At 35.6% G+C, this 52,998-nt stretch overlaps 3 protein-coding genes and 1 long non-coding RNA gene across 7 annotated transcripts; 2 read left to right on the top strand and 2 right to left on the bottom strand.

Moving 5' to 3' along the window:
• Window positions 1-13,520: 13,520 nt before the first annotated feature.
• Window positions 13,521-22,750, bottom strand: LOC148598327 (uncharacterized). Of its 4 annotated transcripts, none has more exons than XR_015918584.1 (4): window positions 22,061-22,740; window positions 20,415-20,516; window positions 19,297-19,404; window positions 13,521-14,057 (listed from the first exon to the last, which is right to left on the bottom strand). It is a non-coding gene; the product is annotated as an uncharacterized LOC148598327 (long non-coding RNA). The 4 variants fall into 4 exon arrangements; XR_015918583.1 differs by lacking the exon at window positions 13,521-14,057 and adding an exon at window positions 14,064-15,649; XR_015918585.1 differs by lacking the exon at window positions 13,521-14,057 and having other exon boundaries at window positions 18,917-19,404; window positions 20,224-20,516; window positions 22,061-22,750.
• On the top strand, window positions 17,084-18,874 carry LOC148598328 (uncharacterized). Its single transcript, XM_088561564.1, has 2 exons — window positions 17,084-17,698; window positions 18,416-18,874. Exons 1-2 carry the CDS (start codon window positions 17,137-17,139, stop codon window positions 18,841-18,843), a joined length of 990 nt encoding a protein of 329 aa, XP_088417690.1. The 5' UTR covers window positions 17,084-17,136; the 3' UTR covers window positions 18,844-18,874.
• A 2,540-nt stretch (window positions 22,751-25,290) lies between the features above and the next one.
• LOC148598326 (cerebellin-1-like) lies at window positions 25,291-28,041 on the top strand. Its single transcript, XM_088561067.1, has 2 exons — window positions 25,291-25,725; window positions 27,577-28,041. Exons 1-2 carry the CDS (start codon window positions 25,338-25,340, stop codon window positions 28,008-28,010), a joined length of 822 nt encoding a protein of 273 aa, XP_088417193.1. The 5' UTR covers window positions 25,291-25,337; the 3' UTR covers window positions 28,011-28,041.
• Window positions 28,042-28,876: 835 nt separating this feature from the next.
• LOC148598325 (uncharacterized) lies at window positions 28,877-43,118 on the bottom strand. Its single transcript, XM_088561546.1, has 9 exons — window positions 43,054-43,118; window positions 41,554-42,400; window positions 40,226-40,448; window positions 36,031-36,135; window positions 34,923-35,321; window positions 33,332-33,439; window positions 31,867-32,235; window positions 31,254-31,556; window positions 28,877-31,023 (listed from the first exon to the last, which is right to left on the bottom strand). Exons 2-9 carry the CDS (start codon window positions 42,358-42,360, stop codon window positions 30,290-30,292), a joined length of 3,048 nt encoding a protein of 1,015 aa, XP_088417672.1. The 5' UTR covers window positions 42,361-42,400; window positions 43,054-43,118; the 3' UTR covers window positions 28,877-30,289.
• Window positions 43,119-52,998: the final 9,880 nt, after the last annotated feature.

Below are 52,998 nucleotides of genomic sequence, written 5' to 3'. Positions count from 1 at the left end.
CCAATAAGGTTGCCATGTGTTTGTTGGTTACGCCCCGTTGAAAAAAAACTTGCTAAAATGCATGCATTCCGTAAATATGAATTAGTTGGCGATGCGTCAGAGAAGTCAGTAAACGGTTATAAGTGACCGTCAAATCAAAATCGACGTCATCAAAGTACAATACAGTTTTCCAACGCAACTGTTTGAAAAGGGAACAAAAGTCTTGAATTAAAAAAAAAATCTATTAATTTTCCAAAATCTGGATAGATTGTAATTCACTGAACAAATTACACGTAATCATTCTAGATAAAGCCAAAAGGTAATCTCCCTTTTCGAAAAATCCTCATGTCATATTTATGTACGTTTCTTGGTCTACTTTTATCTTGCAAACATACTAATCTGTTCATTGGTGACTATACTATCGAGACAAATTTCAAGGTCCTATATGTGATCATGGTACCTATACATGTCCATTGCTTGAAAGAGTAATCAAGGGAACCAAGGTTATAGCGATAATCAAAAGAATGCAATCCAGGGACAAAGACCAGACATGGAAAACAGACATACACAACAAAGAACATAAAGTAACTAAAATCATACATACAAAGTAACAAAAGCAAATGAGCAACTCGGACTCCACTAAAAACTGGGAACATGGACCCGGTGCACCGGTAAGGTAAGCGTCCTTGACTTCAATTCTTTAATTTTCAAGAAAAGTGAATATTGTAAAAAATGTGAATGTCTTTCATTTATAGAACAAAATTTTCATTAAGATCATCATCATACATGTATATAATCAATTCATGGTAACTGCCACTTACATGTAAGCCATCCATAACTGCACTGATCTTGATCGCTGTATCAACTTTAATGAAACCTGAAGAGGACCGGAAATTATCTAAAACAAGATTGGACAAATCCAGGCAACACGAAGTTTACGTACATCACTTTTGGCGGGAAAAGATTAATATATCAATTAAATGTGATTTTACGGCTAATTTCTTTTTTTCATTAACTGTTTGGGTTATCGGGGATAATGCGGAAAACATATGGAACACTTGTTAATGATTTCAGTTATTTTCAATGTTTTAATTAAAGCTGTTTTCTTTCTATCGAATGAAGCAATCATTCTGTTCGTCGTAATATTCGATATACATTAATGTCTCCTCTACATGTCAAAATTAATATTTTATTTCGATTACAATTTCTCAGTAAATGATTTTAATCTAAGGACTTGTAATGAACCACACTCTGGGTACAAACAGCAGCTCTTTATTTCTGTACTCTGGTAGGTTCTACTTCCATGTAGATACATGCATTTCATGTTTATCTGTCTGTTCGTTGCATTTTTATTTTCAGGAGATAATTGAATACAAGTCATGTACATGCAACCGCTCAACTGAAACCTTTTAGTTACCATATGCTTTGGACTACAACATATAGATAAAGTGCGAATATGGTACATGTACATGTATATTTGCCTTGTAATTTAGGAATGTTTGATCCTTTCTGCATCCTAATAGGGTATGCAGGGATGCATTCAAGTGTGCTACACATGATAACATTCAAATGTGCTACACATGACAATGAAACATATGTCGACTCATTTGGGTAATCATATGATGATCATATGCTAATTAACATATGACAAACATATGTCGTTCTTCATATAAATCTCATATGTGGCACTCGTGGCTGTGTATCGCAATTTTACAATTTAATTTTTGTTCTGTTGGATTAAAAGAGTAATCAAGGGAACCAAGATTCTAGCGGAAATCAAACGAATGTAATCCAGGGACATGGAAAACAGACAAACACAACAAAGAACATAAAGTTACTCAAATGAAACATAAAAATAACAAAAGTAAATGAGCAACTCGGATTCCACTAAAAACTGGGATCATGTTCAACTGAACCGGTAGGATAAGCATCCTCTACTTTTCTAGAAACACCCGCCGAGTTGCTCGTAACAAGTTAAGTCCGGGGTAGACGAAAGAGGAAAGGAAAACTATGACACGTTGAACAAATCAGTTTTCATGGTTCAGATGGATACACCGTACCGATCATCGAGTTAATGATGACGACCATGAAACTTCTGTAGTGATGACTTAAATCTTGTAGCAACATAACCCTGTTACAGAGGCCTACTTGTAAGAAGTCTAGCGCGATACAAAGAGTCTGCGTAGTTACAGCAAACTCTGGCATAACGTATTAGTTGTGATATGCAAACTCCATACGCAGGTGCTGAAGGGATAATGCCACAGATGAAAGGAAAGTTAACAATTCTGAATGAAAAGTCATCACGTTTGACGTAATGTTTGATCAACAATTTTCCCTTACTATCGATCTTCCGTGATATTTCACGGTCATGCGTATAGTTAAATGATTATGTAAATCCTTTTTCACACTGCACACAACATCAAATTGTTCTCTTGTATTTCGTTATTTTTTTAGGTCGTTTCTTTGTCTTTTTTTTTTTTTTTTGGTTCGTTTTGTTTGTGCCCGCCTTGCTTATTGGTCGGACCTTGCTATGATAACTGTATACGTACTTTCTAGCTCAGAAACAGCGTCTGACGTTCAAAATTCACTTTAGATGCTGCAGCAAGCTCTCTCGGAAAATGCAAGAATCTTGCAAAGTCGAGAAAAAAAAGAATGATAATACGCGATGGCTATCCGATTGTAAAACGACGTACATGCATGATTTGAATAAAGCACGAGAATTTTGAAAGGCCTGTCTGCAGCGGTTAATAAGAGAGGAAACGAACGTCTGCCGCTGTCTGGAGCTTGACGTACTTTTCTATTAAAAGAATGTCCATGTAGAAACCAAGCTGTTCCTATGATACATGTATGGATGACAAATGGTACATTTTATCCAAAGGAATATTTTGTTGCAATGTAATGTTTATATCACATGTATGTCAAATAGCACAAAGATTTTTATAAATCGACAATGGGTGGCTTAGAAAATAATTTTATAGCTACCTAAGAAAGCAACCAAATTTTGCACAAAATACAAAAAGATATTTCCATTTTTTCAATGATTTTCAATTCTTTCTATACGATTTACTTTTCTTAAATCGTTGCAGTTAACCAACATTAAACTATGAGAAAGAATGCATTTGCCATATAAAATGGATGATTTTATTAAACAAAATTTGTCTTTTGGCACCCATTGCCTGGTTTTTGCATGGACACCCTCTTAAGGAGGTAGACTTAGGATAAGGGATATAACTCATGAAATCAGTGATATGTTTGTATTCGATTCAATTTTACCAAATCCTCTCAAGCTTTCGTTTGAAGCAGAATAAAATGAATCCGAGTTAATGAGATGCTTACAAAAGATTGTTGTAATATGCTGAATACAAACGTTCCAATGATTGAGTTGTGTCCCTTACCCTAGGTCTACCTCCTTAAATCGTCTCGTAAAAGTTTAATCTATTGAAACGCTGTACTTCCGCATCATATTTTCTCAAACGATGAAATGATTGTAAAAGCATTGGCTTTGCTATTATCAGCTTAACTCCCTTGTCACAAATAAACCAAGTTCAAGAAACTTTCATTGCTTGCCACCATTTTGTTATATCTATTATATTCTATAATGAAGAACAGATATATATTTACTATAACTATACTTTTGAATTCCGTTGGGAGCCGTGAATCATATAGCATGCAAAACGACCTAATCAGCTTAAAAGGAACGACGAAAATAGCTCTCTTCTGAATAAAGAAACTTATAGGCTCAACATATATCAGTATATTATTCTGCAAGGTGTTTCCTACCTTTACATAGCCATAGGCCTTTATTTATTTTTTTTTCATTATTATTGTAAATAAAAATATGAAAAGCCGTTTTAAGAGTGCACATTATGAAACAGTACAGGATAACTCAACGGTCAAACCCAGGGGTTGTTTCCAAACTATTATTTGTTTATTTTTTGCCCTATTATTGTACAGAATTTACACTTAATTTTTTAAACAAAGAAAAGGGTGCTTAGGTCATTCCCATCGAACACTATTTCGCATGGATTCGCCACTGAAACCATTTTTGATCTTTCTGATATAATCGAAAAAGAAAACCTAGGCATGATTATAGATGACGAAGTCTTACTAACGATATCTAATGCAAAATAAAGTCATAGCTAAGCTTTGGAACGCTGAAAGCACGACTTTAGTCTGACAGAAGTCACGTCTTTTGGAGCTTCCCCTACAGAGTTCGGCATTTTTCGTATCTTCTGATGAATCACTAAAAAGCGTTTATTACATGTACATATGTATTTAGTCTTCGGTCTTCAATAATTATTTAAATTAGATACTTCTTTTTGGTTTCCGGCATGTCATATAAGCAGGCCTTTCTGACTCTAGCCATGCAGTCTGAATTTCCTCTGACCCTGCAGCCCTCCCCTTTTTTGTTTGGATATTGATACGTCGGGATGCGGTCAGAACGATGTGCCATACAAAAAGTTGGAGATTCTGCGGTACCGCGGAGTACCGCCCTTCAACCGCTTGTAACGACTTTCAAGTTGAAATTGCGCATGTCACACCTACCTAGTTCGATTCCGGAATGATTTTCCTGAATGCTAATAACAAATTTGCTACAAAAATTACATTTTTTATTGAAGTTTCGATCATTTCTACGAGAGACCCTGTTTTGTTGACATTTTGAACCGTAATAGAGAGTAGGCGGAGCTTGTTACTTTTGGAACGGAAGGGTAGCGGACACGTAATTTATCAACAGAATTTTGAAATATTCTGTTAGATTCCGGTTTTAAAAATAGTTTCTGCTCCGTGCCGCTCCAAAATATGCTTATATGTATACATGCTTAATAGTTTTCTTATAGTCATAAAGGTTGGTATGGAAAAAAATGGTGGTGCTAACGGCTACACATGAAAGTGCTGAGAGAACTGAAATGTATGATACGCATATTTTAGAAAACAAGTCTGGAGTTTATTTTTTTATCGTTCATATTGAATGTAGTGTCACGAGATACATGTAGCGTAACTGTGTTGACTCCGTCTTGTATCAGAGTGTCTCCACATTTCATTACGGATTTCAGATTTTATTTTAAACGCTCAGACACAAACATAAATGTCAATCAAGTAATACAGAAAAAAACGACACAGAAATGTACAATAATAAATACAGATACTTATAGAGAGCGAAATTTGATAAATCTATCATAGCATAGCAAATATATTTTTAATGAACACATAAAGTTTTTTAACACATTCAAATTGCAAAAAGAGTAGTAGACAACCCATCTAGTTGCGATTTGGATACTCATAATAATACCTTGCCAAATACTTTACTCTTAAATTTTTAACAGCGACATTTTCACAAGCAAAAAATACGTGGAATTCGTCACCTATATTCTCGTTGCAAAAAGAGCATAATCTCTCAGGTTTTGGAATGTTATACCACCTTCCTTTTTCAATTGGTACAGTAAGTGGAGAAGTGCGTAAATTTGTGATCCAAATCCTGTAATACTTTGGTAATTTGACTATATAGTTTTCAATACTGAAGGATGTATTGAAAAGCGAGTAGAATTCACCTCTGGGTGAACCAGAAATAAGGCTACACATGTACCAAGATTGAATAAACTGATCTTGCAAAACTTGCCTAATTAAGTTAGCATTAATAATTGGAAATTGATTCGCAAAAATTTCACTCATACCTAAATCATCGCAAGTATATTTTTAGTATTCAATACGGAGGTCACGCGTGTCATCACAAATGGTAAGCAAACGAGTTAGAATGTTTGTAAAAGTAAAGCTGTATCTCTCACATAACAGTAGGTCATCAGATTTATCTATCAGAGCACAGATATCAACAACGTAATGCGACGCAACCCGCAGATGTGGAAAGCATTTAGCAATAGACCATGTGTGATGTGGTACAATTTCAGTGTGTAAAAGGCGAAAGAAGGCGGAGTCATGTTCACATAACACACACTTTTTCCATTGCATTGTTTCAATTCCTCTAATTCTGGAGATCAACAAATTGTTCCATGATTTTTTCCGAGGAAAGGTCTGGTTCATTATTAATCTTTCCAACGAATCGCCAAGACCATGTTTAGTGATTAAACAAACCCGACGAAGTCCTCTTTACTGTATTTATTGCGAAATAAAGACATACATACAGCATGGAATCATTAAGAGCCAGATTTCAGTCTGGTAAGAATTTACGTCTTTCGGAGCTCCCCATATCAAGATCGGTATTTTTGTTTCTTGTTCATTAAAAAGCGCGTATTATATGGTCTCTAATCTTTAATGAATATTTAAATTAGGATACATTTTTGTTTCCGACATGTCATATGAGTTAGCTTTTCCGCCGGCTTTAGCCCAACAGGAAGTCCGAAATACGAACACTAAGAAATACCGGTCTCACTAATTTTCGATAAGACGTGTCAAGAAGCGTCAAAAAGTGACAAAAATCAAGATGTCTAGAAATAGCGACAAGAGGAGAAAAATAGCAACACAAGAAGTTTTTTTAAATATATCTACATATTCAATATCGTTTTTTTACAGTTTTCACCTGCCTAATATTTTTAATTATCTACATGTGCAGGCTTCTTGAAAGTATGAAAAAAAGCCATTGTCATAAATTTAGTTTATAGGTAATGTATATTACATTGTTCTATTTTTGTTCATGCCATAATCATTTACTGTAAATGTGTTTGTGCAAATAAAATTTTCTATTGTATATTGTATTTGAAAGTGTAAAGCTTGTCGTAAAAGGCGACTATTTAGTTCTAAGAACCCTAGCCGGGGACTAGGGTGCTCTGCCCACAGAGCAACTGGGTTGTGTGCCCCAGGTTGTGGAAAGGGGTACCCTTGCGTGTTACATACTGGGGTTGTCAGGCTGTAATTATTTTACGGAAAACCTGACCGCAAACCATATTGGTGCACCGTGTTGGAAAAGATGCCACGTTCCTCACACATTAAGGAACCCTGCTGTGGTATGCGATAGGAGTAGGAACCTTTGCGCTCCGCAACAGGAGACTAAATTGCCCGACCCTATCTATCACTTCCTGTTTCCAGTGGCAATAAAAATTTGTCGACCCCATTATCCTTGTATCCCATCCCGTTTTTCATTTCATCATTATTTCATGTTCATTTTATCATCCATTTCATGTTCATCGCCTGAATATAGCTGAAATATTGCTGCTCGGGCGTTACATCCCAATAATCAATCAATCAATTGAAAGTATGTGTTTCTGCACCGTGCTAATTGTAACACTGTATAAGCCTTTATTCGAAGAATACAAGAATGATTCTCGATCTAAATTATTTTAATAATTATAATAGATTTCAGTCCTACTCAATCACCAAAGCCAAATGATAAATGTAACTTTTAAAGACCTACCCAAAAGGCGAACGTCCGGTGAATTACTGCAGCTTGTTTACATGTTATTTTTAGACTTGGACTCTGTTCACCTTACTTTCACCCGTTACTGCCATTTGATAAAGAATAAAACTGCAAAAAACATTTCCATAAACCAGAATTAGTGCCGGTAATACAATAATATCCTGATATGGACGCGGATAATCCAGTTAATGTTACAGTGAAGTGTTGATGCTAATATTCGGAAACCAATTTTCTCTATGTTGAACGTAAAAAGGGATAATAATTTCTCTTCATCTTTTGTTAAAGAAATCATTAAATAGTTCTTAGTCGTGACGACGAATTCATCAAAATAATCACGGAAGTAAGCGCGCACTCGGCCGAGAACTTAATTATACTTAAAAGGGCTGAAATGGGCAACATGCTCCAGATACTTGCAACACCAACATGCTTTAAAGCATGCTCTTTAAGTCCTGATTCACTTGCATTGGAGAATGATTCTAATAGAATCATAAATACCAATCATATTCTGACGTTGGGTTCATTAAAGCATACTTTCTAATAACAACTGATCTGCATACATGTACATGTACATGCATACATTGACTTTAAAATGTTGTATCTAGTAACTCAACTGCTAGAACTGGGTTGCTGTGAGTACTTTTTCCAGAAAATGATTGATAGTGAAATGGGTCCTGAAAAGCAAAAAATGCATATTAATAAAAAAAAAAGGGGGGGTAATTAAAAAAAAATACTTAAGACAAAAACAACAGCCAAAAAAGAAAATAAACATAAAAAATAAAACAAGAGTAAACTTCGTACAACGTGACTTTTAAAGTTGCTATTTTCCCCTTCCGTCTTACATGTTACATTTATATTGTACTTTTATATTTTGCATAAAGACAGCCACTGGCAACATTTTTATATAATATATGAATTAGGTTGGATATTCATGTACCCTTATGGTCCATAACATTTTGAATCATAAACTTACACTCTGTCCGAGTTCAATGTGAACTTTCAATATCGTCTTTAGATTATTATACCGGTACACAGCACCTGAACAAATCATAGAAACCTGGAGTAGTCCATGCACGTTTTCAACATGTATGTACATGTTATTCTGTGTACTGCACATTTAAATTTTAAGAAAGTGGTGATTTTTTTTCTCACTTCTCATTGCTGATAATATATGATAAAAGAGATTAGTTTTGACTGGTTTTGCATGAGCGTAGGAACCGGTACGATTGGTCCTGTTCCGACTGTACCAATAATTTTGACAGGTACGGTATGCCGTACTAAAAATTTTCACATTTTGGCGGTAAGGCATCGTGTCCCTATATCAAAAACAGTACCAATAAGTTTTTACTTCCTACGTCTAAGTTTCGTAGGGTAACAAGATGGCAGAAAGATGTTGCTGTACATTCCACCAAATATTCAATTAATTTGACCTTTCTTCACATGCAACCTTGGCTTTGCATTATAAACAGGACTTTCGTAATTCTTTGGCACTATCACTATATACGATTCGGCATTTTTTAAAAAAAGAATTCTCCTTTCTGCATCCGAGGTAATTTTTAGAACAGTGGAAAAGGCTGAGTAATTCCGATTGGTTCGGAACTTGCACTCACTGTCTGTCACGTATAAGGACTGTTTTATATACGGTAAATATGTCAGACAACAACCCAACCGGGATGAAAGATGCCAGATCAAGTTCACCCATGAGTTTTCACTGAATGACGAGGAAACATTCACACCACTCAAGGCAGGCTGCAATTGGCTCCAAAACAACATTATACACATGTATTAACAGCGAAATAATTGCCGCCATATACTCCAGCAACATAAAAGGCAACTTAAAGCGAAAACAAAATAATACATGCAGAGGCCAGAAAGTCCTGATTTGGGACATGCGCACACAATGCCGCGGGGTTAAAGTAAACTGGTGTGCTCATAGTCCTCCCCCTTTTAAATATGGCAATTTAAAATTAAAATTCAGCAAATTTTGTTTTGAAGTCTAACTTTCCTACGCACACGTGGATCTGTACTAGACATAATATCAGAGGTAAATACTTGGGGGAAATTTTGTTAATTTTATGTGACCCAACCCCCCCCCACCCCACCCCCCCCCCCCAGTTTGTAATTTTATGTATCAGAATCTCTCTTTTTTTAAATAGCTGGATTCTTGACTGCATTGTTGATCAAGCAGGATATCATTATCTGTGGTGGATCAAGGGGTGGGGGTTCCGGGATGCGATCGGAACTCCTCTTTCTGGTAGAAAGTTTAGTGCAGCATATGAGCAAAGTATTCACATAATAATAATGTAACCCCTTTTCGAACCTCTCCCGATACTTAAACTCGGAATAATGTCTAAACAATATACTCATACTAAGTTCCGACGGATTGTAATTCAGAATTTTCTATTCTCTCGTTAGAGTTATGATCTGTCACTCAATCTGTTAAATTATTCCCAATTTGTTCTATTTTTCTGTTAAAAGTACGACATGTTAGCGCTTCTGTTTCTAAAAAGTTTGGACTTTAACTTAAAAGTACATTTCGCAATCAGTCTTCATTGAATTTGAAGATAAACAAACAGCCGTCAGACCTTAAATAATCAAAAAAGCACTAAATCTGACAGTTTTCTTCAAATGTGTTTTAAGTGTTAGTTTTTGTAAGAATCAGGCAAAATGGAAAAAAAATCAGAAACATACATGTCAAAGACCCACCGATCTGACAATATCATTTTACCCAAGGATGCCTTTACTATTTGAAAAGACCATCATTTGATATCTGCATCAATAGAATGATAAAAAGAATATGTTTTTTTACAGAGTTATCTGCCCTTGAAATGTTCATTTTCAGTGCATTTCAATGAAATTGTAACTCAATTTACCAAAATGATATGGAATGTATTGTCTTGGATCTGATGTTGCAAATAGTCATATTAATCTTTCAAAATGATGTTTATATTTCATATCATGTTTCACACACTGTCTGATTTTTACAGAGACTGATACTTAAGTTAGCGCCGTATTGTACTTTAATATTATCTTGCTATCCCTGTCCTATCTTTAAGTTAATTATAAAAGAAATATTTTACTACCAGCCTATTTTTTGTGTCGACGCAAGTTATAACTAAGTTCTACAAGTTGTGAACATTAATACGAATTTCCATAAGAAGAAAGATGTCCTGGACTAAGGGTGCATGTGCGGAATGATACGTTTGGTTTTTTAGGAAAAGATTAGGAAGTAGAGAATAAATTTAGATATGAAGAATGTGGTACAAGAATTGGCAATTAAAAAATTCTGACCGTGTGTGTGTTTTTTTTTTTTTTTTGTTTTTTGTTTTTTTGTTTTTTTTTTTTGGGGGGGGGGGGCAGGTTTGTCGGGTGCAAATGTGCAGGACTTGTAACCGCCAGGTCGACACCGCTGTTGGTTTAAAGCGCTATATATTTATATATTATGTATGTTCTTTGTTGTGTAAGTCTGTTTTCCATGTCGGGTCTTTGTCCCTGGATTACATTCTTTTGATTACCGCTATAACCTTGGTTCCCTTGACTACTCTTACATGTATTAGCCAAACAGTCGGAAAATCTTGCAATCAGTAAAAAGTGTTACAGAGCCTAATATGTTAATTGTAGACGCATGTGAATAAACCGACGTTTTCTTTTTTCATATTAATGAAGCTTTACAGAAAAATGAAATTGTTCAAATACAGCAGCTCATTCTTAAACGCACTTTTCGATGTGAATATTATTATATAGCAAACACAACACAATATAAAAAAGTGTATTCTTTCTTTTCGACACTATGCGCTAAAAAAAAGGATTTTGTTCGTACTAATCGCGTGTAATTTTTGTCAGTGGATAACGAAACTATCCACGAGAAATAATGATCCCAAAAAATAAACAGAATATGAAAGAGAGCAAATTTGTAGATACAGGGGGTATAGTGAATCTATAATTAACTTTCTGAGCTTGGTTTTGTAATCACTAATTGCATATAGCGACCAATTGCTCACAGCAAACAGTTCAAGCATTTAGGCTTGCAAACACTCCGAATGCCTTCATTTTGGCTACAACTTTTCAATGAATTATTTCCGTGGACGATTTGTTATCACACGATGCCAAAGACAAGATTATGTTGAACTTAGTTCTGGTGGTCCCCCGTACGGATCAATGCGAATTTTGCGTCTGGATTCTTGTCAGAAGGAAATATAGTGATCATTCCGATGTTTTGTGGAGCAATAATGTCGAAAGACATTAGGTATTCTATGTCGCGCTCCTTTGATCGCACGTCTAATGAAAGATGAGAAATGCTGGAAGTAAAATTTGCAATTCAAATAGAAATTACCGTAATCAATACATATTTCACTCCCGGGAACGAATTCGGTTTTTATATTTATCCGTAAACCATCTGAGAAATCGACCTCACAGAAGCGTTTGATAAAGCAATGTTTTACATTGTTTATGCAAAATCTATTCCATAAATTTGCCTTTAGACGCTTCCCAATCCTTTGAAAAAGGGGATTGGGAAGCATTATAGTATGATATATAATGTTTAACAAAGCTATCTTATTTTCTCTTTTCTAAATTTTCATACATTGTTAAATATCCTGCAGCCAAATTGAAATTAAAGTCTAAAAATGGGACACAAACGAACGTCAAGAGATGACAGATTGCAGGACATGAAATATTAAAACAAATAGCTATGTATTCATGCATTCCTATAGGGTAGATTGGAAAACCTCAACATTTATATAAACAGGTAAATTTAAAATGTTCATCCCAGGAGTATACGTAACGACTTCACCGTACACATGCATGGACATATACATTTGTATGTACTTCTTTACTCATGCATGTACATGTACATTCGTTAGAGGTAGAGCGTGTGATTTTACATAATGTACATATGCATGAGGTACATTGAAAAAATGTGTGATGTGGGCCTCGAAACATGCGTGACTACGTATATATGAAATAAACCTTGCGCCTTTATATAGTCATGCATGTACATTTTGTACATGCATGAAGAATTACATCACTTTGCACATACATGTAGTACATTTTATAGGAACGGCGTTCCTTTACACATATAGATCATTTGAAAACGGTATTCATTATACATGTACATTTGTGTATGTCGTTTCTTTACATACAGTACATGTATCTGTACATATGTCTACAGCTTCCTTTTACACACAAAGTTTGATGTACTTTTGGATCTTTAATTTAACGCTTTGTATGAGCCTTGATAAGTACAGGAGAGCTCTGTTCTACTTCTCTACATTTTTAGCATGCGCTTTCAAAATTCGTGATGCATGTATATAACATGGACGTGAGCTACTGACGTACATAGCACAGTAGATAGGTTTACAAATAAAATGTATACCACTTTAACAATAACAAGTTACAATGTATGTACCAAAGTACATGTACCAAAGAGAAGTGTGTGTGTGTGTGTGTGTGTGTGTGTGTGTGTGTGTGTGTGTGTGTGTGTGTGTGTGTTTTGGGAGTATTTTGCGGATTACATAATATACATGAATGTGTACATGTACCATGCACATACATGTGCATTTAAGAGGGATTGGGGGTCAGCATCCGCAACTACATGATACATGATGTAATATGACTATAGAGTACAAACTAAACTTATGTGGTGTCTTATTTTTTATCCGTAACATTTTTACCAAGAACGCAAACGACACAAAACTAATTTCTAGATATGAAAGTGAGTCAAATTTTTTGTTATATTTCGGACCCGCATTACGCAAAATGGGCTAAAAGTTAAAACAAATACAAAACATTAAAATGCACGCATACAAAACAAACTGCTTCACTAGAAAATAAATAGAAGAAGTGTATTATTTCGAAATTCAAAACGATCAATTATAAAATTATAAAATAAATCGGCTTAATTCAAAGAGCGACAACTCTATTTGACAAGCAGAGTAATGGTGTCAGTCTTGCATTCTGTATCCCGTAGGCTTCTATTATAGTAAACCTTATCTTTTTTAAGATTTAAAATAAAATAGGAAAGGAGTTTCAATCTGACATTTGTCCACGTTTTTCTATTAAGGAAATGTAAAAAATAATTCTTAGGTCCATTTCAAAAAAAAAGGTACGAACTTTGGTACAAAAAAAAGGTCCAACTAAAACTAAAAATTTCATTTTTATTTTGAGTTCATAACATTTATTTCTCAATAATTTATTGTATTTAACAGTCAAAGGGCTAATGTGGCAATAAGGTATTTCCACAACTCAACTGCCTCCAACATGTGCATAAATCCACTGACAAATCTTTCCTGCCACACAACTCAAAGTTCTGCATTCAAATCAAAATTATTATCCGGTTGAGCGACTATTGGAAAGAAAATACCACGGCACAAAATGACAATTTAAAACTCCATGCTTTCATCTCGTACAACGATTAATGTTTTTTCATAAGTAAATGAAAGATAATGTGATGTTTTTACTAAGCACCAAATTTATTTGTTACTCGCATTCAGCTAAAAAAAAACTTGTTCATACACTTTTGTTCAAGATAACAATTGCCCAACAGCACCCAAAAACGAGCCAAAGTTTTCTATATATATCGTAGTTACGTTCGGTTCACTGTACATATACATGTATAAAAATTCGTGGATAGGATGTAAATATTAATGCAGCCATGTGAACGTTCATTTGTGTCTGTTCTTCGATGAAAATGTTCCTACATCAATGTAACCATAATCTGTCAAATAACGATTAGTGCAGTAACTCGTGATAGTCAAAGATCGCCAGGTATAGCATTCAACTGAACGGACCAAAACGGTGTTAGCGCTTGCTCCACCAAACAGAATAAGTCAAACAGATGAAACTTATCGCTATACCCAGAGTTATAGTAGTAGTCAACTTGAACATATTGCAACAGAAAATGTTTCGGTTAAATTAAGTAGCATTATGACCCAAATATTCACAGAAATACATGTAAGTCTAACAAATTCTATTGTGCGGAAACCCCAAAGTATGCAACATTGGAAAGGGGAGATAACTCTGTGAAAACGTTTTTGACTGATTTTTGTTCTATTTGGATGGGTGGATTTTCTTCCCATAGTGATTCTCTTCCATTATATGCTGCACAAGGTGTGTTACTTTTTGACTTAGAATTTGTATGTTTATTTTTTGGGGAAATTTTCAATTGCAGGAAATGCTTATTTTCAAGCGCTTCCGCCATTTTGAATTTGAAAAAAAATGTATTGTTTATTTCTGCATGATATTTATCAGCAGTTTTGCATTTGTTAAATGAATCTTTTAACCACACAAAGTATAATATTTTAAATTACTTCATTGTTTTCATCAACTTGGAATTCTTGAACTTCATTGTCTCGAAAGATGGACACATGGTTTACATTTTAGTTTCTAAATCTAAGTGGTATAAGATATGAAAATTCTTTTTTTAAGTTCTTGATGGTCTTCTTATCAATGCTAAAATGTCTACTATCGCCACATTTGATTTATCAGATAAAGCATAATTTTTATTATGCATCATATTCTATTGTTACATCTGCAATTTTGACAGAGTTATCTCCCCTTTCAAAAGTTAAGTCCCATGGGAAATTCGAAATGCTTATTTTAAGGTTACCTCGTGTTAGATTTAGTTTATGTGCTTATTTTGACCATAATGCTATAGCATAGAACTTAAATATCTTCTGTTGCAATTTGTTTAGATTAAGGTCAACATTTTTTGCTAGATTGACTTGACTAAGTTTGTTTTGCTTAATATGCATTGTCTACCTAGAGGCAAAATGGTATCAGGACAATAAAAGACAATACTGTATGCATAATTATAGCGCTTTATTTTGTTTACTTTTTCCGTCGTTAACGCCGTGCACTAGGAGCTATAAATCTAGACTAAAAACCCGGAAAACCATGACCAATGCCCTTCGTATATTCGGATATTGCCATTGTTAGCGTCTTTGTTATCAAGCATTCGTATCCAAACTTCGTCGCCAGCGGCCAACTTTAATACTGCCGACAACGTGCCCACAGCGTTCGTATCGCCATAAACCGAGATATGACCAAACCACACCGATCCCACGTTTGACTAATTCGACATCGATGTCTTCCCCATAATGAATGGGTCATTATGTTTGAAGAAAAATAATAGATTACTGCCATAAGAGCTTTGAAGACGTTTGACTGCGAATCCCAGCATGCTCCCTCGTTCGCTTATCATCTTCGGAAAAGCAACGGTTTGTTGGATACTCAAATTCTCCTGATGGTTTGTCATTACAGCATGAAAGGCGCCGTCCTCGTGAGCAGGTTATGGCTTTAAGGTTGAAGCTATTCAGAAAAAAAATGATTACTGAAACTCTAGGAACTGTAAAGTTTTTTCAAATGAACCTGGCAAAGTATGACTAAACTAGTACTATCTTATATAGCCGACGCAGTGAAAATTTGTTCCTTTTACTTAAAATTTTCTAAATTTCATTCAAGAAAATAACACATGGCACGCAATTTCAATTTTCGACACACTGTTGTTTTCGAACGCCACTAAGTTGTCAGTATTTGCCCAATCGGAAAACAGAATGGCGATCGGGTGACTTTCGTTTCCATAGAAGATCGTCTTTAAGGTCAAGGGATAAAGAGCGAAACTATACCGACTGCGTCGGAAAAAAAAACATTAGACAATTTTCAAGTCAATAGTCCAGGTACAATATAGTTCACTGTACAATTATGACAACTATTCTTAATCAGGCGACCGTCATTGGGCGGATTTTAAATTTTACAAATATCGTAAACATCCGCGCAAATGTAGGACAAATATTACCTCGCCGATAAAAGCAGGCATATTCTTAGTACCCTAACAAGAAATGGCCAATACAATTATAACTGCTACAGTAGTAAAATCTTTGGTTCATATTAAACAAGATAAGAGGAAGTTCTCTTGCGTATCAATGTCGTAGGAGGTACTATTCTGCGAATTCTGTCGGTTTGGTTGTCGTCTTTCGATCGAGAAAACGAATCCTCTAGCAATAACAGCTAGTTGCTTTCAATTCCTTGGTAACCTCATCCAAACGGGAAACCATAACATCGTTTTCGCGCGTCAACTGTTCTGTAATCTCCGTCAGTTTTTGGCTATTGTCCTTGATTTCCCGATCTCATGTTTAAGTTCTGTGTTTTCTGCTCGTAAATCTGATAGTTCGTTTCTCATTTCGGAGAGAATTTCTGATAAATCTGTAGTTGCATCAGAACCACAGAAGAGTACAAGAAACAGAACACACTTAATTAAAAGACCGGTCTTCATTTCGGTAATATACACATGTACAGATTGAAGTAATGCAGGACTATGAACGTCCTGATAAGACTTGACAAATGTCTGTTATAACCGTCGGGTCAATGGACTACACTACATGTAGTATTGATAAACATATAATACTCTCGCCATGACTTTTGTCAAAAATGATTTTGTCATTAGCTGTAGTGAAATAGTAATATTCTTCCAACATTTTGCACATTAAGAAGTTTTAGTACATGTATCAATCATACTTAAGATTGAACATCAATCCATTGACTTGATAATTGCAACGAAATTCGGACGGATGGATATGAGGATTCCAATATGTACATGTACAGCCCAGTTGTTAAGTGGGATATAACTGATGAAATAAAAAAGAGGTGGCACCTAAATGACTAAATGCAGACTGAATATATACACACATATGGTATGGCATAACTGTTCTACATTAGATATCTATACATGTAGGTTTCTTATCTATCAAACTATTTGGTTTTACGTGATCCCTACTTACAAAATTAAAAATTCAAAGATGGTCTTTCTACCAAGTGTTTATATTTGTCTTGGGATTTTATTTATTGGGACTTATGCTTTGCGGGATGAGAATATTTTACTTAAGTTTTCGCGTATGGAAGAGGCTGTATCGAAACTGGTAGATGAAAATGTACTTCTGAAAAACGAATTGGATAAAATGAAAGCTGATTACAAAATTCATAAGTATGAATTACGAACATTACGGGCAGAGTTCGAGGAGGAAAATACCGCATTGAAAAATGAACTTTCAAATACGAAAGCACTATTCACTCAGAATTTAGAAACGTGCTGTGAACGAATAACAAAAGATATTAACATGCTGATGAACGATATCAAAATTCTAAAAACAAATGCAGATGGGCAAGTTGTAAGAATTCGAACAGAATTGAAAAAGGAAATTGGTCATTTCAAGAATGAGATGTCTATGGTTAAAGCTATTGTCGGGGTGCAGAAAGATAAAACCAATGAAGAACTTCCTGAGTTTTCAAAAGTAACTCCCGTGAACACTAAGGACGGGGCAAAAAGGGTTCGCCGAATCGTTCCACCTTCGACTGCTGCCGGTAAAATAACTAAGATAAAGGCAAATTATTGAAAAGCCCACTTAATAAAATATCAATGATAAATAAGAAAAAAAAAACCATTTCGCCTACTGCTACATTGTATAGGGTTTGCAAATATCGTTCGTTTTATTTTCCTTACATGTACCAGAATGTCCGATGTACATGTACATGTAGAACATACTGAAATCTGAAGACCGACCCGTACTTTATTGTTCATTTTCGGTTTCTCGAAACACTACATATTGCAAAATATTCTATTCTATGTTTTTATCAACACAATTTTATCATGTAGAAATAGAAATTTGTCATTTTTAAAGATAATTTTACACGAAAGATTTTTGCATTTAATATTGAACCAACCTTGCATTTGAATGGTTATTTATGAGCCATTCTCGTGAAACCTCGGAGTCATGTGACGAGACTTACATACACTATAATGGTTTAAAGGCCAAACGCATAAAACCGGCACAACCTTTCTTCAGAGAATTACGTACCCAAAGTTTGCACACGTGTGGCAAGAGGTGTATCAATATACATGGGTTCTAATATTTACATGTAACACGGTATTTCTTAATCATTGTACAATAAATATTGAAAACGGTGCACATTTTGTTTGACATTGACCGTCTTAAATGTGTCCTTGACCAGAACCTTTGATTTCTATATTCTCTTGTTTAGACTTCATGGTATAATATATTCAGACTCCTTTATTTTCAGCGACCGCACCACAGTCTTTGATAAACAAAGTTGGATTTTTTGCTGTTATGTCTGCCCACAATGTAAATCTTGGACTCCAACAGACGATCAAGTTCCAGAAAATAATAACAAACACAGGCAATGGATTGGATTCGAATACAAGCGTTTTCAAGGCACCCGTAAGTGGACTATACTTCTTCTCAGCGAATCTAATGACATACGGAAACGAAGATTTCGAGGCCGAACTTATCAAAAACGGGGCGACAATTGTTGAGGGTTATTTTGGAAATGGCAACACTTACAGTACCGGTTCATTGAATGGGGTACTACAAATGGAGGCTGGAGATGATGTTTGGATACAAATAAACAAGTCTGGCTTCAACAATGGCAATGTCCGCGTGCATGGGAGCGGATTTTCGTGGTTTTCTGGATTTCTAATCACGGAATAATAGCATATTTGCCAATAAATATTAAAAGATATCGCTGCTCCGGTTTCTGTTTATGTTCAAGATAAATCAAGGAAATCAGGATTTGAACGGTAATCAAGAAGATTATAATCCAGGGATAACGATTAGATATAGAAGTTATTAATAAACACACAACAACAAAGAACTCTAACATGCTAAAGAAAAACGCACATACACTTGTAGAAGAAAAATAAATGATCCACTAAAAAGGTGAGGACGGATCATGTGCACCGGTAGGATAAAGCGTCATTCACTTTTCTATAAACCCTGCCGTGTTGCTCATAAACGTTTGTAAAGGGGATGTTTAAGTTTTAGCCTTTAAATATTTGGTTGTTAAATTAAAAAAATGAGTTCATATAAGTCAACAGTTAATTTTATTTATTAATTTTTAATTGTTGCAAAGAAAGTAATCTTAGTCGTAATATAAATACCTACATGTGCACGACAACTAGTTTGTTATTGCAACTCAACAGCATCTATATTAACATGTTTATATCAAGACTCCGTCTTCATGGCACTTGAGTTAGGTAAAAAAGTGTCCTCCTGTAATTAAATAACAGTTTTAAAACTTTTCAAAAACGAACAGTCTGTGGAAGCATATTTTTGTATTTTGAAATACAAGCATACATGAGGAATAATTGATGGGAAATTTATGGTATATTAAAAATGACGTCAGAAAGTTTTGCTAACACATGCATAATACCTTTATTATGAACCGTATACAACTAGAATGCCCAATGCGCACGCCAAGAAATAACAGTAAAGTATATTTTGCGAAAATCCGTACTTTTGCTTTGAAACTTGTTTTTGTCAATTAATTGACAATAGTAGTGTGTTCAAAGAATTGATGATGTATTGAACGTTAATATGATATATGATAAACATACACTGTACAGACGTCTTACATTTGTTTGTCAAAACACATAATCAGCACAATCATGGAGGAAAAATAATTATGAAATATTAAACATGTGTCCATGTATACTGAGGATGTTACTTTGCGACTATTTCTTTTCATTTTCGAAGTCCTCTTGCTTTACTTTTGATTAGATCCTGAAATGGTGGTGCACGTTTTAATGCGAAGTGTATAAATATTTTTGCCCAAGGGGAAATGTTCATTTTCAATATTGTCGGGTGAATAAGGTTTAACACAGAAATAGGATGGAAAAAGAAAATACAACATTGGGATTAATTTTACTTTTTTAAATATTTTTTTCGTTAAAACTACTTATTTTTGATCAAAAACCCCGAAAACCACGACCAATGCCCTCCGTAAATTCGAACATTGCCGTCATTTTCAATTGTGTTATCATACATTCGTATCCAAACTTCATCCAAACTTTAACACCGCCGATAACGTACCAACCGCGTAGGTATTGCCATTGCCGATATACGAATAAACCACGCCGGTCCCGCGTTTGACTAACTCGACCTCGATTTCTTCTCGAAGGTGGGTCATTATGTTAGATGAAAAGTAATAAAGTCCTCCAATAGGAACTCGAAAGACGTTTGACTGTGTGTCCCAGCATGACCCTTCATTCGTTATTACATACGTAAAGTAACGGTTTGATGGATACCCAAATTTTCCTGGTGATTGGTCATTTCAGCATGGAATGCGACGTTTTGTTTGACTGGCTCAGACTCGGAGGCCGAAACTGAAAAATAAAAAAAGTGACGTTAAATTTCAGTATACATCCATTTTTGTTATAAATTTCAGTATACATCCATTTTTGTTATATGAAACTTTTGACACGACATCGGTAGAATGATTTACTTACTTACTTACTTATTTACTTTACTTTAATATATACATTTATTTAACTTTGTCATGAGAAGGATTTTAAACAAAATAGCGATAAATAGTTTTATCATGACGAGTTTGAATTTTGTTCCTTGTTTGATGATGTTATGAATAACATCGATAGTCCGACACTAATTGGTCAGACACTCATTAGTCCGACACTCATACATGTAAGTCTAACACTCATTGCTCCGATGCTCATTAGAAGTTTCAAGATTAATGTTGATAATTCCAAGATCAATATTGACAATTCCAAGTTTAGTGTTGATAATTCCAAGATTAAAGTTGATAATTCCATGATAAAAGTTATAATTCCATGATAAAAGTTGATAATTCCAAGATTAAAGTTGGAAAATCCAAGATTAAAGTTGATAATTCTAAGATTAAAGTCCACAAAAAAATAAAAAAAGAAAAAAAAGAATGGCCCTAATACGCTTCCGTGAAAAACAGATTGAAAAAATCGATTAAGATAAACAAGGCAAAGTCGTTATTTAGCTTTTCCAAGATAGGCGTTAGAAAGTAGTTTGCATACTGAATATATATATTTTGGATACTGGGTAAACTAACCGGTATGGTGACTAACTAACCCTAAAAGGTCTGTAAAAGCTTTGCCCTAGGAAATTTTTATGACACCTTAAAGAGGGGTCCCCACATGACGTCTTTTGCAAACTTTGAATTCCCAGTTTGGGTGAACGGTTCATATGCACACCCTGGGAATTTGGTAGTAAACTAACCGGTCTGGTGACTAACCCTGAATGTTCTGTAAAAGCTTTGCCCTAGGAAACTTTTCATGACGTTTTTTGCCAACTTTGAATTCCAAGTTTGGGAGAGCGGTTCATAAATCTCGTTTCAAATTTGGCAGTTTAGTTTCAAGTAGTCATAAAATGTTTCGTATTCTTAAGCTTCCATAAACAATTGAGGGCTGAGTTTTCATATAATGGTTAGTTAAACGCCATATTTCTAGGATGCGCATATGGATCGTTCCCCCAAAATTAGAACCCCCCTCACACACCTAATTTTTCTCATTCTAGTAACGAATTAACTATATGTATTAATAGAAATGATTTTTCGAGGAGTGAAATATAACAGTGGTGGGTCATGATTTGTTTTTATTCCGTTTCTTTTTTTTTGTCTTTTTTGCTTTATTGTTCGCTGGCTTATTGTTCACTAGCTTGAGCTTGGTGTTGATATTGATCCTGAATTGTGTCCTCGGACAAGCCGAATAGGCCTCGCGTAGTTGTATTGTGCTGAGGCAACGCCCAGGCCAGATACAGCTATCCTTGGCCCAAAACAACTGTTCTTGGACATATTGCAGAACCAATATGAAAATTTCCATTCTTTTACCCTTTGGAATATATGTACATGTACCACTGTTACTTGTGTGTGAGATGTACTTACGTGTCTGTCTTGTAATTGGCATTTCTCGTCTACCCCTGTCAGTTTGGTAGTCGTTAATCCACCGGAAGAACAAGTCATCTAAGGTGTATAGTTTCGTACGTGTTGATTTCAGTTCGCCAGTAACGTCATCCAGACGTGTCTTAAGTTCGATATTTTCCGCACGTAGTTCACATATTTCCTTGTGTATAGAAGACAACATATCAGATATATCGTCTGAAGCACAAATAAACGTTAGAAACAGGACATAAATAATTAAAAATCGTAACTGCATTGCAGACAAATGCAAACTTTAAATACGCAACAAAAGATAAGGCATTCTTTGTCCTTAATTTTCACATTACGACAATGTATCCCCACTAATAACATTCTTTCTGATAAGATAATCCTTCTAAAAAGTGTTAAAATGGTTTGAAATACAAATGTAGCCGCGGGATTGGATTGACCTCCTAAAACCCCAAAAATAAACATTCGCAACAAAACTTCTTCTACTTCAACTTTTACGCTTTACGTCTTAGCCGTGGTATAACATCAGGCAATGTGTGTATGCTCTTTCAATTTTATCTCTGGTTTACTTGTAGCCATGCGAGAAAGTGGAAACACTAACTTTGTAGAACGTAATTGGTCTTCCGCAACTGTAGTTTTCTTCTGAAGCACTTACGTCTTTCTTTTTCTGTCAGGTACTTAAACATTTTTCTTTTTTTTTTGTAGATTTTTATCCAGTGGCCTTTTGGTTTCAGCTACTAGTTAATTTTCCTTATTTGTAGAGTAGTTGCAACATAGTTAAACCATCTATAAATTTTCAAATTTAGTTGGTTGTTCTTGAACAGAACTTCTTTTCTTAGTTTTGCATTTGTTATTTTTGTCAACAGGCGTTCCTGATTTGTTAGCGTATGTCATCAACTAAAGATAAGTAAACAAGATGATAATTAATAGGGAATTAATTATCAAATTAATTGACCAAATAACAGATGTTTGATAGGTTAATGTCCCTATGTACAAAATTTATATTGTAGAAATGGTGTAGAAAGGGTATATAGAGAGGATTCTGGTTCAGAAACTACCTGGAATAAAAACCAGGAATGTTTTATAATTGTTATCGAATGATGCCTTACAAACATGTACATATTTATATACGCTAAAATTCAAGGACTTAATGGTGAACTAGTATTTCGGAATACATTGGCCCAAGATACATAATTCACAGACTGTTTTTATTAGATGCTTATCCAGGGATGTACAACCTGGGTATTATTGCAGATTTCCTTAATATTTAATGTAGAACTTTGTTTGAACAATATTCTGTGTTTGTATATTATTGATTCTTTAATTCAAAAGAATCTTTATACAAAGTGATTAATGTTACAAACACTAATATTGGTCAGATATGAACCACACATCTAACTTCGTTGTAAATGATTTTTGTAGAGACCGAATACGCCGTACCTATAATAGTCCATGGGCTGGGAGGGTCCAAAGTGCAACCCTCCATTCACCAACTTTACAGTGATTTGTAGGTACCTTTATACCTCCCATTACCGAATCAATTTGTTGCCAAAGAATATTTTCGGGTTTTTTTTTTCAGCATAAGCCCATATTTGTACCCCACTGGGTCAAAAAGCTAAAATTTTTGCGACTCAATTGTATGAGCGTCTAAGCCTTCCTGGGGTAACCTGTGTAAACAAACTAATCATCGTGTAGCTCAATGTCTCAGCTTTACAATGGTACCAACACATCGGCTAAAACACTTAGGGTTATAGGGTAAAATGATAAAAAGATGTACCCCTATCCCGCCGAAAACTCGCTTAAATTGACATATTTTTCAATGGCAAAAGTCCTAGAGTATTAATGCTTCAGTCAAAAATGGTTTATTTGGTATTTTCTGTTTATTTTTATCACAATTTATATTCTGGGTTCTTTTGATGAGTTTATGCGATTTTTGTAGTCAGAATTTGTCATAAAAATGCAAAAAATGGGATTTTCGATTTTTCGGTCAAGTCATATAAATTCGACTCTACAAGCTATTGTTCAACTAAACTGTCTTAAATTTGGAATCATTCGATAGATAATTTAATTTCCTACATAAATAAGCCACGAAAAACTAATTTTCAAGAATGGATTTTAAAAAAATGTTAAAAATATTACCCCTAACCGTAGAAAACTGGTCTCAGTTTTAAACTGAATTCTCATTCAAAGCATGCTGACAGCGTACATTTTTTTCCCATTTTACCGCAAAATCCTAAGAGTTGCCGCAACTTTCTTGGTAACATTGCAAAGATGAGACATTGGGGTATATGATGATATATACATATGTCAGTCTACTTTGTTCTGTAGAAAAATTAAAAAAAATGATTTTTGCCTCAGGTATAAATAGTAGCCAAAAAATAAAAAAAAATACCAAAATGCTTCAGTTAATTTTTTGGCGACAAAAAGATTCGTAAATGGGAGATATAAGGGTATCTGAAAATCATATTTTGGTTGATGAGTGGGGGTGCACGAGGGTTATCTCAGCCCACGTACTATTTCCCATACCGATATTTCAGAGAATCAAAAACAGCAAAAACCTGGATATGAACAATTAAAATCTGCAAGACTATGTACACAACAAAATTGCAGTAGCTGATGGTAATTGACGGCCGATTCGAACATAGCCATGATGAACCGTCAGACAGAAAATCAGAGACAGTTGCAAGAGAAGCAGAAGAGCCATGAGAAAGAATTTGCAAGATAATCATGACAGAGATGGCTAAGGAACATTCCAACGAGCTATAACAACATTATGTATTGAAATTGTGCGCAAACATGTTTCCACTACATAATTTTAGAATGTACATGCCAGATCATTGAAAATCTGCACGTTATGTTTAACGATTTTATAGTCCTTTGGTGATTTTTATGGTTTGAAAAAAAATAAAATAAAAATAAAGAATAATTCATTCAATAAATGTAAATTTTGCCACCCTTTATGCGACTAAGCAAAACCGGCTTTGAGGTCTCCACAAATGGACAAACATAGCAAAAGGTTAAGGTAAGAAAATCGACTTTGGACCAAATATGAATGAAATGATAAATCTACAATGGTTTTTACGTATAAATGATCCATTTACAGAACTGTCATTATTTTGTCAATATTTACACAAATTTTTCACCAAATTTGATTTCCTTACATGGCACTTTTGGTTGTTGTGTACTTTCTTATCAACTCAATCCCACTAAGATACATGTACATGTACTTGTTTGAACTAGATTTTATAAGATACAATACGTTTACAAATTCAAAATGAAAATCATTCAAGTTGTCCCATGCTTATGTGTTTTGTTATGCATTGATCAAGTATTTGCTGTTAGTGATGACAAAATTTTACTGAAACTTTCTCGTTTGGATGAACTAGTAATGACTTTGTTAGAGGAAAACACACTTCTGAAAAACGAAGTTGGGATACTGAAAAACGAAGTTGGAATATTAAAAACTGAATCAAAAATGAAGGAAAACCGAATTTTTGAATTAGAGGAGGAAAGCAGTCATTTGAAACAGGATCTTGCAAGAGCCATGGTTGAATCTAAAATGATGCGTGAAGATATACGGAAACTAGCAGAAAAGTGTTCAATGTCAATTCAAGATGATGTAACCAGAATCCGCAGGATTATTCCACCAACAACCAATGCTGGTATAGATAGATTATATTAAGGAGGTAGACCTATAGTAAGGGACACAACTCTTACAAATCATTGGAATGTTTGTATTCAGCATTTTATATCAATCTCATGTACATTTGTAAGCATCAAAATAACATGGATTATGTTTCGAATGAAAGCTTGACAGCCTTGGGTAAAATTGAATATGATACAAACATAGCACTGATTTCAAGAGTTATTTCCCTTACTCTAAGTCTACCTCCTTAAGTCTTATTGATAGATTGATCACGATATTTTATGTGAAAAGCGCTTTCATAAAACAAACAATGTAGTCTGTATTAGTAATTGCAATCATGTTTTATTGTATAACATGGAGTAGGCACTGTCTACAAGCGAGCAGATATTTTTTTTCCACCAGCAGTAGGTTTCGCTGTGTACGGCAAACAGGTTGTAGGCAGATGCAGAACATATTCAGCAGAAAACGTTGACTTATATTCATTTGAAATAAAATTATCATTTAAATACATGGTTTTTTGTAAAATACTTAATATGTGTATATTTGTGTTTTAAACCGCAAATACATTTGATCATTAACCTTAAATTCTGGCATTTTAATAGAGTTTGGGACGAAGGTAAAAGCCGATTACAATGCGACGTACTCATAATTTAAACAATGTAGGTATTCCAATCCTCTTTTGCTATTTCAATTAGCTTTGTATGACGTTCAAACATCGTTTCAGTTTTTGAAATAATTATTGAGGACACTGTTAGTTGTTTTACATTCTCTCCGCGACATATCACTCCCGTACGATGAATTTTAAATTTGTTCTTACAAAATGTATCACTCTGCACTTTTTACTTGCACTTGCATGTTGCCATGGAGCTCTTCGTTCTGTGCTCGCTATAAGAATTTTTCTGCTTGACTTTAGTGTTCTGGCGTATGATTACATTATGTTTATTTAATTTTTGATTTATGTTTGTTTTCGTTTAATTTTTCAGTCTACAATGCTGTAGACGTTTTTCTTTTTTCACCATTTAAAGTTCGGAATAGGCATGGTTTTTATTATATTAATAGTAAAATCTTATGAGTATGTCGTATAACACATTAATTACATAGACAATAGTAGTGTCTTGACTTCAAAACGAATTCTATAATGTGTTTTCTGTGCGGCGCCTCTCGTATGGGCGGATTAAAAGGCTTGTTCCCATTTCGCCTTAGCTGTCAAATTTGGTAGATAGAATTTTTCCAATTTCGCCTTAGTAAAATTTGGAGTGAACTAAGGCGAGATGGTAACTTGTGTAAACATGTAATTAATTGCTACTTTGTGTTTTTGTAGCAATTAAACCTTATAATATACACGTATTACAAGAACGGATTTGTAGATCTTTATATTTTTTGTTGGTATTCTTGATTATTTCATTCATTTTTTATTCTGTGAATGATGAAGTCAAATTTATTGAGTTTTTGTCATTTTGTTTAAGAATGTCATGTAGATGAAATATGATAATTACTGATGGCGTACTATAAATATTTTGAAGATGTTTTTTTTTTCATACTACAACTTTGCAAGCGCAACTAATATCTCTAAGGATTTTTTTTAGAAGAAATGGGGTCTAAAATGGTTCACATCTGATTAAAATAAGGCACAGTAAAAGTATTTCTTTCTCTCAAGTAGGAACAAAACTCGGCTTGTGCACCCTTGTGCTTTTTGATATGTTAGTTTTTGCGCAGCTGATCACTTCCTGCTGCACTTGAACCTGACCCTAATAGATTCTAAGGTCATAGGTCAAATTCGAATTCATCTTCGTTATGAAGACGACATCAAGTTTCAAAATATTTTAACAGTAAGAAGCTTAATGTTGTTTTATTTGTTTTATTTCAGCAGTCACACAACAGCCGAAATCAACAAAAATAGGATTTTTTGCCGTCATGACTGCTCATCAGGAACATCTCGGTCTTCTACAACCAATTTTATTCCCGACCACAATTACAAACGAAGGAAATGGATATGATTCGAAAACGAGCGTCTTCAAAGCACCAACTCGCGGACTCTACTTTTTCTCTGCTAACCTGATGTCTCATTACAACGAAGACTTTGAAGCACAACTAGTGAAAGACGGAATTGTTCTAGTTTACGCCTTTGTAGGAAATGGTGACACCCATGGTGTCGGAACTTTGTCCGGAGTTTTGTTCTTAGAGGCGGGAAATGACGTCTGGATTCGTACTCACAATAACTCTGCCTATAATGATGGAAATGTTCGTGTGTATGGATATGCTTGGTCGTGGTTTTCTGGATTCTTAATCGCTGCATATTAAATCAGTGTTGAATAAATATATTTTTATTGAAGATGTAATTATTGTTTACCTTATAGAATAAGTACTTTTCTTTTTTGAAGAAAGTTATTTTTTTTGGTTAAAATGAAGACATAAAGTTAGTTAAAATCACTGATCTCGGAGCACACAAACTCAATGAACAGCCTTCGGCCGTTCATGTAATGTTTAGGAGTGGAGAGATCCGTTCATACATGCATGAACGACCGAAAATAATTCTATCCCGACATGGGATTTTTTTTTAATGTGTTGAACCGCTAAATGTATTAATAAAATCTAGTTCTGGGACAATTTAATTTGATTGCGAATTTACTTGTAGTTAGATTTTAAGCATTTATAAGTTTCTTTAACCGAACTGAAAATTACTCTCTGTAAACAAACTGTGCCGGTAAAATCACTGTTGATGTAATACACTATTCTTACGGCTATATTATGCCGTTAAGGTTGTTGCCACACTCTTTCGAACTACACGGCCGCAATATTATTTTCAAGTTGACTGGCGTTCGTGGATGCATGTTGAATGCGATGTTCATTCAAGTATGAACTTTCTGGCAAAGACGTTCTCGACCAATCAAAAAAGGCTATAAGCATGAAGAATCTCATGATTAGAATTATTAAAAGGTACATGTAAGTGAGAAATGAACAGTTTTCGTCGTTAATCATTTTCTTTTCTTTTTTCATTTCTTTTAGCAAAAGTAAAAGAAAACGTTTCCCGATTTGCGACCGTCAATATTACGATGAACGTCTCAAAAACTTGAAATACAACTAGTAGACATTTCTGCTTTGTTTGTCATGTGCAGAAAATGATTATTGTCGCGTGCAAAATTATACAGACGCGATAAAATCTCAACTCGTAACAGAACGATTTAATGAGGAACTGATTACACAGAATATATCAGAATATATTTAACACATGCAATACAAGCTAGTACTTGCAGTACTTGCTTACATGTAGTACATTGTAATCTGATAAAAAAATAATTATACAAAAAAACATAATGCCGTAAACAGGAGAAAACATGTACACAGGTAAAATTATTTCACATGATTTTCACCTGAATTTAGCAAATAAACTTTGTGAGAGTTCACGTGAAATTCGGTATAATCGAGCCTTAACGTGAAATTCACGTGAATTGTTCACATGAAATTCGTGTATAAAGCATTTAAAGGTGAAAATGACAAACTTGAATGTTTTATGTGGGGACAGGTTTAAACTGGTGATAAAGCATTCACAATGTACATGTATCGAACTGTAATGATTGCAGATGAGTGTGTACTTTAAGCTTTAAATATCAGTCTTTATAAAAATCATGCGTGTCAAAAACCCCCACAAAACTCAGTTTTCTTATTTAGAAACCGTTATGGATCACATAACCAGTCTTACTCTTTCATTTAGGGGTTGAGCTTTTGAGATAAAATCTATATAGATTGCACATGAAAAAGCACTTTGCAAGAGTTATCGTTCTTGATTTGGTTTGATTTGGTTGATTTTTGGCGTTGTTTTCACTTAGGTACAGATCTAAATACAGAAAGGACTATTGTCACATAAAAAATATAGCATATGTAGACAAAAAAAAAAGAAAACATCATCTGATCCATGGGTTTTTTTTACACCATGAATCACTTTACCATGGGGAGTGTCTTAATTTCACATGGACTAGTTGATCACATGCATACAAGACGATAAATGTTTACTGATGGAACCTACGTGTCCAACCACATACTGTTTCATCAATACAAATACACCAGGATTGACTCCCTCTAACCTACCAATTTACATTTAGGTTGAAATGGTAGGTTATGTCTTTAAACGGTAATAACTTTATTTTCATGGTTATATTATTTGATTGATTGATTGATTGCTTTGTTGGGGTTTAACGTCCGACCAGCAATATCTCAACTATATTCAGACGATTATGTTCTTTGAAATCACATTAATAAAAATGTCTGAAGTACGAATTTCAGGACGAAACACGAAAGGATAAAAAAAAAAAACAAGCCAAAAGAAAGCAAAATCTATCATATCTACAAGAAAGTCCTAACTGGACACAACACTGCAATGATTGCGCATGTTTTGCCTAAGTTTATGCAGTCGGTCTTTGCAAATCTGGAGTGACATAGTTTAGGTCAAATAAAAAATGTTTAATTTCAAGGAAAAATATGCACTCAACATTTCATAGCTTTGTCACGGTTACTTGCAAAACGCATTGAAGGTTATAGAAAACAGCAGTAAGTACAAATGTGTATGCATTAAATCTCATGGACTACATAAATACAGGGGTCTTTCGTCTCGGTCTTCTAGCAGATTTTGCATTCTTTGATTTTGACCTTTTGTTCTCTTTCTTCCCTGTTACTGGCACAGTCTTAGGTCTCGCAGATGTCTGTGTCGATTTTGAATCAGATGTGTTGTTATCTACGTCATCATCATGTTTGATTGTCATGTCCTTTTCGGAAGTATAGTAACTTACGGCTGAATCCGGTTCCACAATCGCTTCGGAATTAGCGACAATGTCATCTGATGTGTTTTCATATTGTTGTTTTGACCAATCTCGTCTTTTAAAGTCTCCTTTCTTTATTTCAGTCGATTTTTTGTTTACATGAGTCCGAGCACGGGGATCTCGTAACAACAAGAAACCTCTCTTAAACGATCCATCACGTTTCCGTGAACTTGTTCTCTGCCTTTGTAATTTATCATGACTATCACCATTTCGATTTCCTTGATCCAACGCCGTTCTATTCACATCTACATTTTTCGATTCAGCTGATGTGTCATTCGATCCAAGTTCAATCGCAAAAGTTTTCTCTTTCGGTATTTGAAGTATCCGGTTGCTTTCTTCAGTTGTGTTTTTGATTCCTGAAGGCTGTCCAATTTCTTCAATTTCACATTCCTTTAATTCTCTATCATTGCATTGCAAACTCGAAGATTCCATTTTGGGCTGTGGTTTTGGTGTTGGTTTCGATCTCTTATCTTTGATTGTGATATTTGAGGGTTTTGAAGCTGTTGAGAAGATAAAACAAAATGTTCAAAATACATTTTGACAACATGAGTATATATATGCTTAATAGTTCTAACTTATTTTTTAAATGTTTTTTTGTATGATTTGATACCGAATCCCAACAAGTGCTATTATAAGGTTTTATTTGTTTTGTAATTTAAAAAAAAAAACTTTTAATTACATGTACATGTATGAACAAAAAAAAGTTGTAATGATGATTTAATCATACCACCTTTTGTTCGACTGAGCAAAACCGACTCAGGTGTCTCTGCAAACGGACTAAACCCGGCAAGATTCTCAGCCTTTATGCGGAAGTAGTATTCGTGGCTGGTCTGTAAATTAGTAACGTGATACTTTGTATCAGTGCAGTCGACAACTCCTACTTTTACCCATTTCTTTTCTCCAACATCGTTTCTCTCGATGTGGTAGCTTATGATTTCAATACCACCATCAGTCATAGGTGGTTCCCATGACAACAAAACGGAAGTTATTGCCACGTCAACTATTTTGAAATCGTTTGGTGTTCCTGGTGCAGCTGAAGACAAAACAAAAATATCAATGATTTAGGTATAAAATTTTCCAAAATATTAAATACTTGAAAATTAATTGCGATAAATCCTACTACTATTTCCAATGCCCAAGTCTTCAAATCTAAAGAATAGCACTTACATTATAGGGCATTGTATGGTAGTCCATGATCGGTACAAATGTACATGCATGATAGATTGAAGGCTAGCTTCACGATGGTATATTTGTAGGGTATGGATGAAAATAGAATGCATCAGCAATGATTCAACCAGAAAAGTGACAAGTAAATATTAAAGCATACATTGTATACATTTTACCTGGTTCAGGAAGCCCTTCACATTCAACTTCCGGCATACTGAAGATGAGGTCAACATAAACGTTATACCCAGCACTCCCTATGACCTTTACAACCTTTGGAAGGTCAAATATCTTCTTTACAAATGTTTGTACATCACTGTACCGAAATCTGTCATGGAAAGCTTTCACTGACGCTAGTGTGTTGAAAGCAATCGAAATACTTGGCTTCCCCTGCTCACACTTCACAGAAGACACGCCGTCTTTGTGGTGAAGCAAGGTGCTTAGATCAAATTTGTCATCGATAAGTTGTTGACTCAGTTTTGTCTCCATCACTGTGTCAATTTTCTTTCCCTTCTTTAACGTCAGGTCTACGAGTATGCATTTAATTCCTGACGACCCAAAAAAAACAAACAAACAAACAAACAAACAAACAAACAAACAAAAAAAGCAAATGAACGAAAATAGACTCAATTTTAGATTCCACGAGAGCATGCCTTTTTTTTAATATACGTTATACTTGTGTTACACTTACTTTAAGACTTTAAGAAAACCACGATAAGAACTGTTTTAAACATTTTTTTTATTTTAACAAGGTGAAGAATAAAAGAACAATCTAAAAGGTGGACAGAATTTCGAAAAAAAGATACATTGTACATTTATAAAAAGAATGACACACAGATGAATTCCCCCTAAAACTTTTAAGGGGGAGATAAGCGACATGCCTTCCATCAATGTGGAAAAAAGATTTCGACCCTTGCTGTTGTGGGGTATAAAGGTATTGATACAACTAAAACCAAAATGATAAACAACTATAAGTTCTACTAATCTATTTTTTTTAAAAATCTTATTCACTTATGATATCCATTTTTATTTCATATTATTTTATATTTTTTTTGTGTGTAACATTTTTCGTGTAGAGGACCAGTTACAAAATACATATGCTGTATTAAATTTTGAAGTTTTCGAAGACAAACAATTCAAACCATTATTTAACACATGTACAGGAATATTTGGAGCGGAAACGTTTATACTTTGAATACAGTTAATACTAATATTACAAAGAAAGCGGTACATGGTTTGTACCCTAACTAAAGTTGAACAAAACAGAAACCATGCATGAACTTTTGGATGGTCAATATTTTACAATGAAGATAATTTTGCTCAGAAATTTTTGTAATAAAATGTGAGTAAAATGAGGATTTTAACAAAGTTATCTGCTCTTAAATGTTCATTTGCAGTGCAATGAAATGTTACCAAAGTGATATGGAAAATGTTTTTGATTTCGATGGTGAAAATAGTCAATTTAAATAAAACTTTCATGCGGTTGGGTTTTTTTTCATACCATGTTTCACAGCTGCCTGATTCAAACGAATGCTTACACTTGATCGTTTTCTGTAAGGAATTAATACCCAGGTAAAAAAATTGTAATAGAAAAATGCACTTTTTGCACATTGTACAAAATAAATACTACCATTTTTCATTTACCTTGAGTCGCCGATCCCTCCTCTCCTTTGCCGAGAAAATACTTTTTAACGACAAATGTTCTAGTTCCAATTTTCCAGTTAAAAGGAGGTGTTCTTGCTGTAATGGCGCCTATTTAAAAAAAAAAACATTAGAAAACTCATAAACATGAAATTGAGAATACCACATCAATAGAACGAAAATCAAATTTGTCTTTGACAAAGATTCCAAATATAATCGGATTGCTACGCGTAGCCATATATCCCCCGCTGCAGCAGACATTAAGAATTTAAAATGTTGAATTATAAAACCAATGAGTGTTGTCTTCAAAATCAGGTCTACTACTTTTCCCAAGAATTTCATATTTTTTAGTGTCCTAAACCAAATGACAATTACATAAATTTGATAGAAATCCGTCCTGCAGTTACACAATCAATAACTTCTTAATGTATAAAAAAAAACATTCACAGTCCAATAAATCTAATAAATTGTTCGAAACAAAATGGTGGTGTGGTATAATCCATGTGATACGATCAATTACATAATGTATCTACCATCCTAAAAAATTGGAACGAAATCCGTCAAGTGGTTATAGTGGAGATGCGTTCACAAACTTCCAACGCGCGGACGGACGGGACAATTACTATGTTCCAGCGAGGACAATTTCAAAGTTTTGCAGTCAGATTCCTTAAAGTGCGACCGAAGCATTTAGTACGCTCTCTTTTAAATAAAAATGCTTTCACCGCTTAATTTGATTTAGGATAATTTCATCGTCGGAAATCGGTAAAAGATATTCCAAATACTTGTAATTTTGTCGGTCAAACAGTTCTGGGATCGACAAAGAATACCTTGTTTAACCACAACCAGATGTAGATTTTGTAAAAAATGTCCTAGCAGATTCGATAAAATAACATGCAGGTCTTTGAAACGTTTTGCTAAACAGGTGATTTGACTACATTTCAACGCTTCACCGGGGGGGGGGGACTTTTGTTCGAAAAGGAGGACAACGCATTACCAACGTTTTTAATGAGAAAGTATCAATTCTGTATTTCACTTCATATCAAAAGCTAGTCGTTACCCAACCTTAAATTGGGTGTTCGTTATAAGAAAATTAATTTCAATATTTACTCGATTTGGCAAACCTCTAGTACATGAATCTGACACCCCCCCCCAAAAAAAAAAAAACAAAAAAAGAAAAAAAAAAGATAAATAAATAAATAAATAAAAATAACAATGAATAATTAATAAAAAAAAAATTGGTCTTTGTATAGTGATAAGATTGTTATATCACACCTTAACTGTAATAGATGTTGACTGACAATTGGAAAAAATCTTTATATGAAATTAACTCTTTGAGAGACAATAAAAAATATGATCTTATCACGAACGTAACAATGATGATACAAATTCAAAAAAACAAAGTCTGGTAACAACTTCACGGACGTATTATTATAATTTATTTGCCCATGATTATCAGGTACCGCTCACATTGGGAGAGCATTCCAAAACTCATCAGAAAGCCAAAAAAAAAAAAAGACAGCCCACGTAAGGCAATCAAAAACAATTCCGAAAAAGAAAACCGTCACAATATTTGTGTAACTAATAAAGACCTTACTTCCTGAAGGCGTGCTCAATGGAATATCAGATCCTCTACAGCGAATATCCACCATAACGGTAGGGTCGCCATTTGCCGACATGCATAAACATCCACCCTTCTTGAGTTGACCTTTGACTTCTTCGGTTTCAAATACATTAGATATCGTCGTTTTCCAAACTGGAAGCTTAACTGTGTCCATTAATTTTCTATATCCCTGTTCGGAGGATTCTATAGGCACAATAAAGAAACTCCGTTCCTTGAAGGTCAGCGTTCCGACTCCATTCAAATGCAAGTCATTTGAAAGTTGGTCCCTGAATTTCGAAGATTCAAGGGCTTTAACTGTAGCAACTTCTCCTTGAGGCAATCTCTCATCTTCGAGCAGTATTTTGATTTTAGCTTCTACGACTAACTTTGTTGCTAAAATATAAACAACACATCCGATATAAATCATTATTTGTTTGTTATAAAAACATGTACATATCGTAAATTCTAAATAATTGACCGATTGTAGTATTAAGTAGAAGCGATTCAAGTCCGCCTTTTGGCGATTAAATCAGAATATCAGCTAGTACAATGCATGGAAATCATGGAACTGGCAAACATTTTGTATTTTAAATCATCATGAACTCGTGGATCGTTATCATGTATCCATCAGCACCATGAAAACTGGTTTATTCAACGGGTCATAGTTTTCCTTTCCTCGTCTGTCTAACCCGGACTTGACTTTTTATGAGCAACTCGGCGGGTGTTTCTAGAAAACCAGAGGACGCTTACCCTACCGGTGCACCTGGTCCATGATCCCAGTTTTTAGTAGAGTCAGAGTTGCTCATTTACTTTTGTTACTTTGTATGTATGATTTTAGTTACTTTATGTTCTTTGTTGTGTATGTCTGTTTTCCATGTCTGGTCTTTGTCCCTGGATTACATTCTTTTGATTACCGCTATAACCTTGGTTCCCTTTATTACTCTTAAACATATGCATACTTGTGGCAGGAAAGCTATACAATAACGGAAATGAAATGTTCTTTTTATGGTAAAAACTAAAAACTAAGGAAAACATTACAGACCACTTTTGCGTGTAGTTTGAGCTCAAACTTAAAACATTAAATGTATATTATACAACTCACATTTGGTATATACATGTAGCTGTCCTTGGCAGTAGAAACTTAAAACAAACTGTACGCCACTGTGTTCCCATCTGTGAACAGATGGTATGGAACATCCCACGGATTCTAAAAACAATGCAAGCACCTAATTAAAAAGAATGGTTCTAAAAGCAATTGTGCTACAAGTACAAATGTCAATGGATGATTCTTCTGGGGTTACAAAAGGGTTTCAAAAAAGGGCAGATTTTCAAGGAATCGTGACCTCCACGGTCTCATAAAACGTGTAAAGTACAAAATTTACCTGATCTATTCAACCTATAACCCCTTTTATAGTAGTTTTGTTCTTAAATTAAGTCGAGTAATCGAGGTTAATGTTCCATTGCCGTGCGAGGAGAAAACACTAAACACATAGAGCATAGAGTGAGCCTTTGTTTACAGTACCAGATAATAAAATTCAGAAAATGGTAGATGTTGTACAGGACACAGAAATACCGACCAACTAAACAATGTTTTTTCAAGTCTACAACGTCATTGTTTTTCACGAAACTATATTCCTTTCTATATTAAAGCTAGTGTTTTCGGCGGAGATGCGGACAGAAATGGGGACGGACGGACATACAGCATTATCAGTAAATACCCCAGGTTTCCAAAGCTTTGATAAATATTGAATAGTAATATTAGTGCTGCGGACGGGTATCAAAAAGTGCTCGAGTTTTCGAGCTTCATGGGCCTAGAGGGTACACGGATACGGCTATATTATAAGTCAATGGAAAGATAAATCAATGTAGTTTTTTAATATCGTACAAAGCAAAAAACGGTAGTGTTCTGCTATTTTGCATTAAATAGAGGAGGGGTCAAAGATCAATCGACCCCAGTACACTCTGATAAGCAATTCAAGTGAATCGTTTATGGTAGGTATTGTAAAACGAGTAACATGTAAAGGTCACATGTATAGAATTTCAAAACTTTCAAAATTAACTTTTTCCGACAAAAGTAGACTTTTTAATTACTGAGCAAAGTTGCCTCTAAAAATGGTTGCATTTTAGTGCATTTTCAATGATTAAGAGACACCGTAGAATATTTCTATGTATATCTAAATGTTCTTTTCTGAATAACAAATGAAATAATACAAAGTTCTCGATTTGATCTGCAACATGAGCTTTACAAAATGTGTTTGAATATGCACATTTTCAACTCACCCGAATATAGCTGAAATATTGCTGCTTGGGCGTTAAACTCCAATAATCAATCCATCGATCAAATTTTCACATATTTTAATTACTAATTATACTAAAGTTGTTAAATACGAAATCCATTCCCGGACAATTTTGGGGGTTATACCAGGTTCATTGGTAGGATATTATATTTACGCCTTTTCTGTTTTTCCTTAAGCGCCCGTCGATCTGTTCTTATATAATGTCTTTACGGATTTAAACGAAGGAGGGAAAAACTGGCATTGCTTAAAAGTCCTGTAGTATGTAATGGTGAAAAAGAAAACGTTACCAAGATTTTTTTGTTAATGATTTTTTTTTCAAATAAAATCGGCCTTTACTATCATATAGATAGATGAAAAGTTTCCAAGTGGCTTAATTCCGATTCCTGGCTTTTACAGCATCTTCGCTAGGCAAGGGTTACGGTCCTGTCACTCCCATTGCGTGAATGGAGGAGGCAAGACCGTAACCCTTGGATAGCGAAGATGCTCTTATAGTTGTGATAAATCCCAGATTCAGTATAATCTTTATTGGTATTTAGTTTATAACCAATCAGAAATCGAGAAGTGAACCATAAAGTGGCTCGCTTATTGAATCTTTACGTGAAGCAGTTTGTTTTGTTTGTTTGTTTGTTGGGGTTTAACGTCTGAACAGCAATATTTCAGCTATATTCAGAAGATGAACATGAAATTGATGATAAAATGAACATGAAATGATGATGAAATGAAAAAGGGATGGGACACAGGGACAATAGGGTCGACAAATTTTGATTGCCACTGGAAATTGGGAGAGATGGTTAGAGTCGGGCAATTTAGCCTCCTGTGGCGGAGCCCTATGGTCCCTACTCCGGGAGAATACCACAGTAGGGTTCTTTAACGTGCGAGGAACGTGGCATCTTTCCCAACACGGTGCACCACTATGGTTTGCCGTCAGGTTTTCCGTATTATAGCCTGACAACCCCAGCATGTAAGACGCCAGGGGTACCCCATTCCACCGCTTGGGACACACATCCCAGTTGCTCTGTGGGCAGAGCGTCCTAGCCCCCGGCTAGGGTTCTGAGCACTATTTAGTCGCCTTTTACGACAAGCTTAGCGCTGCTGCATGCCTATTCTTTTAACACCCGAACCTGCACGGGGCTACGTGAAGCAGACAGACATGATTGGCTTGCCCGAAAATTAAACTTATGACATTGTAAATGTTCAAAACAACCTATCTACCTTGTCAAACTATGACAACAGAAAGCACAATTCAATACACCAATCACTTATTGCAACTACTCAGTACATGTATGTTTACGCCGCAAAAAAGTAGTTTGTAACAACTTATAGACAGTAAATAGCAAACGATAGATTGCATCTTCTCTTTATAAACGCCTTGATCAGAGAAGATGTCTTTTTCTAATATACTTGATCCGCCCCTGCCCTGGACAATGATTCCTAATATTCTATAACAACTATGTTACCATTGTGTCCTATTCATACGGCTACAAAAACTGGAGTCTTTTTGAGAGGTAAAAATTCTTTGACGTTTATGTTGCGTCTGAACTTCATTCTTATTTTTGCGTCCGATTTTTACAAGGAATCTGATTTGTTTTTATCAACTCGTTTAGTATAATCCGTTCAGAGTAGCGACGGATGCAGAGGGGGTGCAGGGCGTTGGCACCCCCTTTTTATTGGAAAAATTGACAAAAAATGGGAACTAATGTCCCAGCACATCCCCCTTTTCTGAGAAATTCCGGCTGGCACCCCTCCTTTTCAGTGTGGATCCGCCCCTGCAGAGGATATTCCATTACAAGCATCAGCCCGACGCACAGTTAAACATCATAAGACATAAATATTGTGACAACATGCATGTACATGTATGCATATTCTTCCAAGCAAAGTTCAAAGTTCACAGGTAATGCCTTTTCAAATTTATTACAAAATTCATCCTTATCATGTACACCCGAGTCGCATTGTTTGAGAATCCCTGATTCATGTTTATATCTTTAACGTTTATTTGCAGTCCAAGCATATATAACGACAAATGCAACCAAATATGTATGATTTTTGTTTGTACAGTAATAAATCTCAAAACCTTAAGTTTTTTTCGTCAAAACGTAAGGTAGACTCTATACTTTACATGTGTATCTGTTTATAAAACAGCTCGGAAGCTAGACAAATTGTCCGGAAACGATTCCGTGTTATACAATTTTAGTACAATAAATAGTTTAAATACGTGAAAATATGAAACTTCAAACTAATTTTGCAAAGCCCATGTTGCAGATTGAACGCGAATGTTGTGTTTATTTTATTTGTTATTTATTAAAGAATACATTGTAATATTCTACGGTGTCTTGTTATCTCTTACTCATTGGAAATGCAGTAAACTGCAACAATTTTTAGGTGCATTTTTGTTGTCTTCAAATAGTGAACTTTGTCCGAGAAAGTTCTTTTTTTACATTTTTGAAATTCTTTTATTACATGTTACTTGTTTTCCGATACCTACAGTGATCGATTTCACTTGTATTTCCTACCTAAGTGTATTGGGTCGATTGATCTTTGATCCCTCCTCTAATTAATGCAAAAACCTGACCACTTTTCAGTTAGGAAAGAATATTCAAAAAGTACATAGATTTATCTTTCCATTGACGCATGATACAAATATATAGCCGTATACCCTCTAGGCCCAATAAAGTTAGAAAAATTCTTAGCCGTCCGCTGCACTATAATATGTGTTTGATGTGAATACAAGCCTTCATGATATCATGACATGGACAATTATGCAAATACTAATAGTATAATGAATTGGAAAGAGTAAATTACCAATTGATTATATTATTTATTAAATATATTTCCTCCATTATTCGTTGCTGCTTATGAACTGCTTATTGATATCCATGCTGTGACGTTTTGGCGGGAGAAAGTGCAAGAGTGAAATTACTGAATTTATTTCACAGTGTGAATGATCGAAACATTCGGTAAATCATTGCTACATGTATCTATATGATAAACATTCATATTTACCCATGTTAAACGGTTGGCTGAATCGAGGCGTGAGAATTGACAAAATATTATTGACGGTTTTCAGTTTTGTTTTCTTCTTTTTGATCCCTTCTATTTCTCCAGCAAGCTTTTCTAATTCGTCTTTAATATCTTTTATATCACTCGATGTAGTGTTATCGTCCTCTGAAATCATCTTCAACTTCGCTAAAATGTCTTTAGCTTTCCGATGCTCGCCTTGGCCATTCTGAAATAAATTATAAATAACTTGTATGTAATATTCCCTTGCAAATTTATAATCTAAGACGGCATATAGTGTGGTTACTTGAACTGATACAAACAGGACTTCCGAATATACTTTTTTTAGTGGAACCATGTGTAAATCTTGCCTTTATACTTTTCGTTTTAAAGTAGCAGTCATTATAACAATCAGGCAGGAGGTGATTCATGTATGCCAAAAAGAAAAAAAAAAGCAAAGCAAACAACCAACCAAATTTATTTTTGTTTCTATACCAGAAACAGTAAAAGACCACACATTACCACTTTCAGTTTGTCATTTGGTTGATATAAAAAATATTATACATTGCGTAAGGAATCGTTACTTTGCAAAAGTTATTATTCTTGATTTGCTTGGTTTTTGCAGCAGATGTTAAAAAAGAGAACATTCTTTATATCACTCTGGTGAATTGAGTTATGATTTCACTGAACATTTCAATGGCAAATAACTCTTTAAAAACCTCATTTTTCCTACGTCCTTCTGAAAATATTCTTAGCAAATCGAGGATGCAGAGACCAATCAATGGTCTTTTCAAATAGAGAAAATATCTTTGAGCGAAATTATATCGTCTTATCGGCGAGTTGCTCATTTGCATTTGTTACTTTGTATGTATTATTTTAAGTTATTTAATGTTGTTTGTTCTGTTTGTCTGTTTTCCATGCTTGGTCTTTGTTCTTGCATTGCCTTCTTTTGATTTCCGCTAGAACCTTTGTTCCCTTGATTACTCTTTGACATGTATGTTTCTGATTTTCCCATCTGCCTGTATTTAACAAAAACTTAAAAGCAATAATATTTGTTCATTCGGTGTTTAAGGAGGTAGACCTGGGGTAAGGGACACAACTCTTACAAATCATTGGAATGTTTGTATTCAGCATTTTACATCAATCTAATGCAAGCATCCAAGTAACTTGGACTGATTTCATTCTGTTTCAAAGGAAAGTCTGTTAGGCTTTGGTGAAATTGAATATAATACAAAAACATATCACCGATTTTAAGAGTTATGTCCCTTACCCTAGGTCTACCTCCTTAATTTAATGAACACATGTTAGGAAAACTTCACGATTGCTACATTTACCTTGAGAAGTGGTTTAAGCTCTTTGATTGCTTTTCGGATATCGATGTCGCTCAAATACCAGCGCTTCAATACATCTAGATATATTACTATTTCTTCCTTCGTCATGTTGATATTTTTCAAACTTTTCACCATATTTTTTATTCGACTGTCCACATCTCGTCCAAAACCACGAGAGACTATTAGCTCTACGAGAACTGCACCCACTGCTTCATATTCTTGTTCAAATTTTGAGTCTGCGATTCTTACATCTTTTGTATATTCGTACAAACAATCTCTTCTTTTTTCTAACTTTTGAATATCCATTAGGATATCCCCTTTAAACTGACATGTATGAATAACTAAAATATACAACATTATAATGTCTAACTCAAGTAGAGAAAGCGACTGCGGGTTGGTATTCGGGTAAAGGACGTCCCATTGAAGTGGCGAGATAACCTTTCCATGATACAAATCGAACAATGTCTGGTAATTCGCGGGAAGTTTTAGGTAAGCTACCAGATTTCCATTGGATATCTGCTTCACCTTTTCTTCGAGTAGAAGACGAAGAATGATTGTCCCTCCTTCCATTAAAAGGAAACCTGTTCTTCCCCAATTCTGGTTATGAGGATGTGGGTCCTTTTTTATTTTTCCATCGTCTGCTGTTCCGGGCGCCTTTCCGTCAAAGAACCGAACGTTATAGCTATCCTTCGTTCTTGTAGAATTGACACTTTCACATTGTTTAGCTGTTACTGAAGCCGGAGCAGTTTTACTAGTAGAGCAATCCGACTCGGTCTCTAGTGACATTTTACATTCAACAGCACAGCTCATCCGTCACTGATCTTTCATTGTTTTATCATTCTTTTTACGCCTTGAAAAATAAGCAAGCTTGATCATTTTATTAAATTAAAAAAAATTATACTTAAACATACGATTGTATTTCGACATTATTACGTGAAATAATCATTCGCGTACATTCGTGACCTGGTCGGGCCAAGCCGTCACTGGTTGACCGATCTTGGAACACTCCGTCGAATGAGGTACATGTAGAATAGACAATGTCCAGTTACTACACAGGGTTGCTAAGATACATATGTACATGTATATACAGAATGGGGACTTGTGTTTTGTTGGTTTTAACAAAGAGAACAACTATGCACTGAGCGGAAAAAAATAAAAATGCAAATTTCATCGAAAGGGCCTTAAAACATTAACACACCCAACCCCCTCCCCCTTTTAAAATTGGCGCATCTCTAAAATGTAGGTAAAATGCAACAACAAAATACAAACAAAATCAAAACAGAAATAAATAAATATTAAAGTCGCACAAACTGTTTCGACGGTTAGAAGAACAAATGATAGTCAACGGAACACATTCATTTAATTTATATACGTTCTTAAGCGACGGGCGTAAAATGATTTAAAATTTTACTTACTCTTGTAATAATAACAAGACAATGAATGCAGTCGTATTTGAACTACAGAATGAACTGCGGGGATTAAAAAAAAATAATTTTCACTTACATATAAAAACCATTTTATGTCCATGTAGAAAATTATGATACCATAAATACCAACCTTTTTCAAAATAAAACACTGGAAATATGACCGATTTAGATATTTAATTAAATGTGAAAATTTAAATACGAGTCAGTTGAAGAATCGGGCAGTTAATGACAAATCTAAAATACGTGCAGACCTTTTTGCTGAAGTGCATTTAACATACCTGGAAAATATTCTTGGCACGAACAAATGAGCTGTTTAAGGTCAAAACAAATAATAGTCTTGTTTCCTGCTACTAGCAAGAAAACCATAGGATGTAGGGTAAGGAAATTATTTTAATTTTCAAAACTACTTTACATTAAGTTATAGGAAAACAATTTAGACTTTAACGGTGCTTGAGCCAAACTGGCTTAAAAATGTTAAGGGTAGACACAAAAAAAAACAAGGGTAGCAGGAAACAGACATATATTTTTTTTGGCCTAAGAAAAAGAAACCACCTATGTTTTCCTATATTTAATTAATGGAAACAAGGAATATGTTGATATTTGCTTTCGGGCACATTAAAATATTGTTTCCAAAATTGCATGAAAACCTTACCATTTTAATACATATAAGATGTATGACGTCCTATTAAAAAAAACATATGTTCCATATATTTTATCTAAATTTTTCAAGCTTTTAATAGCCAGTCTTGTGTTTTCATGTTGGTTCTTTACATGGGTAAAACATAGGACATGCAGTCCGTCCTATGGTGTGAGGATTTTCTAGTACCAATGGGTTACCTTGAGCTGACATTTTTCATGCCAGTGGCGTTATTGTTTCTTTGAAATATTAACAAAATTTTATGTTGCCTTACTATAAGAAAGCCTAGTGATTCCAATTAATTCATCAACAAAATATGGCTTTACCATACAGAATCTTATGAAGGCTTATTTCTGCAGCATCAAGTTGAGCTGTCAAGATAATAATATCAGTATGTCGACATAACTATCACGACAAGGCTACTTAAAAAAATGAGAAGGCTTAAGGCTAGAAACTACTAATTCCACTTCCAATAGGCTTCTATGCTAATTTCACAATATTCAATGGCTTCTCTGGACTTTACCTTAACTTTAACCTGCAGAGGACTATATATCAGCATAGTTCTACATATATCAGCTCACAATCCTCAGAAAGGCATGTGGACCCGTGCAGGTCCGGGTGTCAAAAGAATAGGCCTGCAGCAGCGCTAAGCCTGTCGTAAAAGGCGACTAAATAGTGCTCAGAACCTTAGTCGGTGGCTAGGGCACTCTGCCCACAGAGCAACTGGGTTGTGTGCCCCAGGTGATTGAATGGGGTACCCCGGGTGTGTTACATGCTGGGGTTGTCAGGCTATAATACGGAAAACCTGACTGCAAACCATAGTGGTGCACCGTGTTGGGAAAGATACCACGTTCCTCGCACGTTATAAAGAACCGTACTGTGGTATTCTCCCGGAGTAGGAACCACAGGGCTCCACCACAGGTGGCTAAATTGCCCGACCCTACCCACCTCTCCCTATTTCCAGTGGCAATCAAAATTTGTCGACCCCATTGTCCTTGTGTCTCATCCCATTTTTCATTTTATCTTCCGATTTCATGTTCATTTTATCATCAATTTCATGATCATCGTCTGTTTGTTTGTTTCTTTGTTTGTTGGGGTTTAACGTCCGAGCAGCAATATTTCAGCTATATTCAGACGATGAACATGAAATGGATGATAAAATAAACATGAAATGACAAAAAAGGATGGGACACAAGGATAATAGGGTCGACAAATTTTGATTGCCACTGGAAAAAGGGGGGGATGGGTAAGGTCGGGCAATTTAGCCTCCTGTGGCGGAGCGCAAAGGTTCCTACTCCTATCGAATACCACAGCAGGGTTCTTTAACGTGCGAGGAACGTGGCATCTTTCCCAACACGGTGCACCACTATGGTTTGCGGTCAGGTTTTCCGTATTATAGCCTGACAACCCCAGCATGTAACACGCCAGGGGTACCCCATTCGACCACCTGGGGCACACATCCCAGTTGCTCTGTGTGCAGAGCGCCTAGCCCCCGGCTAGGTTTCTGAGCACTATTTAGTCGCCTTATACGACAAGCTTAGCGCTGCTGCAGGCCTATTCTTTTAACACCCGGACCTGCACGGGGCGATCATCGTCTGAATATAGCTGAAATATTGCTGCTTGGTTGTTAAACCCCAAGAATCAATCAATCAGAATGGCATGTGGGGGTAGCAGACTTGCAGTGTAGTGCTGGTCACCGGAAGTGAAGGGTCTATAAATAGCATGGGAAATCTCGGTGTTTTCACAAGATAGGGTTGTATTTAGAAATCAATATGGAGATTAGGCTTCACATCACAAGAAGCAAAGTGCACCTATAAAATGTACAGAAATGTTTTTCCTTTCAGAAACTGTTTAAATTTTTCAAACGAAATGAGAACTGTTTTCACAGCACTATGAGGAACAGGGGGTAATTTCTGCGTATGACTATTTTTGCATACGTTCCAAATGCTCATTGGTTGAATTGGTTGTCTGTAACCTTAACGACATTTTACATGTATGTCGACTTCACACGAAAATTATCTAGTCAAGTTGACATATTTTTCTCGAGAAGTCGACATAGCATATCTCAAAATCTCGTCCTTAGGTCGAGATATTGCTCACTACTGCCGTCGTGAGATACATTCTATTTCAGTATAAGCTTATATTTATACCCCACTAGGTCAAAAAGCCAAGATTATTGTGACTCAATTGTTTGAGCTTCTAAGCCTACCTCGGACGCATATATAAACAAATAAACACATTGGTGTACCATCATGTAGCCCAATGTCTCAATTTTACAATGGTACCAAGAATGTTGTGGTAACCCTTAGGATCCTTGGGTAAAATGAAAAAATGTACCCTTAGCCCACCGAAAAATCGCTTTAATTAACATTTTTTTCCATGTCAAAAACACCAGAGTATTAATGCTGTAAATTCACTGAAATTTTCTAAGAGCCATAACTTCCGTAAAAATCATTCAATCGTAACTTAAGTCGAACTTGATATGTAACATTTCATGACAAGGCCACATATTAAAAACACACTTATTTGGTGCGGAAAACGCGGACGGACAAAAAGAATGCGAGAATAATCTCTGGCGACAAATTGATTCGGTAATGGGAGGTATAAATGTACCTAAACACCATGGAGTTGATGAGTGGAAAAGGGGGTGGGGTGGGGTGGTGGTGCACGTTGGACCCGGCCAGTTCATGGACTATACGAGTGTTACTATGTTTTATTTCAGCTTTCAGAAAGGATGAGTAGACTTGTTCCGATACTTTTGTCGACAAGTCCACCTATACACAATGTGCAGTATTTGAGAACATGTAAACATAAGTATCTCAACAACCTGATTTCACATGGTCTGAAATACCATGATTTCCCGCCATATTTCTGGTTCCCGGCTAATTTATTACTTTACGTGGTAAGACTCATATTAAGTACCAGTTGTCGCATTTTCATTCGGAACTTCTGGTTTTGTCTAAAGGTAAAGAGCAGAAATATGGCGGGAAATCATGGTATTTCAGCTCTTCAATTGTGAGATAATAGGAAACATTTCAAAATATCCATAGAAACAAGATGGCGGATAAACAATACATTCAGTGCAAAATTCTCGTAGAAAAATAAATTTTGAATTTTTTCAATCTCGGAGGTAAGAACGAAAAATAATTGTAAGGGAATCGTAGTTCAGAACGACATGAATAAATTGGCAAGTTTTTGAAAGGAACCGTCGAGTAATTACAACAATAAACGCAAAAAACCGCAAACAATCTGAGGTGACTTGGAGTATAGTGTGAATAGTGTTTGACACGTGTCGGGGAGCTTCACTATTATTGCTAAATTATTACTTGATTTTACACACTTGCATTTTAAATCAACCGCTGCTGACGCTACGTTATTTTTTTTTTACCGATATTTAAATATTTCGACCATTTTTATGTATGACCGTTAAATGTTACTTGCCAGATACTCCCACGGACCTGTACTCAAGTGGTTTAAGATAATGATCATTCTCCATTCACTCGTTACAAAGGCGTTTAAACAATGATCACGAAACCTGATCACTTTTTGAAATGTTGAACTTAATCAATTGAAGAAAAACTTTTCTTCTCAATGATTCTATAGGTTTAAAGATCAATGTTTCAATGTTCTATATACTGCGAAACCTGTCTAAACCGAACCCTGATTAAAAAACCTGCTACTTTTCAAAGTCCGGTTATATCAGTTGAATGTATTTTGAACCTTGCTAAATCAAACACCTGTTTAAGGAGGTAGACCTACGGTAAAGTACTTAACTCATGAAATCTGTGATATGTTTGTATCATATTCAATTTCACCAAAGCCTCTTAAACTTTCGTTGAAGCAGAATAAAATGAATCCAAGTTATTTAGATGCTTACATAAGATTGATGTAAAATGCAGAATACAAACGTTCCAATGATTTTTAAGAATTGTGTCCCTTACCCTAGATCTACTTCCTTAAACCGACCCAATTTTGAAGTCCAAAAGTGGGGTTCGGTTAATTCAGGTTCCTCTGTATATTAAACTGTAATTGATAGCATATTTTTGTTAAAAAGTGACCTTTCAACCTCTTAATTGTTCTGGTGACATAGATTGTAACTGTATTTTTGTCTTTCATTTCGTTTTAACCAAATGGATTTATCAAAATTCGAATATTTAACTGGAGAAATGATTGATTGATTGTTGGGGTTGAACGTCCGAGCAGCAATATTTCAGCTATATTCAGACCCGTGCAGGTCCGGGTGTCAAAAGAATAGGCCTGCAGCAGCGCTAAGCTTGTCGTAAAAAAGGCGACTAAATAGTGCTCAGAACCCTAGCCGGGGGCTAGGGCGCTCTGCCCACAGAGCAACTGGGATTTGTGCCCCAGGTGGTGGAATGGGGTACCCCTGGCGTGTTACATACTGGGGTTGTCAGGCTATAATACGGAAAACCTGACCGCAAACCATAGTGATGCACCGTGTTGGGAAAGATGCCACGTTCCTTGCACGTTAGAGAACCCTACTGTGGTATTCTCCCGGAGTAAGAAACATAGGGCTCCGCCACAGGAGGCTACATTGCCCGACCCTACCCACCTCTTCCTATTTCTAGTGGCAATCAAAATTTGTCGACCCCATTGTCCTTGTGTCCCATCCCTTTTTCATTTCATCATCATTTCATGTTCATTTTATCATTAATTTCATGTTCATCGTCTGAATATAGCTGAAATATTGCTGCTCGGACGTTAAACCCCAACAAACAAACAAACAAACATATTCAGACAATGAACATGAAATAGATGATAAAATGAACATGAAATGAAAAAAAAGGATGGGTCACAAGGATAATAGGGTTGACAAATTTTGATTGCCACTGGAAAAAAGGGGGATGGGTAAGGTCGGGCAATTTAGCCTCCTGTGGCGGAGCGCAAAGGTTCCTACTCCTATCGAATACCACAGCAGGGTTCTTTAACGTGCGAGGAACGTGGCATCTTTCCAAACACGGTGCACCACTATGGTTTGCGGTCAGGTTTTCCGTATTATAGCCTGACAACCCCAGCATGTAACACGCCAGGGGTACCCCATTCGACCACCTGGGGCACACATCCCAGTTGCTCTTTGGGCAGAGCGCCTAGCCCCCGGCTAGGTTTCTAAGCACTATTTAGTCGCCTTTTACGACAAGCTTAGCGCTGCTGCAGGCCTATTCTTTTAACACCCGGACCTGCACGGGGCTGTATTTCAATTAAATTGTATTGTATCTGTCACAGTTTTGGTTTGTTTTTTGCTGATTTTGTTTGTTTTTAACTTAGTTCCTTTTATTGTGGGTTCGGATAACCTTTTTTTGAACCACTTTCGATGTCTAGTTACATTCAAATGATTTGCAGTTTCACCCTTAATATCTTCACAGCGCTTGAATTTAGTGGCATGTTTGTACCAGAAAGACGGATGGATGACGGTTAAATGTCCACTCAAAAATATGCCTGACTATGCTAGAAGTCAGATAAAACTTCCAATGAATAAACTTTTAGATAGAAAAGAAATCATATTGAAAAGGAAAAGAATAGGCCTGCAACAGCGCTAAGCTTGTCGTATAAGGCGACTACATAGTGCTCAGAAACCTAGCCGGGGGCTAGGCGCTCTGCCCACAAAGCACCTGGGATGTGTACCCCTGGCGTGTTACATGCTGGGGTTGTCAGGCTATAATACAGAAAACCTGACCGCAAACCATAGTGGTGCACCGTGTTGGGAAAGATGCCACGTACCTCGCACGTTAAAGAACCCTGCTGTGGTATTCGATAGGAGTAGGAACCTTTGCGCTCCGCCACAGGAGGCTAAATTGCCCGACCTTACCTATCTCCCCGCCCCGTGCAGGTCCGGGTGTTAAAAGAATAGGCCTGCAGCAGCGCTAAGCTTGTCGTATAAGGCGACTAAATAGTGCTCAGAAACCTAGCCGGGGGCTAGGCGCTCTTCCCACAGAGCAACTGGGATGTGTGCCCCAGGTGGTCGAATGGGGTACCCCTGGCGTGTTACATGCTGGGGTTGTCAGGCTATAATACGGAAAACCTGACCGCAAACCATAGTGGTGCACCGTGTTGGGAAAGATGCCACGTTCCTCGCACGTTAAAGAACCCTGCTGTGGTATTCGATAGGAGTAGGAACCTTTGCGCTCCGCCACAGGAGGCTAAATTGCCCGACCTTACCCATCTTCCCCTTTTTCCAGTGGCAATCAAAATTTGTCGACCCCATGGTCCTTGTGTCCCATCCTTTTTTTTTTTCATTTCATGTTCATTTTATCATCCATTTTCATGTTCATCGTCTGAATATAGCTGAAATATTGCTGCTCGGACGTTAAACCCCAACAAACAAAACAAAAACAAACCTATCTCCCCTTTTTCCAGTGGCAATCAAAATTTGTCGACCCTATTATCCTTGTGACCCATTTTTATTTTACATTTCATGTTCATTTTATCATCCATTTCATGTTCATTGTCTGAGTATGGCTGAAATATTGCTGCTCGGACGTTAAACCCCAACAAACAAACAAACAAACATATTGAAAAGGAAAACAAAATTAAAGAGGTGTTCATGTACGTTACGTACATATTTATTTATCGTCCGATTAAATAGCCAGACATGAATGAATAGTCATTACCATTTATAGACGCCATTTTTCTTTCAAAGCATGTGCGAACCAAAACCTGGTCACCTGTCTTTAATTCTAGCACTGGGTTAGCGGTCAATGCAAGATCCTGACTCCAACTGTCAGACAAACCAACAATAATTTCTTCGTTTTTGTATAAACATAGATCGTTGAAACCATATTCTGCCATTATCGTCACGGATAATTGGTACAAACCGGAAATTGCGACAGTGAAGATTCCTGAATTACTTTCATAGCAAGATCCTCTGTTTAAAAGAACACGGTCGAATTTTAGTACCTCAGCAGTTCCTAGTTGGAGTTGTCCGTTAGATTCGAGTGAAACTGTAAATGCTGTATTAACTATTCCTGAAAGCAAGGTTTACACATCATTCGTCTTTTTGTATACAAAGCTTCCTATAAATATCAGTCCTGATACAGATTAGACAGGGAGTCCCTATTTATTTCTAACCCTGAGACATTTACAGACCTAATAAATTCGATTGATTCACTTTTCAAACAATAGATTGACTGGTAATCGTAAAACAACAAGCAACACATAGCCTTATGTCCTCCGCCGTTGCAAAAAAAAATAAATAAATAGATGGTAGTATCATAAAACTACGATAAACTGTTGTCATGAAAATTTAAAAACAAAAGAAAAAAAATTATTCCTATCCCTAAAAACCTGTTCTATGTGTCCAACTAAAATTCTCATTCAGAACATACCGACATTGTAAAACTCATATTTTAGGCATTCATAATAACAATATATCCAATATATCGGATCAATCCAGGCGCTTATTTTTTTTTCTTTTGTGATTACAATTATAAAATCGTAAAAAGGAGTATTTTCAGAATGTCAAATCTTCCAATACATTGATCAGTCATTGTTGGAAGATACTATATTTATACTGTATCTTAGCTTTAATATGAGCCAATGAAGTTAAAGCGTATATTTTCCTTTCTCAAATTGGGTGAAAAATTGTCACCTCTATTACTGAAAAAACAAATACATCAACATAAACCATTTAGCATATAAACGATGTAAAAAAGACATATTTGGTACTATTGTGATCGATGTATTCGTATTTTTTTTTATTATATCTGCACATTCCAGGTGCTTATTTTTATATTTAAAGGTAAAAACAATGACCGTTGCATAAAAATTGGAATTTTCAAAATTTCGTATTTTCTTCGACGTCACTTGTAATTTTGTCAATTTTTTTTGTCAATTTTTTATATAAAAAAAACTTCCATAATGTTCTGGGTAAGAATAAGTTGCACAGAATGTATTGTAGAATTCAAAATTTAGGTAGATAACCCTTTAAATGACACTGAAATATTATAGAAACTCCTTCAAGTGAAAAAAATACTTTACAGTTTATCAAGGTTTCGGATATGACAGGTTTGACTATATCACTTCGGAATATTAATCAAATATCATTTTACCAGGTTCATTTACTATCTTCAGGTTTTGTAAATTGTCATCCACTTTCTTGTCCATCATGCGTAAACCTTCTTCGACTGCAATTAAAGTCTTCTTTAAAGCTAAGTATTCCGGAAACATGTCAGGACCGAACGTCTTTTCCTGTAGCGTTGGATTTGTTAAACTAACGACTACACACAATGTAATGAATTTCATCCTCTCCTGTAACTAAACAATGATATTTTTTATATAGTTAACTGTTTGTTTGTTGGGGTTTAACGTCCGAGCAGCAATATTTCAGCTATATTCAGACAATGAACATAAAATAAAAAAAAAGGATGGGTCACGAGGATAATAGGGTCGACACATTTTGATTGCCACTGGAAAAAGGGGGGATGGGTAAGGTCGGGCAATTTAGCCTCCTGTGGCGGAGCGCAAAGGTTCCTACTCCTATCGAATACCACAGCAGGGTTCTTTAACGTGCGAGGAACGTGGCATCTTTCCCAACACGGTGTACCACTATGGTTTGCGGTCAGGTTTTCCGTATTATAGCCTGAAAACCCCAGAATGTAACACGCCAGGGGTACCCCATTCCACCACCTGGGGCACACATCCCAGTTGCTCTATAGGCAGAGCGCCTAGCCCCCGACTAGGTTTCTGAGCACTATTTAGTCGCCTTATACGACAAGCTTAGCGCTGCTGCAGGCCTATTCTTTTAACATCCGGACCTGCACGGGGCTTTTATATAGTTAACCTGCGTAAACTAATACCATTTGCATTGTAAAATTGGTTCGGTTTAGACAGGTGTCTTTTCGATTGATTGTTGGGGTTTAACGTCCGAGCAGCAATATGTCAGCCATATTCACACGATGAACATGAAATGATGGTGGGATGGTACACTAGGATAAAAGGGTCGACTAATTGTGATTGCCACTAGAAAAAAGGGGCTGGGTAAGGTCAGGCAATTCAGCCTACTATGGCGGAGCGCAAAGGTTCCTACTCCTATCGAATACCACAGCAGAGTTCTTTAACGTGCAAGGAAGTGACATCTTTCCCAACACGGTGCACCAATATGGTTTGCTCTGTGGGGGAGAGCCCCTAGCCCCCGGCTAGGTTCCTGAGCACTATTTAGTCGCCTTTTATGACAATCTTAGCGCTGCTGCAGACCAATTCCTTTGAAACCCGGACCTGCGCGGGGCCAGATTCTTTTCAATAAAACTTGTTAACATACCGAAAAACACAGCAAACTTGAACTACAAAAGGTACTTAATTAGACACCGTAAAAAGTACCGATTAAAAACAGTCGAACCTCGTTAAGTCGAAGAGGCCATGCAAAAATGTTCG

The sequence above is a fragment of the Perna viridis genome, chromosome 14 (assembly GCF_037379345.1).
Source record: "Perna viridis isolate PV_CMFRI_1.1 ecotype Kerala chromosome 14, ASM3737934v1, whole genome shotgun sequence".
NCBI classification, from domain to species: Eukaryota; Metazoa; Mollusca; class Bivalvia; order Mytilida; family Mytilidae; genus Perna; species Perna viridis.
Note: the sequence above shows the minus strand (reverse complement) of the source record. Positions and strands in the feature narration are given on the sequence as shown.

What these genes read in the sequence shown, in the direction of transcription:
- LOC148598328 (XM_088561564.1), top strand. Translation starts at nt 17,137, where the DNA reads ATGGTCTTTCTACCAAGTGTTTATATTTGTCTTGGGATTTTATTTATT. An exon ending in TCCACCTTCGACTGCTGCCG is followed by an intron (nt 17,699 to 18,415) that starts GTAAAATAACTA and finishes CTTTATTTTCAG; the next exon opens with CGACCGCACCACAGTCTTTG.
- LOC148598326 (XM_088561067.1), top strand. Translation starts at nt 25,338, where the DNA reads ATGAAAATCATTCAAGTTGTCCCATGCTTATGTGTTTTGTTATGCATT. An exon ending in TCCACCAACAACCAATGCTG is followed by an intron (nt 25,726 to 27,576) that starts GTATAGATAGAT and finishes GTTTTATTTCAG; the next exon opens with CAGTCACACAACAGCCGAAA.
- LOC148598325 (XM_088561546.1), bottom strand. Translation starts at nt 42,360, where the DNA reads ATGAGCTGTGCTGTTGAATGTAAAATGTCACTAGAGACCGAGTCGGAT. An exon ending in CAGCCAACCGTTTAACATGG is followed by an intron (nt 36,136 to 40,225) that starts GTAAATATGAAT and finishes CATTGTTTTTAG; the next exon opens with AATCCGTGGGATGTTCCATA. An exon ending in TGAAGGGCTTCCTGAACCAG is followed by an intron (nt 31,557 to 31,866) that starts GTAAAATGTATA and finishes TTTTGTCTTCAG; the next exon opens with CTGCACCAGGAACACCAAAC.